Source organism: Scyliorhinus torazame, chromosome 6 (assembly GCF_047496885.1).
Source record: "Scyliorhinus torazame isolate Kashiwa2021f chromosome 6, sScyTor2.1, whole genome shotgun sequence".
In the NCBI taxonomy this organism is placed as follows: domain Eukaryota; kingdom Metazoa; phylum Chordata; class Chondrichthyes; order Carcharhiniformes; family Scyliorhinidae; genus Scyliorhinus; species Scyliorhinus torazame.
The window spans coordinates 253,893,702-253,965,790 of NC_092712.1; positions in this window are offsets into that span (position 1 = coordinate 253,893,702).

Genomic DNA, 72,089 nt, shown 5'->3' on the forward strand with positions numbered 1-72,089 from the left:
CAGAGAATCCTAGGATAAATCCCATCAGGACCCGGGGACTTATCTATTTTCAGCCTGTCCAGAATTGCCAACACCTCTTCCCTACGTACCTCAATGCCATCTATTCTATTAGCCTGGTTCTCAGCATTCTCCTCCACAACATTATCTTTTTCCTGAGTGAATACTGACGAAAAATATTCATTTAGTATCTCGCCTATCTCTTCAGACTCCACACACAACTTCCCATCCCTTTCCTTGACTGGTCCTACTCTTTCCCTAGTCATTCGCTTATTCCTGACATACCTATAGAAAGCTTTTGGGTTTTCCTTGATCCTACCTGCCAAATACTTCTCATGTCCCCTCCTTGCTCGTCTTAGCTCTCTCTTTAGATCCTTCCTCGCTACCTTGTAACTATCCATCGCCCCAACTGAAACTTCACACCTCATCTTCACATAGGCCTCCTTCTTCCTCTTAACAAGAGATTCCACTTCTTTGGTAAACCACGGTTCCCTCGCTCGACGTCTTCCTCCCTGCCTGACCGGTACGTACTTATCAAGAACACGCAGTAGCTGATCCTTGAACAAGCTCCACTTATCCAGTGTGCCCAACACTTGCAGCCTACTTCTCCACCTTATCCCCCCCAAGTCACGTCTAATGGCATCAGAATTGCCCTTCCCCCAGGTATAACTCTTGCCCTGCGGTGTATACTTATCGCTTTCCATCATTAACGTAAACGGCACCGAATTGTGGTCACTGTCCCCAAAGTGCTCTCCTACCTCCAAATCCAACAACTGGCCTGGTTCATTACCCAAAACCAAATCCAACGTGGCCTCGTCTCTTGTTGGCCTGTCAACATATTGTTTCAGGAAACCCTCCTGCACACACTGTACAAAAAACGACCCATCTATTGTACTCGAACTATATCTTTTCCAGTCAATATTTGGAAAGTTAAAGTCTCCCATAATAACTACCCTGTTACTTTCGCTCTTATCCAGGATCACCCTCGCCACCCTTTCCTCTACATCCCTAGAACTATTTGGAGGCCTATAGAAGACTCCCAACAGTGTGACCTCTCCTTTCATGTTTCTAACCTCAGCCCATACTACCTCGGAAGATGAGTCCCCATCTAGCATCCTCTCCGCCACCGTAATACTGCTCTTGACGAGCAGAGCCACACCTCCCCCTCTTTTGCCTCCTTCTCTGAGCTTACTAAAACACCTAAACCCCGGAACCTGCAACATCCATTCCTGCCCCTGCTCTATCCATGTCTCCGAAATAGCCACAACATCGAAGTCCCAGGTACCAACCCATGCTGCCAGTTCCCCTACCTCATTTCGTATACTCCTGGCATTGAAGTAGACACACTTCAAACCACCTACCTGAACACTGGCCCCCTCCTGCGACGTCAAATATGTGCTCCTGACCTCTATACTCTCATTCTCCCTTACCCTAAAACTACAATCCAGGTTCCCATGCCCCTGCTGAATTAGTTTAAACCCCCCCAAAGAGCACTAACAAATCTCCCCCCCAGGATATTTGTGCCCCTCAGGTTCAAATGTAGACCATCCTGTCTATAGAGGTCCCACCTTCCCCAGAAAGAGCCCCAGTTATCCAGAAATCTGAATCCCTCCCGCCTGCACCATCCCTGTAGCCACGTGTTTAATTGCTCTCTCTCCCTATTCCTCATCTCACTATCACGTGGCACGGGCAACAACCCAGAGATAACAACTCTGTTTGTTCTAGTTCTGAGCTTCCATCCTAGCTCCCTGAAAGCCTGCCTGACATCCTTGTCCCCTTTCCTGCCTATGTCATTAGTGCCAATGTGGACCACATCTAGGTGTCCAGGTCCACACGTCACTGAAAGGGGCAACACAGGTGGAGAAGGTAGTCAAGATGGCATACGGCATGCTTGCCTTCATTGGCCGGGGCATTGAGTATAAGAATTGGCAAGTCATGTTTCCGCTGTATAGGATCTTAGTTAGGCCACACTTGGAGTATAGTGTTCAATTCTGGTCGCCACACTACCAGAAGGATGTGGAGGCTTTAGAGAGGGTGCAGAAGAGATTTACCAGGATGTTGCCTGGTATGGAGGGCATTAGTGATGAGGAGCGGTTGAATGAACTTGGTTTGTTCTCACTGGAACGACGGAGGTTGAGGGGCGACCTGATAGAGGTCTACAAAATTATGAGGCTCATAGACTTTTTCGCAGGGTAGAGGGTCAATTACTAGGGGGCATAGGTCTGCATTAGACCTTCCAAAATGCATTACCTCACATTTGTCTGGATTAAACTCCATTTGCCATCTCTCCGCCCAAGTCGCCAAACAATCTAAATCCTGCTGCATCCTCTGACAGTCCTCATCGGCAAGATTTAGAGGAGATGTACGAGGCAGGTTTTTTACACAGAGGGTAGTGGGTGCCTGGAACTCGCTGCAGGAGGAGGTGGTGGAAGCAATGACGACAGTGACATTTAAGGGGCATCTTGTCAAATACATGAATAGGATGTGAATAGGGGGATACGGACCCAGGAAGTGTAGAAGATTTTAGTTTAGACGGGCAGCATGGTTAGCGCATGGTTAGCGCATGGTTAGGCTTGGAGCGCCGAAGCGCCTGTTTCTGTGCTGTACTTTTCTTTGTTCTTTGAATGGGGCGAGATGTTACACAATACTGTCATCGGTGGACTTCCGGGTGCGGCGATGACCAGCTAAGTCGCACGTTTCGGCAGCTCCCGGTGGAACGGACTTTTGGGCTCTTGATAGGAGCCCCAACGGCAATTTTAACGGCTAAAAACACCGTGCGGTAAACCAGAAGGGTGTTCCCCCTGGACACGGATGGAAAAAGGAGAGGAAAGTGGCCGGATTGCAGCGGATCCTTTGGAACAACGGCAAGGAAGGCAAGCAGAAACCAAGATGGCGTCGGAAGGTGGCAGTTTCATATGGGGCCCTGAACAACAAGAGTTCTTGAAACGCTGCGTGGAGGAGATAAAAAAGGAAATGAAGAAAGAGTTGTTGGCCCCGATATTACAGGCGATTGAAGGGCTGAAAGAGGAACAAAAGACCCAGGAGCAGGAGCTTCGGGTCGTGAAGGCGAAAGCAGCAGAGAATGAGAACGATATACAGGGCCTGGTGGTGAAGTCGGAGATACAGGAGGCACACCAGAAACGATCTGTGGAGAGGTTGGAGGCACTGGAAAACAACGCAAGGAGGAACAACTTGAGGATTCTTGGCCTTCCTGAAGGTGTGGAGGGGGAGGACGTCGGGGCATATGTGAGCACGATGCTGCACTCGTTAATGGGAGCGGAGGCCCCGACGGGTCCGTTGGAGGTGGAGGAGCATACCGAGTTATGGTGCGAGGATCGAGAGCAGGAGAAACTCCCAGAGCCATAGTGGTGAGATTCCTCCGTTTTAAGGATAGAGAAATGGTCCTTAGATGGGCGAAGAAAACTCAGTGTAGTAAATGGGAGAACGCGGTGATCCGCGTTTATCAAGATTGGAGTGCGGAGGTGGCGAGAAGGAGGGCGAGCTTTAATCGGGCCAAAGCGGTACTTCACAAAAAGAAGATAAAATTTGGAATGCTGCAACCGGCAAGACTGTGGGTCACATATCAAGGGAGGCACCACTACTTTGAGACGGCGGATGAAGCGTGGACTTTTATTGTAGAAGAAAAATTGGAATGATTGGATTATGAAAATGAACGTTTGGACAAAGTGGTGGGGCGAATGGGGGGGGGGGCGAAGAGGGGTTTTATGTTTTAATCCTGCGGTATGGTAACTTTTCTTTCTCCCACAGGTGGTGATGGGGGAGGTGGGGAGGGAGAGGAGATGGGGCGTTGGCCATGGGAGGCGGGGCCGAGGGAGAGGCGCGGGCTTGGTTCCCGCGCTATGATAATTATGGCGGGAATAGAGAAGCAGGAAGGAGGGGGCGTCGCACGGTGCGAGCCGTGATCACGGGGGGAAGCCGAGGTCAGCCAGAGTTTGCTGACTTCTGGGAGCAACATGGGGGGAGTAATTACGCTAGCGGGGGGTCTAGCGGGGGGGGGGGAAGGGGGGAATTACTGGGTTGCTGCTGCTGGGGAAAGGGGGGAGTGGGTACGGGAAAGGATGGGCGGGGGGGCACCGTCTGGGAGAGATACAGCTGCGTGGGAACTGGGTGAGAAGCTGGAAAAAGATGATGGCTAACCGGCAAGGGGGGGGGGTTGGAAAGCCCCCCAACTCGGCTGATCACGTGGAACGTGAGGGGGCTTAACGGGCCGATAAAGAGGGCACGAGTACTCGCACACCTTAAGAAACTTAAAGCAGATGTGGTTATGTTACAGGAAACGCACCTGAAACTGATAGACCAGGTTAGGTTGCGCAAAGGATGGGTGGGGCAGGTGTTCCATTCGGGGCTGGATGCAAAAAACAGGGGGGTGGCTATATTAGTGGGGAAGCGGGTAATGTTCGAGGCAAAGACTATAGTGGCGGATAACGGGGGCAGATACGTGATGGTGAGTGGCAAATTACAGGGAGAGATGGTGGTTTTGGTAAACGTGTATGCCCCGAACTGGGACGATGCCAACTTTATGAGGCGAATGCTAGGACGCATCCCAGACCTAGAGACCGGAAAGCTGATAATGGGGGGAGACTTTAACACGGTGTTGGAACCAAGGCTGGATAGGTCAAAGTCCAGGACTGGTAGGAGGCCGGCAGCAGCCAAGGTGCTTAAGGATTTTATGGAGCAGATGGGAGGGGTGGACCCGTGGAGATTCAGTAGACCTAGGAGTAAGGAGTTCTCGTTTTTCTCCTATGTCCATAAAGTCTATTCATGCATAGACTTTTTTGTGTTGGGTAGGGCATTGATCCCGAGGGTGAGGGGAACGGAATATACGGCTATAGCCATTTCGGATCATGCCCCACACTGGGTAGACTTGGAGATAGGGGAGGAAACAAGAGGGCGCCCACCCTGGAGAATGGACATGGGACTAATGGCGGATGAGGGGGTGTGCCTAAGGGTGAGGGGATGCATTGAAAAGTACTTGGAACTCAATGACAATGGGGAGGTTCAGGTGGGAGTGGTCTGGGAGGCGTTGAAGGCGGTGGTTAGGGGGGAGCTGATATCAATAAGGACACATAAAGGGAAGCAGGAGAGTAAGGAACGGGAGCGGTTGCTGCAAGAACTTTTGAGGGTGGACAGACAATATGCGGAAGCACCGGAGGAGGGACTGTACAGGGAAAGGCAAAGGCTGCATGTGGAATTTGACTTGCTGACTACAGGCACTGCAGAGGCACAATGGAGGAAGGCGCAGGGTGTACAGTATGAATATGGAGAGAAGGCGAGCAGATTGCTGGCACACCAATTGAGGAAAAGGGGAGCAGCGAGGGAAATAGGGGGGGTGAGGGACGAGGAAGGAGAGACGGAGCGGGGAGCGGAGAGAGTGAATGAAGTGTTCAAGACATTTTATAAAAAATTGTATGAAGCTCAACCCCCGGATGGGAGGGAGAGAATGATGGATTTTTTGGATCGGCTGGAAATTCCCAAGGTGGAAGAGCAGGAAAGGGTGGGACTGGGAGCACAGATCACGGTAGAAGAAGTGGTGAAAGGAATTAGGAACATGCAGACGGGAAAGGCCCCGGGACCGGACGGATTCCCAGTTGAATTTTACAGAAAATATTTGGACTTGCTCGCCCCGCTACTGACGAGGACCTTTAACGAGGCAAAGGAAAGGGGACAACTGCCCCCGACTATGTCAGAAGCAACGATATCGCTTCTCTTAAAGAAGGAAAAGGATCCGCTACAATGCGGGTCCTACAGACCAATTTCCCTCCTCAATGTGGATGCCAAGGTCCTGGCCAAGGTAATGGCAATGAGAATAGAGGAATGTGTCCCGGGGGTGGTTCATGAGGACCAAACTGGGTTTGTGAAGGGGAGACAGCTGAACACGAATATACGGAGGCTGTTAGGGGTAATGATGATGGCCCCACCAGAGGGTGAAACGGAGATAGTAGTGGCGATGGATGCCGAGAAAGCATTTGATAGAGTGGAATGGGATTATCTGTGGGAGGTGTTGAGGAGATTTGGGTTTGGAGAGGGGTATGTTAGATGGGTGCAGCTGTTGTATAGGGCCCCAGTGGCGAGTGTGGTCACGAATGGACGGGGATCGGCATATTTTCGGCTCCATAGAGGGACAAGGCAGGGATGTCCTCTGTCCCCATTACTGTTTGCACTGGCGATTGAGCCCCTGGCGATAGCGCTGAGAGGTTCCAAGAGATGGAGGGGAATACTTAGGGGAGGAGAAGAACACCGGGTATCTTTATATGCGGATGATCTGCTACTATATGTGGCGGATCCAGCGGAGGGGATGTCAGAAATAATGCGGATACTTGGGGAGTTTGGGGATTTTTCAGGGTATAAATTGAACATGGGGAAGAGTGAGCTGTTTGTGGTGCATCCAGGGGAGCAGAGTAGAGAAATAGAAGACCTACCGTTGAGGAAGGTAACAAGAGACTTTCGTTACCTGGGGATCCAGATAGCTAAGAATTGGGGCACATTGCACAGGCTAAATTTGATTAATTTGGTGGAACAGATGGAGGAAGATTTCAAGAGATGGGATATGGTAGCATTGTCAATGGCAGGGAGGGTGCAGGCGGTTAAGATGGTGGTCCTCCCGAGATTCCTCTTTGTGTTTCAGTGCCTCCCGGTGGTGATCACGAAGGCTTTTTTCAAAAGGATAGAAAAGAGTATCATGGGTTTTGTTTGGGCCGGGAAGACTCCGAGAGTGAGGAGGGGATTCTTACAGCGTAGTAGGGATAGGGGGGGGCTGGCACTACCGAGCCTAAGTGAGTATTATTGGGCCGCTAATATTTCAATGGTGAGTAAGTGGATGGGAGAGGAGGAAGGAGCGGCGTGGAAGAGATTAGAGAGGGCGTCCTGTAGGGGGACCAGCCTGCAGGCTATGGTGACAGCCCCATTGCCGTTCTCACCAAGGAACTATACCACGAGTCCGGTGGTGGTAGCTACACTGAAGATTTGGGGACAGTGGAGACGACATAGGGGAAAGACCGGAGCATTGGGGGGGTCCCCGATAAGAAACAACCATAGGTTTTCCCCGGGGGGAGTGGATGGGGGATATGGAATGTGGCAAAGAGCAGGAATAACGCAATTGAAAGATCTATTTGTGGATGGGAAGTTCGCGAGTCTAGGAGCGCTGACCGAGAAATATGGGTTGCCCCAAGGGAATGCATTCAGGTACATGCAATTGAGGGCTTTTGCGAGGCAACAGGTGAGGGAATTCCCGCAGCTCCCGACACAAGAGGTGCAGGACAGAGTCATCTCAAAGAAATGGGTGGGGGACGGTAAGGTGTCGGATATATATAGGGAAATGAGGGATGAAGGGGAGACTATGGTGGACGAACTAAAAGGGAAATGGGAAGAAGAGCTTGGGGAGGAGATCGAGGAGGGGCTGTGGGCAGATGCCCTAAACAGGGTAAACTCGTCGTCCTCGTGTGCCAGGCTAAGCCTGATTCAGTTTAAGGTATTACACAGGGCACATATGACTGGAACACGGCTCAGTAAATTTTTTGGGGTGGAGGATAGGTGTGCGAGGTGCTCGAGAAGCCCAGCGAATCACACCCATATGTTTTGGTCATGCCCGGCACTACAGGGGTTTTGGATGGGGGTGACAAAGGTGCTTTCGAAAGTAGTAGGAGTCCGGGTCGAACCAAGCTGGGGGTTGGCTATATTTGGGGTTGCACAAGAGCCGGGAGTGCAGGAGGCGAGAGAGGCCGATGTTTTGGCCTTTGCGTCCCTAGTAGCCCGGCGCAGGATATTGCTAATGTGGAAAGAAGCCAAGCCCCCGGGGGTGGAGACCTGGATAAATGATATGGCGGGGTTCATAAAGTTAGAGCGGATTAAGTTCGTCCTAAGGGGGTCGGCTCAAGGGTTTACCAGGCGGTGGCAACCGTTCGTCGAATATCTTGCGGAAAGATAGATGGGGGAAAAAAGAAGGCAGCAGCAGCAGCCCAGGACTTGGGGGGCGGGGGGGGGGGGGGGGGGGGCGGGAGGGATGGGGGGGGGGGGGGGGGCCTGAGACAAGGCAGTTGCCAATTAGGGCTAGTTTTTATTTTTGTTATTTAATATTTATTTATTTGTTGTTGTGTTTTTTTTGTTCTTGTTTATATAAAAAAGGTCATTATTATCTGTATTGTTATAATGTTGTGTAAAGGATGCACAATGTACTGTGTTGGTTGACCAAAAACTTTCAATAAAATATTATTTAAAAAAAAAATACTGTCATCGGTGCATCACCTGTGCCCAGCATAATCAGGGGAGACCCATCAAAGTCAGAATGGGACACCAACCTAGAACACGGGGACCGTGGGAACACTTGCAGATCGATTTTACAGGTCCCCTGCCACCATCACATGGCAAAACATACTGCCCAGTGATTATCGATCAATTCACCCGATGGGTGGAGGCTTTCCCGACGTGGAATTGTACCGCCCTGACAGTCGCCTGAACATAGAACATAGAACATAGAAAATACAGCACAGAACAGGCCCTTCGGCCCACGATGTTGTGCTGAACCTTTGTCCTAGATTAATCATAGATTATCATTGAATTTACAGTGCAGAAGGAGGCCATTCGGCCCTTTGAGTCTGCACCGGCTCTTGGAAAGAGCACCATACCCAAACTCAACACCTCCACCCAACACCAAGGGCAATTTGGACATTAAGGGCAATTTATCATTGGCCAATTCACCTAACCCGCACATCTTTGGACGGTGGGAGGAAACCGGAGCACCCGGAGGAAACCCACGCAGACACGGGGAGGACGTGCAGACTCCGCACAGACAATGACCCAAGCTGGAATCGAACCTGGGACCATGGAGCTGTGAAGCAATTGCGCTATCCACAATGCTACCGTGCTGCCCTTAAGAACAAATAAATCTACACTATATCATTTTACCGTCATCCATGTACCTATCCAATAGCTGCTTGAAGGTCCCTAATGTTTCCGACTCAACCACTTCCACAGGCAGTGCATTCCATGCCCCCACTACTCTCTGGGTAAAGAACCTACCTCTGATATCCCTCCTATATCTTCCACCTTTCACCTTAAATTTATGTCCCCTTGTAATGGTGTGTTCCACCCGGGGAAAAAGTTTCTGACTGTCTACTCTATCTATTCCCCTGATCATCTTATAAACCTCTATCAAGTCGCCCCTCATCCTTCTCCGCTCTAAAGAGAAAAGGCCTCGCACCCTCAACCTTTCCTCGTAAGACCTACTCTCCATTCCAGGCAACATCCTGGTAAATCTTCTTTGCACCTTTTCCAGAGCTTCCACATCCTTCCTAAAATGAGGCGACCAGAACTGTACACAGTACTCCAAATGTGGCCTTACCAAAGTTTTATACAGCTGCATCATCACCTCACGGCTCTTAAATTCAATCCCTCTGTTAATGAACGTGAGCACACCATAGGCCTTCTTCACAGCTCTATCCACTTGAGTGGCAACTTTCAAAGATGTATGAACATAGACCCCAAGATCTCGCTGCTCCTCCACATTGCCAAGAACTCTACCGTTAACCCTATATTCCGCATTCATATTTGTCCTTCCAAAATGGACAACCTCACACTTTTCAGGGTTAAACTCCATCTGCCACTTCTCAGCCCAGCTCTGCATCCTATCTATGTCTCTTTGCAGCCGACAACAGCCCTCCTTACTATCCACAACTCCACCAATCTTCGTATCGTCTGCAAATTTACTGACCCACCCTTCAACTCCCTCATCCAAGTCATTAATGAAAATCACAAACAGCAGAGGACCCAGAACTGATCCCTGCGGTATGCCACTGGTAACTGGGATCCAGGCTGAATATTTGCCATCCACCACCACTCTCTGACTTCTATCTGTTAGCCAGTTCGTTATCCAACTGGCCAAATTTCGCACTATCCCATGCCTCCTTACTTTCTGCATAAGCCTACCATGGGAAACTTTATCAAATGCCTTACTAAAATCCATGTACACTACATCCACTGCTTTACCTTCATCCACATGCTTGGTCACCTCCTCAAAGAATTCAATAAGATTTGTAAGGCAAGACCTACCCCTCACAAATCCGTGCTGACTATCCCTCATCAAGCAGTGTCTTTCCAGATGCTCAGAAATCCTATCCTTCAGTACCCTTTCCATTACTTTGCCTACCACCGAAGTAAGACTAACTGGCCTGTAATTCCCAGGGTTATCCCTAGTTCCTTTTTTGAACAGGGGCACGACATTCGCCACTCTCCAATCCCCTGGTACCACCCCTGTTGACAGTGAGGACGAAAAGATCATTGCCAACGGCTCTGCAATTTCATCTCTTGCTTCCCATAGAATCCTTGGATATATCCCGTCAGGCCCGGGGGACTTGTCTATCCTCAAGTTTTTCAAAATGCCCAACACATCTTCCTTCCTGACAAGTATTTCCTCGAGCTTACCAATCTGTTTCACACTGTCCTCTCCAACAATATCGCCCCTCTCATTTGTAAATACAGAAGAAAAATACTCATTCAAGACCTCTCCTATCTCTTCAGACTCAATACACAATCTCCCGCTACTGTCCTTGATCGGACATACCCTCGCTCTAGTCATTCTCATATTTCTCACATATGTGTAAAAGGCCTTGGGGTTTTCCTTGATCCTACCCGCCAAAGATTGTTCATGCCCTCTCTTAGCTCTCCTAATCCCTTTCTTCAGTTCCCTCCTGGCTATCTTGTATCCCTCCAATGCCCTGTCTGAACCTTGTTTCCTCAGCCTTACATAAGTCACCTTTTTCCTTTTAACAAGACATTCAACCTCTCTTGTCAACCATGGTTCCCTCACTCGACCATCTCTTCCCTGCCTGACAGGGACATACATATCAAGGACACGTAGCACCTGTTCCTTGAACAAGTTCCACATTTCACTTGTGTCCTTCCCTGCCAGCCTATGTTCCCAACTTATGCACTTCAATTCTTGTCTGACAACATCGTATTTACCCTTCCCCCAATTGTAAACCTTGCCCTGTTGCACGTACCTATCCCTCTCCATTACTAAAGTGAAAGTCACAGAATTGTGGTCACTATCTCCAAAATGCTCCCCCACTAACAAATCTATCACTTGCCCTGGTTCATTACCCAGTACTAAATCCAATATTGCCCCTCCTCTGGTCGGACAATCTACATACTGTGTTAGAAAAGCTTCCTGGACACACTGCACAAACACCACCCCATCCAAACTATTTGATCTAAAGAGTTTCCACTCAATATTTGGGAAGTTAAAGTCGCCTGAGTCTTAGCTAAAGAAGTAATTCCCCGATGGGGAGTGCCTATTCAAATAGACTCAGACCAGGGTACCCATTTTACTGGAAGTGTTATAAAAATGGTGTGCCGATTAATGGGAATAATGCAGAAGTTCCACATTCCCTACCATCCCCAAAGCTCGGGAATGGTGGAGCGGATGATTCAAACTCTTAAAAATGCGCTAGCAAAGGCAATACAGACGTCAGGAAAAACCTGGACCGAAGTATTGCCTATTACCTGAATGAAACTGCGGGTCACGGGAAACCGAACCACAGGCTTAATGCCTTATAAACTAATGACAGGAAGAGCGATGCAATTACAAGAAGGCATCATAACAGGCGGGGCCGATGTGGGTCCCCTAAAAGACAGATTAAAACGGTACGTTCTGGAAATGAGTACACAACTCAAAACGATGCGACAGAACGTTCCTGACAATCAGGAAAATAAGGACTGGGCACAAGAGCTCGTGATGGCGGCTTACGTTCCTCCGGCGGGTGGTCAGGTCATGGTAAAAACGCTGCCCAGTAAACCAGGGTTCGCCCCAAAATGGAGCGGGCCTTACGAGATTATAATTAGAGGAGACACCTGTGCCTGCCTGGACATAAGGGGAAAAGGAGTGTGGAAACATTGGACACAGTTAAAATTATATGAGGAAAAGACAACCTCATAGGGCTTCTCTCATTCATACCGGCTATGCACAGGTGAAAGGTTGGACACAGTTGCTCATGTCTAAATCAGATTACCAAGCTACGAAGTAATGGATGATGAACTGATGCTTGCTTTTGTATTTATCTTCCAGATCATTCAATTTATGATTGTGTAATTTGGATCTATCGGGTTCCTTGTATTGTGCTCGTTGCTTGGCTTAGGGATAAGCTAAGGGAGTGAATAGAGATAAGGATGGGAAGCAAGATGATGTGCCTCACCCAGTCTTCTAAGGAATGTAGTCGCGTTAATATGTATTGTCACGAGTGTAACGGTGATGGGATTGGAAGACGATCTTTTTTATAAAACTCATATATGATTGTACGGAAAGCAGTCTGTGTGTTACACGTTGGCCAAGTCTGTACAGGCCTTGTTTGTGGCCATCCTGAGTTGGACCCCCCTCCAACTATACACTGCAGACACATCAGATAGACCCTGTGTGAGACAGACGGGCAGCTATAGTAGGAGCATACAAGGAAGATGCGTGGAACTAATAAACTCCACGCATCCCACTTGCCAGGGAATACAGGGGACTGGAGGGACAAGATGTTCAGAGAAGACGGAGTATCCCCAATGTTTTACGGGGCAGGGATGGGGCTGTGTCTATGCCCTTGTCCCCCAAAATTCCACATGTGTACAGAAACAGTGTGCTCACCAACATTGTCAAGTACATCGGGGCCAGATCGCCTGTACTTGCGATAATGAAAGATGTTTTAATGTCACAGTGGGGGAGACAGCTTATTTGCGGCCACTGTAACGGAACCCATGTAATCTCAGCTGCCTGGGCGTACCCATTCGATTCTTACCAATTGATCTATTTTAATGGGAAATCAACCAACCCCCGCAATTGGTTGCACCGTTCGTACAGACCAATAACCGGGCCGTTAAATGCTACCGCGCCAAGGAGGGTTTATGTTCCTCCTCAACGGTATGTTCACCAAGGCGACGCCTACCCTCCCAGTCTGTTTCGCGGTGGGGACAATAGGGTCGCTTACCGTCCCACTGACTGGCTCCATTGGCCTTTTGGAGGAGGATGGGGAACATGGATCATGCATTCACTGATAATAGTTGCTGTTATGTGTTTGCTTTTTTGCTGTCTTATAAGCATAGTAAAGCTATGTTGTTCTAAGCTAATGGGACAGGCTCTACCCATCATGCCCGTGCCGAACAAGGACGTCTATAAAATAATGAGGGGCATAGATAAGGTAGATAGTCAACATCTTTTTCAAAGGTAGGGGAGTCTAAAACTAGAGGGCATAGGTTTAAGGTGAGAGGGGAGAGATTCAGAAGGGCCCAGAGGGGCAATTTCTTCACTCAGAGGGTAGTGAGTGTCTGGAATGGGCTGCCAGAGGTAGTAGTAGAGGCGGGTACAATTGTGTCTTTCAAAAAGCATTTAGATGGTTACATGGGTAAGATGGGTATAGAGGGTTATGGGCCAAGTGCGGGCAACTGGGACTAGCTTAATGGTAAAAACTGGGCGGCATGGACTGGTTGGGCCGAAGGGCCTGTTTCCATGCTGTAAACTTCTATGATTCTATGATTCTATGAATTACTACCGCAAAGAGGCCCCTCCGACGTGCCCGTCCCCCGTACCAACGACCGTGACGTCCCGGACGGGGAAATATCGAACTGGATGTGAAGATGTGGTCAACTTGGGACATCGGGATGTCCAAGGACCAGCAGGGGGGTCTGAAGAGGTAGAATTCCGAATGGACTACAGAAGATACAACATGGATGCTGCCTGATATAAAATGGACTCTGTCAATGTTCTTGACCCTATGTTATTATCAGTGTCTGCTGCTGTAGCAAGTAAAGCTTTGTGCAAAACAAGTGATCCACAAGCTGCATCCGGAGAGACAATTAGCTATTCGCAAACTTGCCCAATGTCGGTATTGTTAGCTAGTTGGGGCCCCAAATTAAGGAACTAGCAAGGAATTAGGAAGGACATGTTCAACGTGGCTATATGTAACCGTTATCTATGTAATGAATTCATCGGTTTATGCAAACTGCCAATTAGAGGATATAGGAGCTAACTTGTAGCCATTTATGGCACTGAAGATGCATGTTATGAATTTGTGACGTGAACAGAATTGATTGCGTATATGTAAATGCGAATACAAACTAATTCCGCTTTCTTTCTGTATATTAACCTAGTGCGGCCTCAGCTCAGGCGAGAAAAGGTGCTGTACAGACCACGCGGATCAAAGGCCTTTCTCCCAGAATTCTGAAAATTAATAAATCGCTTCTTTACTCACTCAAAGTCTATTCATGAATATGTTCACCTATAGTGGGTGTCCCGACCGACTGCCTAAAACAGGCAATAGGCCTCTTACATAATGCCTGTTTAAGGCCTCTTCTACTAAATTAGACAATACAGAAGTAGGCCTGTACCACTTTCTATTAAGCCAGAAGGAGCAGGAGTCCTCCTGGACTCTACAATTGTTCTTCACAGCCCCACCCCATTTTATCCTGTTGCTGCCCCATTCCCCCCTTTCAGGACTTACATTTTAAAAAGGTGATTTTAGTACTTTGGAGGTATTAGCTGCCACTGGAAGCAGCGCCAAAAAAATGTTAGTCAATTTTAGGTATTAATTTATCAAGATGAACTTTGATACCGTTAAATGAGAAGTTATTTCCACTGGCAGGAGGCCAGAGAACACAGAATGAAGATAGTTCACAAAACAGCCAGGTGGAGGGAATTTATTTTAGGCAGTAACTTGTTACAATGTGGAATGCAATCCCTGAAAGAGTGAGGAAAGATTCAGTGGTAACTTTCAATAGAACAAAGAACAAAGAAATGTACAGCACAGGAACAGGCCCTTCGGCCCGCCAAGCCCATGCCGACCATGCTGTCCGACTAAACTACAATCTTCTACACTTCCTGGGTCCGTATCCTTCTATTCCCATCCTATTCATGTATTTGTCAAGATGCCCCTTAAATGTCACTATCGTCCCTGCTTCCACCACCTCCTCCGGTAACGTGTTCCAGGCACACACTACCCTCTGTGTAAAAAACTTGCCTCGTACATCTACTCTAAACCTTGCCCCTCTCACCTTAAACCTATGCCCCCTAGTAATTGACCTCTCTACCCTGGGGAAAAGCCTCTGACTATCCACTCTGTCTATGCCCCTCATAATTTTGTAGACCTCTATCAGGTCGCCCCTCAACCTCCGTCATTCCAGTGAGAACAAACCGAGCTTATTCAACCGCTCCTCATAGCTAATGCACTCCATACCAGGCAACATTCTGGTAAATCTCTTCTGCACCCTCTCTAAAGCCTCCACATCCTTCTGGTAGTGTGGCGACTAGAACTGAACACTATACTCCAAGTGTGGCCTAACTGAGGTTTTATACAGCTGCAACATGACTTGCCAATTCTTATACTCAATGCCCCGGCCAATGAAGGCAAGCATGCCGTATGCCTTCTTGACTACCTTCTCCACCTATGTTGCCCCTTTCAGTGACCTGTGAACCTGTACTCCTAGATCTCTCTGACTTTCAATACTCTTGAGGGTTCTACCAATTGGATATCTCTTTAAAGAGTAAACAGCAGCAGAACTCTGGAGAACAGAAGCATGGAACCAATTGGTTAGCTCTTTCAGAGAGCTGGCACAGACACAAAAAGGGACACCTCCGCCCAATGTACTACCTACCCAATTTCTGCATTGTTTATGATTTTAGGTTTTGAACAGTGTGAGGAGCATTATCACAGCCTCTGATTGGTCAGTTTTCTTTTGCAAAGACAACTGATTCAGATTGAATGAATAATTCAAAAGTAAACTGGATATGATTTGGGTTATATAACAACACACCCATTGATTCATGAAACTAAGATATTTCTGCCACCTAGCTTTGCAGATAAGGTGAAAGAGCTGGGCTGTGATGATATGGGACCCTCATTAAATACAACATACAGCTAAGAGGTACTGTCACATAATAGTGCTGACAGCAGATATTGGTTGTTTATGTTCCAGGCCCCCCTGTGGCTGCACGATAAACTGCAGTTACTTTCCTGTCTCATGTAAATGGCTCATCCGACAGAAAGGCTTTCAGAAATATTCCTCAGTTAACTTAAATTCGCTCAATTTAATTTTATGTGCAAAATTGGTTTATGTAGGTGCTATTTCTGGCGAGATAAGAGCTCAGGTATGACAATAGTGTGCAAAATATCCCAATTCCTGCCATCTCCAGCAAAACACAATGTGATCTGAAAGATGTGATTGATTTTTTGTTCTGTCTGCTCACTTTATGCATGTTCTGTTCTTCACCACGTCTGCATGAATGGGAAAAACATTAACAGCGAATGTCAGGAGCTGACTTTAGGTAGTGAAAATGTTTAATATCAATTTGTGCAGGGAATTCTGAATGGATGCCTTATTTCCCTCACAATTAAATTTGTGATTTGGGGTGGTGAATGGTGAACGATGTTAATTGTATGCCTTGAGCGCCAGCCTCATGAGTGTTGTCTGATTGATGGTCAGAATTTGGGGGGGGGGCATGGTGGCGCAGTGGCTAGCACTGCTGCCTCACAGCTCCAGGGACCCAGGACTGCTGCCTCACAGTTCCAGGGACCCGGGTTTAATTCCCATCTCGGGTGACTGTTTGGAGTTTGCACTTTCTCCCCGTGTCTGCATGAGTTTCCACTGGGTGCTCCGGTTTCCTCCCACAGTCCAAAAATGTGCATATTAGGTGGATTGGCCATGATCAATTGCCCCTGAGTGTCCAGAAGGTTAGAGTTAGGTGGGGTTACTGGGTTAAGGCAGTGTTCTTCAAACTTTTTTCCCGGGGTCCCATTTTTACCAACCGCCCAACCAAGGGTCCCTTTGGCCCTCGGGGGGAGAGAAGTGGCAGCATACTGGCTTTGTAGCTGGTGACCTGTTTAAAGGAATTGTTGCTTTGGATTCAACTGTGGCCCCTTCGTGGGAGAGGAGGATTTTTCTCTCTCTCACACACTGTGCCTATATCGGTGTGTTCTTTTCCAGTGGTCTGTGCTGCTCGTTTGGCATCTTTACTCCGATGTGGGGCTGCCGTTGGGGACAGGGGATGGTTGTGTGTGTGTGCTGGTAGTTTTTGTATCTTGTAACTGCTTTTGACATGTTACTGTTCTTTTTTTGACTATGGCTGTTTCTGCATGTTGCTGTATTGTTGAGTTGTCAACAAACTCAATTATATAGGCAATAGTCCCCAGCCAGTAGTAATCAGGCAGGTTAAAGCACATAGCATGCAATTCATATACAAACTGACTGTGACCATTAGGTTTGTGTCCATCCACTAAATACTAGTTATCATGATGTTCATGCATGTTCAGGATGGGTGGGGTGGGGTAGACCAAAAACCAGTGTGTTCGGCCCCCATGCATTCCTGCCTGCTGACCTCTTGATGTCATAACACAAGCACAGCCATGTTGATTGGCAGCACATTTGGAAGACCTGACCGACCATGTGATAACTGCTATAAACATGAGGATCACTCAAGTTTGGCTTTGGAATGGAATGTTCTTATTCTCTTGCACCACATAATTGACACCAAAAACATCCTCCATTCCTCTTGAGTTAAAATGAACAAAACATAGAAACTAGGAGCAGGAGTAGGCCAATTCGGCCCACCAAGCCTACTCAATATGATCATGGTTGATCCTCAATCTCAATGCCACATTCCCACTTTCTCCCCATTCTCTTTGATGCCATTAAAACTTTTAAATTATCTATCTTTCCTGAATACATTCAGTAACTTGGCCTCCACAGCCATACGTTGTGTGGAATTCCACACGTTTGAGTGAAGAAATGTTTCCTCTTCACAGTCCTAAATGGTCTACCCTGTATCGTGAGACCGCGGCCCCTGGTTCTAGATTTCCCAACCAGGGAACATATCATTCTAGTCTTCCAGCCCTGTTAGAATTTTATACGTTTCAATCAAACCTCCACTCATCCTTCTAATCTCTAGTGAATACAGGCCCAGTTGAACCAAGCTGTACTCATAGAACAGTCCCTCCAACTCTGGTATTAGCCTAGTGAACCTCCACTGAACTCTCTCTATAGCAAGTATATCCTTTCTTAGGTAGGGAGACCAAAACTGCACTGAAACGTCGAGCGAGGAAGACAAAAATGGAACCAACTGTGGCCCCCTGTTGGTCCCATAAAAAAGGAAAAGAGTTAAGGTCAAAACGGAACAAAGAACAGAAGCAGCCAGCGGGGTAACAACTAGGAGCGAGCATCAAAAGAAGCCATAGCCCTCTCTGAAGAACAAAAAGAGGCCTTCGACAAACTTTAAAGAGCCTTATGTTCAGCACCGGCTCTTGGGATCCCGGACAATGGAAAGCCATTTACCGTTTGTCCACGAAAGAGATGGGTGTATGATGGCCATATTAACACAGGAACAATGGGGTCAGACAGAGTTAGTACTCGGCAAGACTAGATATGGTTGCCCTTGGATGGGGAAATTGCCTCAGAGCCATGGGGGCCACATGCCATGCTGTAATGGCCACTTCAGGCTTGGTCCTTGATCAAAAACTGATTACCAAGTGCCCTCATGCGGTGCACACCTGTTGTCCATGAACAGCGTGTCACAGGTAACACCAGCTAGATGGACCCATGGCAGCGCAGCGATCCTGGAGGCGCCCAACCTCCACATTGTCCGCTCTAGCCCAGTTAACTTTGCTACCATGCTCCTGCCTTCAGAGGAACAAAAGGGGGAGGAAGGTGAAGATCATGACTGGGTGGAAATCTGGAATTAATAGAAGAGACCAATCATGCTGCCGAAAAACCACTACCCAACCCTAACCTATATTGTATACCGATGGTTCCTTCTTTATTTACAATGGAACCAGGAAGGCTGAGTGGGCAGCAACGACTCTGAACGAAACCATGGCGAAGGGATGCTTGCCTTTGGGAACTTCTGCTCAGCAAGCAGAACTAAGAGCCCTCTCAGAGGCATGCAAGATAGCGGAAGGCAGGACAGCAAACATCTACACCGACTCACGGTATGCATTCGGGATTGCCCATGACTTCGGCCAGTTATGGTGAAAGAGAGAATTCCTCGAGGTCGAAGACCTGCTGGGGTGGTATCAGCGCGATTGGAAGCAGACCCCGAAACCCCCCCCTCCCCTTCTTAGTTCTCACCAACACCTTGGGTCTGCCTGTTTCGTCAGGAACCAAAGGATAGGACAAGAGGTGGGACACAGTAAGTGAACCCAGAACTTCAATGTGACTACGACTGACAATCATGACCCGAGTTATTTGCAATTTCGGAACCTTACGGGTGGTAAGAGCTTCACCCAAGTATGGCATTGGGAGGTAATAACCCGAAACACGACCTACAATGGCACATGCTTTGGATATGGGCATGCCTACCCATGGCTGCCCTGCGATTGGCTGGGATCATGCTACCTAGCATATGTGATCCCCTATATACGCCATATGAAATCTCTGACACAGCATCACCTTATAACCAGACGGGCCATTATTGAGACCAAAAGGTTCTTCGCCATTGCCTTCCCCTGGTATGGAGCAGGGAAACTAGCTCGAGAATCTAGAAACACTGCCGCAGTCTTGGAACAGATGGCCAATGATATAGCTGAGGCCCTGACTGAAGTAAATGTCGAAATGGTCGCTATCTAAACGATAGCCCTGCAGAAATGGATGACCTTGGATTACATCTTGGCTGAGAAAGGAGGGATGTGTGCCCTAATCGGGACTGAGTCCTGCACATATATCCTGGACAGTTCATAGGACGTTACCGACCTGGCTGACCACATTTAAAAACAGACAGGAAACCCCCCTGTGCGGATGGGCAACTGGTTGGCTGGACTCCTTGGGAAACTCACTCGTACACCGATTGAATTTGTTCTTTTTATTATTTTTATTTTCATATCTTATAATTGCATTAATCAAATGTTCGAGGCACGTGCAATGACATAAAACGAGGGCCCCCAAGTCAGGAGTCTGAAGGGGGAACCGGGTAATCTCTACATGTTGGGATTCGAGTTGTGAAAAGAATCAAAGGGGTAACTGATGAAACATGCGCAGCTAGCACCCGTGCCCGCATGCGCAGCTAGCACCGACGCCCACATGCGCAGCTAGCACCGACGCCCACATGCGCAGCTAGCACCGACGCCCACATGCGCAGCTAGCACCCATGCCTGCAAGCGCAGCTAGCACCCATGCCCGCAAGCGCAGCTAGCACCCGTGCCCGCAAGCGCAGCTAGCACCCGTGCCCGCAAGCGCAGCTAGCACCCGCGCCCGCATGCGCAGCTAGCACCCGTGCCCGCAAACGCAGCTAGCACCCGTGCCCGCATGCGCAGCTAGCACCGACGCCCACATGCGCAGCTAGCACCCATGCCTGCAAGCGCAGCTAGCACCCATGCCCGCAAGCGCAGCTAGCACCCGTGCCCGCAAGCGCAGCTAGCACCCGTGCCCGCAAGCGCAGCTAGCACCCATGCCCGCAAGCGCAGCTAGCACCCGTGCCCGCAAACGCAGCTAGCATCCGTGCCCACAAGCGCAGCTAGCACCCATGCCCGCAAGCGCAGCTAGCACCCATGCCCGCAAGCGCAGCTAGCACCCGTGCCCGCAAGCGCAGCTAGCACCCGGGCCCGCATGCGCAGCTAACACCCGCGCCCGCATGCGCAGCTAGCACCCGTGCCCATATGCGCAGCTAGCACCCGTGCCCGCAAGCGCAGCTAGCACCCGTGCCCGCAAGCGCAGCTAGCACCCGCGCCCGCATGCGCAGCTAGCACCCGTGCCCGCAAACGCAGCTAGCACCCGTGCCCGCATGCGCAGCTAGCACCGACGCCCACATGCGCAGCTAGCACCCATGCCTGCAAGCGCAGCTAGCACCCATGCCCGCAAGCGCAGCTAGCACCCGTGCCCGCAAGCGCAGCTAGCACCCGTGCCCGCAAGCGCAGCTAGCACCCATGCCCGCAAGCGCAGCTAGCACCCGTGCCCGCAAACGCAGCTAGCATCCGTGCCCACAAGCGCAGCTAGCACCCATGCCCGCAAGCGCAGCTAGCACCCATGCCCGCAAGCGCAGCTAGCACCCGTGCCCGCAAGCGCAGCTAGCACCCGGGCCCGCATGCGCAGCTAACACCCGCGCCCGCATGCGCAGCTAGCACCCGTGCCCATATGCGCAGCTAGCACCCGCGCCCGCATGCGCAGTTAGCGACAGCCATCTTTGTTGGGGGTAATGGTGGGGCTGATTTCTCCTCCATCAGCGCCCGATCCTTGGTCGGGAATTCGGGGAGCATCTCCCCGTGGATTGGCCTCCTCCGGCTCCCAATCAAAATGGACACCGCCACCTCCCAATTTCGGCCCCATGGCCCACGTGACACCGACGTCTGATGCTATGCCGTCGGAGACGCACTTGTAATCAGGGACAACCTGAGCCCCAGTCCCAGTGAAGACCAATCAGGCCCTGGCAGTGCAATTTAAATGCACCAATGAGGGTAAGACCCGTGACGTCACGGGCATATGAACTAAGCGCTCGAACAGCTCTCTGTCTGTTCTGGGAACAGCTAAAGAAGTGTAACTGCAGCACCTTTGGATGCTGAATAAAGCCGTTGAAATTTAACAACAGGACTCGACTTTCTGAGGAAACCAAGAGATCGAACAAGAATTAATCCTGCAGCTTTGCCTCTGTAATTGCAACTGTATCTTAACTGTTTAAATCAATTTGCATTGTTAATTCATCTGCCTTCTTGCAAATGCTCCAAGCATTAAGGCACAAAACCTTTAGGATTGTCATTTTAAATTGTTAGTCATCCTAGATTTACTTTGCATTCTGGCCCCATTTGTTTCTCGCCCTTATTTTTCTACCTTCCACTTTTACCTCTTATACTTATGTTTTTTGTTTCTATCCTTGTTCATCCCTCCTAGGTCTCCCTGCTCAGGTTGCCATCCCCCTGTCATTCTAGTTTAAACCTTCCTCTATAGCACTAGCAGTCGTCCTCCCAGCCCGAGGACATTGGTACCTGTCCTGCCCAGATGCAAGTGTTCTGCTTGTATCGGACCCACCTTCTCCAGAACCAGTCCCAATGTCCCAGGAATCTGAATCACTCCCTCCCAAACCATTTTCCAGCCAAGTATTCATCTGATATATCCTATTATTTTTACTCACGTTAACACATGATACTGGAAGTAACCTTGAGATTACTACCTGTTGTGTTATGCTTCTTCATGTAGCATAAGCTTCTTCCTTGATGTATACTCTGACAAAGGAAGGTTCAGACTTGGAGATAGGAGTGTTTACATAGTTGCAGTGTACCTACATTAACCCCTTGTGTATTTACAGTGATGCAGATCACCACACTACCTTTTGAGGTCTAACATTTGAATTTAAAGTCTAATCTCCTTGTCATAATATACACCAGTATATCATGGTGCAGACACACACACTGATAGACACTCAGTGGGACCAATCAACACACACAACACCGCAGCCAATCACCAGTTAGAGCACATGCACTATAAAGACAGGGGGCATCAGAGTTCCTGCTCATTCGAGCTGCAGCTTCCTAGTAGGACAGAGCTCACAGCCTGCAGCACAGGCATTCACCATGTGCTGAGTGCATCGACTGGTTAGGACAAGGCAAAAGTCTTTAGTTAAAGCTAGTATCGTGCTAACCCACAGTGAGAGTATGTTAAACTGTTAATGACTCAATAAAAAAGTGTTGCACTATTTCAAGTGTTGGTGACCTGTATGTGTTCCACGGATCCAGAGAGCCCAACACAACATGATACCAGGAGTTGAGGGATATTAGCACTTCTTAGACCCACCTGCAAGTGATCTGCCTTCCGCCAGCATTCCGTCATCCTGCAACATGGACAACATCAGCCCACCGCAGCCACTCCGCATCGCCGGCAACATAGGGGCCAACTGGAAGATATTCAAACAGCGCTTCCAGCTCCTCCTTGAGGCCACAGACAGGGAGGACGCCTCAGATACCAGGAAGATTGCTCTCCTCCTATCCATGGCCGGGGACCATGCCATTCACATTTTCAATTCTCTCACCTTTGCAGATGATGAAGATAAAACAAAGTTCAAGACGGTCCTCCTCAAGTTTGACACTCACTGCAGTGTAGAGGTGAATGAAAGTTTTGAGCGCTATGTGTTCCAACAGCCTTTATAGGGTAAGGATGACCCTGTCCAACCCTTTCTCACTCACCTCAGCATCCTTGCGCAGTCTTGCAGCTACGGGCCCACCTCCGACTCCATGATATGCGACCAGAGCATATGCGACCAGACCAGACAGCAGCAGCCAGAGCAGTGGCACCACGGCTGGCTCTGATGTTCAGAAGGGAGGGTCAAAGCGCAGCAGAGCAATAGTAATAGGGGACTCTATAGTCAGGGGCACAGATAGGCGCTTCTGTGGACGTGAAAGAGACTCCAGGATAGTATGTTGCCTCCCTGGTGCCAGGGTCCAGGATGTCTCCGAACGGGTAGAGGGCATCCGGAAGGGGGAGGACAAACAGGCAGAGGTCGTTGTACATATTGGTACTAACGACATAGGCAGGAAGGGGCATGAGGTCCTGCAGCAGGAGTTCAGGGAGCTAGGCAGAAAGTTAAAAGACAGGACCTCTAGGGTTGTAATCTCGGGATTACTCCCTGTGCCACGTGCCAGTAAGGCTAGAAATAGGAAGATAGAGCAGCTAAACACGTGGCTAAACAGCTGGTGTAGGAGGGAGGGTTTCCGTTATCTGGACCACTGGGAGCTCATCCGGGGCAGGTGTGACCTATATAAGAAGGACGGGTTGCATCTAAACTGGAGAGGCATAAATATCCTGGCCGCGAGGTTTGCTAGTGTCACACGGGAGGGTTTAAACTAGTATGGCAGGGGGGTGGGCACGGGAGCAATAGGTCAGAAGGTGAGAGCATTGAGGGAGAACTAGGGAATAGGGACAGTGGGGCTCTGAGGCAGAGCAGACGGGGAGAAGTTCCTGAACACAGCGGGGCTGGTGGCCTGAAGTGCATATGTTTTAATGCAAGAAGTATTACGGGTAAGGCAGATGAACTTAGAGCTTGGATTAGTACTTGGAACTATGACGTTGTTGTCATTACAGAGACCTGGTTGAGGGAAGGGCAGGATTGGCAGCTAAACGTTCCAGGATTTAGATGTTTCAGGCGGGATAGAGGGGGATGTAAAAGGGGAGGCGGAGTTGCGCTACTGGTTAGGGAGAATATCACAGCTGTACTGCGGGAGGACACCTCAGAGGGCAGTGAGGCTATATGGGTAGAGATCAGGAATAAGAAGGGTGCAGTCACAATGTTGGGGTTGACACTGTTTCCAGACTGCTTCACTGAGATGCTGACTGTAGGACAGAGCGATGATGACTGCACGACACTGTTTCCAGACGGCTTCACTGCGATGCTGACTGAAAGACTCCCGTCCCAGACTGCTTCACTGCGATGCTGACTGCAGGATACTGTTCCCACACTACTTCACTGCAATGCTGACTGCAGGATAATGTTGCCAGGCCGCTTCACTGCGATGCTGACTGCAGGACACCGGTCCCAGAATGCTTCACTGCAATGCTGACTGCAGGACACTGGTCCCAGAATGCTTCACTGCATTGCTGACTAAAGGACACTGGTCTCAGAATGCTTCACAGCTATGCTGACTGCAGGACACTGGTCCCCAACTGTTTCGCTGCGATGCTGACTGTTGGACACTGTTCCCAGACTGCTTCATTGTGATGCTGACTGCAGGACACTGTTCCCAGGCTGCTTCTCTGCGATGCTGTCTGCAAAGCACTGTAACCATGCTGCTTCTTTGCGATAGTGACTGCAGGGCGTGGTTCCCAGACGGCATCACTGCGATTCTCACTACAAATCACTGATCCCAGACTCCTTCACTGCAATTCTGACCGCAGGGCACTGTTCCCAGCCTGCTTCACTGCAATGCTGACTGTAGGACACTACTGATCCCAGACTGCTTTTTTGTGATGCTGACTGCAGGACACTGTTCCCAGACTGCTTCATTCTGATGGTGACTGCAGGACACTGTTCCCAGCCTGCTTCACTGCAATGCTGACTGTAGCACACTACTGATCCAAGACTGCTTCACTGCAAAGTTGACTGCAGGGCACTGTCCCAGAAGGCTTCACTGTGATGTCAATTGATGGACACTGGTCCCAGACTGCATCACTGCTATGCCGACTGTAGGACACTGCTCCCAGACTGCCGAACACTGTTACCAGACTGTTTCACTGATATGCTGACTGCAGGACACTGTTCCCAGACTGGTTGACTGCGGTGCTGACTGTGGAAAGGGCGATGATGACAGCATGACACTGTTCCCAAGCTGCTTCACTGCAATACTCACTGAAAGACACCAGTCCCAGACTGCTTCACTGCGATGCTGCCTGCAGGACACTGATCCCAGACAACTTCACTGCAATGCTAACTGTAGAACAGGGTTCCCAGACTGCTTTGCTGCGATGCTAACTGTAAAACACTGCACCAAGACAGCTTCGCTGCGATGCTGTCTGCAAGACATTGTTCCCAGATTGCTTCACTGCGATGCTGACTGCAGGACACTGTTCCCAGACTGCTTCATTCTGATGGTGACTGAAGGACACTGTTCCCAGAATGCTTCACTGCATTGCTGACTGTAGGACACTACTGGTCCCAAACTGCTTTGCTGCGATGATGACTGCAGTACACCATTCCCAGACTGCTTCGCTGCAAAGCTGACTGCAGGACACCGGTCCCAGACAGCTTCGCTGCGATGCTGATTGCAGGACCCGGTTCCCAGACTGCTTCTCTGCGATGCTGTCTGCAAAGCAGTGTAACCAAACTGCTTTGCTGCGATGGTAACTGCAGCACAATGTTCCCAGATTGCTTCACTGAGATTCTCACTGCAGATCACTGATCCCAGACTGCTTCACTGCGATGTTGACTGCAGTACACTATTCCCAGACTGCTTTTTTGTGATGCTGACTGCGGGACACTGTTCCCAGACTGCTTCACTATGATACTGACTGCAAGGCACTTTTCCCAGACTGCTCCACTGCAATACTGACTGCAGGACACTGTTCCGAGACAGCTTCACTGCAATACTGATTGCAGGACACTGTTCCGAGACAGCTTCACTGCAAAACTGACTGCAGGACACTGTTCCGAGACAGCTTCACTGCAATGCTGACTGCAGGACACTGATCCGAGACAGCTTCACTGCAATGCTGACTACAGTGCACTGTCCCCAGGCTGCTTCACTGCAATGCTGACTGCAGGACTCTGTTCCCACACTACTTCACTGCATGACTGACTGCAGGACACTGTTCCCAGATTGCTTCACTCCGATGCTGACTGCAGGACACTGTCACCAGGCTGCTTCACTGCGATGCTGACAGCAGGATACTGTTCCCACACTACTTCACTGCGATGCTGACAGCAGGATACTGTTCCCACACTACTTCACTGCAATGCTGACTGCAGGGCACTGTTCCCAGGCTGCTTCACTGCAATGCTGACTGCAGGGCACTGTTCTCAGACTGGTTCATTGTGACTTTGACTGCAGGGCACTGTTTCAAGCTTGCTTCACTGCGATACTGACTGCAAGGCACTGTTCCCAGACTGCTTCACTGCAATGCTGACTGCAGGACACTGGTCCCTGACTGCTTTGTTGTGATCCTGACTGGAGGAATAAGTCCCAGAATTTTTTTTTAATTCAAAAAAATATACTTTATTCATAAAATTTATCATAAGCATTACAGAAACATTTCAAATTGTCTTGACTGTACATTTCCGGCAGAGTTACACATTGCCTTGGCTTTCTTCCATTCAATTTTGATATTATACACATATCACAGTCGATTTCGGCGGGAGAACAGCTGGTGAGTCAGTTTCAGCGGGAGCAGTGCGGAAGTGGCTGCTGGGAGGTAAGTCTGTCCTTTAAAAGCACTTGTCTTTGCAGGGGCAGGCCAGTCGATTTCGGCGGGAGAACAGCTGGTGAGTCAGTTTCAGCGGGAGCAGTGCGGAAGTGGCTGCTGGGAGGTAAGTCTGTCCTTTAAAAGCACTTGTCTTTGCAGGGGCAGGCCAGTCGATTTCGGCGGGAGAACAGCTGGTGAGTCAGTTTCAGCGGGAGCAGTGCGGAAGTGGCTGCTGGGAGGTAAGTCTGTCCTTTAAAAGCACTTGTCTTTGCAGGGGCAGGCCAGTCGATTTTGGTGGGAGAACAGCTGGTGAGTCAGTTTCAGCGGGAGCAGTGCGGAAGTGGCTGCTGGGAGGTAAGTTTGTCCTTTAAAAGCACTTGTCTTTGCAGGGGCAGGCCAGTCGATTTCGGCGGGGGAACAGCTGGTGAGTCAGTTTCAGCGGGAGCAGTGCGGAAGTGGCTGCTGGGAGGTAAGTCTGTCCTTTAAAAGCACTTGTCTTTGCAGGGGCAGGCCAGTCGATTTCGGTGGGAGTCGAGCTGGCTGGTTAGTCAATTTCAGCAGGAGCTGAGAATTTTTTTTTTAAATTCGTGTTTTCGGCGGGAACAGGAAGTCGACCCGCGGACGTCTGGGAAGACCCTCACCAATAGATTCTGGTGGAGAGGAAACCCGACACACTACACGAGTAGTGTCTCCCACCCGCCCTCCTCCTCTAACCTAATAATAAAACCCCTTGGTCTGAGGTAAGTACCATATTTTATTATATTATATTATTATTTTTTATAAAAAATTTAATTTAGTTGTTAGCCAGATCTTGGTAGAAAGTTAGAGGAATGTCAGGGAAGGGAGTGCAATGTTCCTCCTGCAGGATGTTTGAGGTGAGGGATGCAGTTAGTGTCCCTGCTGATTTTACCTGCAGGAAGTCCTGACATCTCCAGCTCTTCCAAGACCGAGTTAGGGAACTGGAGCTGGAGTTGGAAGAACTTCGGATCATTCGGGAGGCAGAAGGTGTCATAGATAGCAGCTTCAGGGAATTAGTTACACCAAAGATTGGAGATAGGTGGGTAACTGTAAGAGGGACTGGGAAAAAGCAGTCAGTGCAGGGATCCCCTGCGGTCGTTCCCCTGAGAAACAAGTATACCGCTTTGGATACTTGTGGGGGGGACGACTTACCAGGGGTAAGCCATGGGGTATGGGCCTCTGGCACGGAGTCTGTCCCTGTTGCTCAGAAGGGAAGGGGGGAGAGGAGCAGAGCATTAGTAATTGGGGACTCTATAGTCAGGGGCACAGATAGGAGATTTTGTGGGAGCGTGAGAGACTCACGTTTGGTATGTTGCCTCCCAGGTGCAAGGGTACGTGATGTCTCGGATCGTGTTTTCCGGGTCCTTAGGGGGAGGGGGAGCAGCCCCAAGTCGTGGTCCACATTGGCACTAACGACATAGGTAGGAAAGGGGACAAGGATGTCAGGCAGGCTTTCAGGGAGCTAGGATGGAAGCTCAGAACTAGAACAAACAGAGTTGTTATCTCTGGGTTGTTGCCCTTGCCACGTGATAGTGAGATGAGGAATAGGGAAAGAGAGCAATTAAACACGTGGCTACAGGGATGGTGCAGGCGGGAGGGATTCAGATTTCTGGATAACTGGGGCTCTTTCTGGGGAAGGTGGGACCTCTACAGACAGGATGGTCTACATCTGAACCTGAGGGGCACAAATATCCTGGGGGGGAGATTTGTTAGTGCTCTTTGGGGGGGTTTAATCTAATTCAGCAGGGGCATGGGAACCTGGATTGTAGTTTTAGGGTAAGGGAGAATGAGAGTATAGAGGTCAGGAGCACAGATTTGACGTCGCAGGAGGGGGCCAGTGTTCAGGTAGGTGGTTTGAAGTGTGTCTACTTCAATGCCAGGTGTATACGAAATAAGGTAGGGGAACTGGCAGCATGGGTTGGTACCTGGGACTTCGATGTTGTGGCCATTTCGGAGACATGGATAGAGCAGGGGCAGGAATGGATGTTGCAGGTTCCGGGGTTTAGGTGTTTTAGTAAGCTCAGAGAAGGAGGCAAAAGAGGGGGAGGTGTGGCGCTGCTAGTCAAGAGCAGTATTACGGTGGCGGAGAGGATGCTAGATGGGGACTCATCTTCCGAGGTAGTATGGGCTGAGGTTAGAAACATGAAAGGAGAGGTCACACTGTTGGGGGTTTTCTATAGGCCTCCAAATAGTTCTAGGGATGTAGAGGAAAGGGTGGCGAGGATGATCCTGGATAAGAGCGAAAGTAACAGGGTAGTTATTATGGGAGACTTTAACTTTCCAAATGTTGACTGGAAAAGATATAGTTCGAGTACAATAGATGGGTCGTTTTTTGTACAGTGTGTGCAGGAGGGTTTCCTGAAACAATATGTTGACAGGCCAACTGGAGGCGAGGCCACGTTGGATTTGGTTTTGGGTAATGAACCAGGCCAGGTGTTGGATTTGGAGGTAGGAGAGCACTTTGGGGACAGTGACCACAATTCGGTGACGTTTACGGTAATGATGGAAAGGGATAAGTATACACCGCAGGGCAAGAGTTATAGCTGGGGGAAGGGCAATTATGATGCCATTAGACGTGACTTGGGGGGATAAGGTGGAGAAGTAGGCTGCAAGTGTTGGGCACACTGGATAAGTTCAAGGATCAGCTACTGCGTGTTCTTGATAAGTATGTACCGGTCAGACAGGGAGGAAGGCGTCGAGCGAGGGAACCGTGGTTTACCAAGGAAGTGGAATCTCTTGTTAAGAGGAAGAAGGAGGCCTATGTGAAGATGAAGTGTGAAGTTTCGGTTGGGGCGATGGATAGTTACAAGGTAGCGAGGAAGGATCTAAAGAGAGAGCTAAGACGAGCAAGGAGGGGACATGAGAAGTATTTGGCAGGAAGGATCAAGGAAAACCCAAAAGCTTTCTATAGGTATGTCAGGAATAAGCGAATGACTAGGGAAAGAGTAGGACCAGTCAAGGACAGGGATGGGAAATTGTGTGTGGAGTCTGAAGAGATAGGCGAGATACTAAATGAATATTTTTCGTCAGTATTCACTCAGGAAAAAGATAATGTTGTGGAGGAGAATGCTGAGCCCCAGGCTAATAGAATAGATGGCATTGAGGTACGTAGGGAAGAGGTGTTGGCAATTCTGGACAGGCTGAAAATAGATAAGTTCCCGGGTCCTGATGGGATTTATCCTAGGATTCTCTGGGAGGCCAGGGAAGAGATTGCTGGACCTTTGGCTTTGATTTTTATGTCATCATTGGCTACAGGAATAGTGCCAGAGGACTGGAGGACAGCAAATGTGGTCCCTTTGTTCAAAAAGTGGAGCAGAGACAATCCCGGCAACTATAGACCGGTGAGCCTCATGTCTGTAGTGGGTAAAGTCTTGGAGGGGATTATAAGAGACAAGATTTATAATCATCTAGATAGGAATAATATGATCAGGGATAGTCAGCATGGCTTTGTGAAGGGTAGGTCATGCCTCACAAACCTTATTGAGTTCTTTGAAAAGGTGACTGAACAGGTAGATGAGGGTAGAGCAGTTGATGTGGTGTATATGGATTTCAGCAAAGCGTTTGATAAGGTTCCCCACGGTAGGCTATTGCAGAAAATACGGAGGCTGGGGATTGAGGGTGATTTAGAGATGTGGATCAGAAATTGGCTAGCTGAAAGAAGACAGAGGGTGTTGGTTGATGGGAAATGTTCAGAATAGAGTAGTCACAAGTGGAGTACCACAGGGATCTGTTCTGGGGCCGTTGCTGTTTGTCATTTTTATCAATGACCTAGAGGAAGGCGCAGAAGGGTGGGTGAGTAAATTTGCAGACGATACTAAAGTCGGTGGTGTTGTCGATAGTGTGGAAGGATGTAGCAGCTTACAGAGGGATATAGATAAGCTGCAGAGCTGGGCTGAGAGGTGGCAAATGGAGTTTAATGTAGAGAAGTGTGAGGTGATTCACTTTGGAAGGGATAACAGGAATGCGGAATATTTGGCTAATGGTAAAGTACTTGAAAGTGTGGATGAGCAGAGCGATCTAGGTGTCCATGTACATAGATCCCTGAATGTTGCCACCCAGGTTGATAGGGTTGTGAAGAAGGCCTATGGAGTGTTGGCCTGTATTTGTAGAGGGATTGAGTTCCGGAGTCGGGAGGTCATGTTGCAGCTGTACAGAACTCTGGTAGGGCCGCATTTGGAGTGTTGCGTACAGTTCTGGCCACCGCATTATAGGAAGGACGTGGGGGCTTTGGAGCGGGTGCAGAGGAGATTTACCAGGATGTTGCCTGGTATGGAGGGAAAATCTTATGAGGAAAGGCTGATGGACTTGAGGTTGTTTTCGTTGGAGAGAAGAAGGTTAAGAGGAGACTTAATAGAGGCATACAAAATGATTAGGGGGCTGGATAGGGTGGACAGTGAGAGCCTTCTCCCGCGGATGGAAATGGCTGGCACGAGGGGACATCACTTTAAACTGAGGGGTAATAGATATAGGACAGAGGTCAGAGGTAGGTTCTTTACGTAAAGAGTAGTGAGGCCGTGGAATGCCCTACCTGCTACAGTAGTGAACTCGCCAACATTGAGGGCATTTAAAAGTTTATTGGATAAACATATGGATGATAATGGCATAGTGTAGGTTAGATGGCTTTTGTTTCGGTGCAACATCGTGGGCCGAAGGGCCTGTACTGCGCTGTATTGTTCTATGTTCCATCACTCTTTACATTACAATTCCTTCTTCAATATTTACATTGTCATGTTTGTTTTATACATTGGAGTGTTGGTTGCCCAGACCGAGGGGGGTTTACACTGTTACCCGCCCCTCAGTGTACATTTGCTGGAAAGACCTTACACAGTGGTCTTTCCCCATTGCGCCTTGGCGGCAGCTGCCCCAAGCTTGAGTGCGTCCCTCAGCACGTAGTCCTGGACCTTGGAATGTGCCAGTCTGCAACACTCGGTCGAGGACAATTCTTTGCACTGGAAGATCAGCAAGTTTCGGGCAGACCAAAGAGCGTCTTTCACCGAGTTGATGGCCTTCCAGCAGCAGCTGATATTTGTCTCGGTGTGTGTCCCTGGAAACAGTCCGTAGAGCACAGAGTCCTGTGTCACAGATCTGTTCGGGATAAACCTTGACAAATACCACTGCATCTCTCTCCAGACCTTCTTTGCAAAGGCACATTCCACAAGGAGGTGTGTGACCGTCTCATTTCACCCACAGCCACTCCGAGGGCAGCGTGCATTGGCGCAGAGCCTTCGGGTGTGCATGAAGAATCTGACAGGGGGGGCCCTTCTCACCACCAGCCAAGCTAGGTCTTGGTGCTTGTTTGAAAGTTCTGGTGATGAGGCGTTCTGCCAGATGACTCTGGCAGTTTGCTCAGGGAACCATCCAACGTCCTCCACGGTCTCCTTTTCCCTGAGGGCCTCGAGGACATTACGTGCTGACCACTGCTTCATTGCCTTGTGGTCAAAGGTGTTTTTCTTCAAAAACTTTTCCACGAAGGACAGCTGGTACGGTACGGTACTACTTGGAGCGTTCCGCGGCAATGAGGCCAGGCCCATCCTTCGTAACACCAGGGACAGGTAGAACCTCAGTATGTAGTGACACTTGGTGTTTGCATACTGGGGGTCCACACACAGCTTGATGCAGCTGGACACAAAGGTGGCCAACAGAATGAGGGAGGCGTTGGGTACGTTCCGCCCTCCCTTCTCCAGAGGTTTGTACATGGTGTCCCTTCGGACACGGTCCATCTTGGATCTCCAGATGAATTTGAAGATGGCTCGGGTGACTGCTGCGGCGTAGGGTCGAGTTATGGGCCAGACCTTCGCCATGTGCAGCACCGAGAGTACCTCACACCTGATGACCAGGGTTTTGCCCACAATGGAGAGGGAGCGTTGCTCCCACCAGCCCAGTTTCTGCCTTGCCTTTGCTATGCGCTCCTCCCAGGTTTTGGTGCACACCCCAGCAGCTCCGAACCATATCCCCAGCACCTTCAGGTAATCTGACCTGACAGTGAAGGGGACAAAGGACCGGTCGGCCCAGTTCCCAAAGAACATGGCCTCGCTCTTGCCGCGGTTTACCTTGACTCCCGAGGCCAGTTCAAACTGGTTACAGGTGGTCAAGAGCCTGCGTGCTAATGCAGGATCCGAGCAGAAGACGGCAACGTCGTCCATGTACAGGGAGGCCTTGACTTGCACGCCTCCACTGCCTGGGATCGTCACTCCCCTTATACCCGGATCCTTCCTGATGGACTCGGCAAAAGGCTATGCAGCACACAAAAAGGGCAGAGGAGAGAGGGCAGCCCTGCCTGACTCCGGATTTGATCTGGAACTTTTCTGATTCCCACCCATTGATTGTGACTGCGCTACAGATGTTTGTGTAGAGCAGTTTGATCCAATTGCGAATTCCCTCCCCAAACCCCATTTTGGAGAGCACATCCATCATGTAGGTGTGCGATATTCTGTCAAAAGCCTTCTCCTGGTCAAGGCTGATGAGGCAAGTGTCCACCCTCCTGTCCTGCATGTAGGCGATCGTATCCCTGAGTAGCGCGAGGCTATCAGAGATCTTCCCGCCGGGTACAGCACAGGTCTGGTCAGGGTGGATCACCGACTCCAGAGCAGACCTGACCCGATTGGCGATGACCTTGGCTAGAATTTTGTAATCCACATTCAACAGTGAAATGGGTCGTCAATTTCAAATTTCTTCCCTTTCCCCCTTCTGCTTGTAGATGAGGGTGATGATGCCTTTCCTCATGGGCTCTGACATGCTACCTTCCAGAAGCATACTCTCGTACACTTCCAGCAGGTCTGGGCCCATCCAGTCCCACAGAGCCGAATACAACTCAACCGGTAAGCCGTTGTTTCCGGGAGTTTTACTCGTCTCGAAGGACTTGGCGGCCTTGTCAGCTCATCCAGAGTTAGTGGTTTGTCCAGGTTTTCCAGCTCGCTGTCGCCTGTGACCTCCGTGATAGTCGACAGGAAGGTCTGGGAAACAGTGCTATCTGTTGGCTTCAGGTCATACAGTCCGGCATAAAAGGATTGGGTGATCCTCAGGATGTCAGACTGTGATGACTTTACAGAGCCATCTTCTTCCTTCAGGCTGCTGATCACAGAGGTCTCTCTGTGCACCTTTTGGAAGAAGAAGCGTGAGCACTTTTCGTCCTGCTCCACGGAGCGGACTCTGGAACGGAAGATAACCTTGGAGGCCTCCGAGGTGTAGAGCAAGGCTTGCTGGCTCTTCACCTCTTGGAGATCCTCCTTGACATCCACCCCCATCGACTGCAGCTGGAGCAAATTTTGCATGCTTTTCTGGAGCCTGGACATGACCCCTCGACTCTCTCTCGCCTTTTGAACGCCCTTGAGGATGAAAAACCTCTTGATATTCCCCTTGATTGCTTCCCACCAGAGATGTGGGGCCTCAAAGAGGGGTTTCACGGTTCTCCAACCCTTGTAATCCCTCCTGAGTTCCTCGAGGTTCTCAGGGGTCAGCAGTTTTGCATTTAGCTTCCATGTCCCCCTGCCTACCCCCTGGTCTTCCTGCAGGTGGCAGTCGGCCAGTAGGAGGCAGTGGTCAGAGAAGAACACCGGCCTTACGTCGGTGGACCTGACCGTGAAAGCTCGGGACAAAAAGAAGAAGTCTATCCTGGAGCGGCCGGACCCGTCTGGCCGTGACCATGCGTATCTACGCTGCGCTCCGTCTGCAGGGTTGCTGCAGACGTCGAGCAGCTTGGCATCTTTTACCGTTTCCATCAGGAGTCTGGACGTAGCGTCTAGTTTGCTGTCGGCTCTGCTGGATCGTCCAGCCGCATCGATGATGCAGTTGAAGTCACCACCCAGGGTGACCGGCTTGGAGGTGGCCAACAGCAGTGGGAGTTGCTGAAGGACTGCCAGCCGCTCACTTTTTACGGCCGGGGCGTACACATTAATAAGTCTGAGAGGGGTGTTTTTGTATTTCACGTCTGCTACGAGGAGGCGCGCGCCCACCACCTCCTTAACGTCGGAGATGGTGAAGTTGCCTCCCCGCAGCAGAATACCCAGGCCGGAGGAGCGGCAGTCGTTTCCTCCTGACCATGTGGATGGCCCGTGGGACCACCAGCTCGACCAGCGCCTGTAGTTGCTGAGGTGCGGAATTCCGCACTCCTGCAGGAACAGTAGGTCAGCTTTCACATTTGCTAAATAGTTGAGTGTGGCTACACACCGCGAAGTATCTTTGATGCTTCGCACATTTATGGATGCAATTTTTAAACCCATTATAAAAAGGTAGATTTACCAGTCTCAAGAGTCCAGAGTCTATACAGTTGGCTGTTCCAGCTGTTGGATGTTCCCCAGCATGCCTGTGGTGCTCGCAAACTTTAGCACAGTTGCAGGGCTGAGAAAACTGTTCTGGTCCGCACTGGCCCCGTGATTTTGATGCAGATGCATTGGGGGGGGGGGGGGGTGGTGTAGCCCTGGCGTTCGTTATGGCAGTCAGTGGGTGTTGGGGTTGCAGGCCGGTCTTCGCCTGGGTTGTTGCTGCTTGTTACTATCGGGGGTTGGTCTGTGACCTTGTTTTCAAAGTCCGGCGTTTGGTGGCCGTTGGTCATATTGCTGTTCCCATAAGCCAGTGGTTGATTGTCTCGGCGGGTTTTATTTTCTTCCTGGTCGGTGGTCTGGGGGGTCTGTGCCTCCCGTTCCACGTTGGTGCTTTGCCTCTTTATTTGAGGCCGATTCTTGTCTTATTTTCCCTCATCGGAGGAGGTGTCGGCGCTAAGTGCGCCGGCTGAAAGGTGTCGCTTTTTGCCACTCCCCCTCGGGGGGTTCTTCAGTTTGTTTTTTTGTTTTCTCTTTCGTTTGTCCCTGTTCATTGTTTCCCAGGGCTCTTTATTCTTTGTCCCATCCTCTTCCTCTTCCATTGAGTGTTCCTCATCAGATGAGGCTGGGGTTGGGTTGTCAGGGCGTGCTGGGGCCTCCTCTTTTTGTTGGGGGCCCTTCTGTTGCATTTCCGCATTCTGTGCCGTGGTGTCTTTTTCGGTGGAGGGTGTAAGAACCTACTCTCTGGTCGCCTTTTTAACTCCGCTGCTGATGATCTGTGCATATGTCGCCCCGCGTTTCGGGCAGGCCCTGTAAAGATGGCCGGCCTCCCCACACAGGTTGCAGCACGTGTCTTCTTTGCAGTCCTTAGTCATGTGTCCCTCCTGCCTGCAGTTTTTACAGAAGGTCACACTGCAGTTTGCGGCAACATGCCCCGTTTTGCCACAGGTGTGGCATACTCGTGGCTGTCCCACGTAGTAGAGGTAGCCACGGTTTCCTCCAATAGCGAAACTGGAGGGGGGATGCAGGATGGTTCCGTTGCTGTCTGTTCTCAGAGTCACCTTGATCTGGTGCTCACTTGTCCAGATGCCGAAGGTGTCTTTCACTTGCACGCTGTCACTTTTCAGCTCAGCATACCTGGCGAGGAACGTGAGCACATCAGACACGGGGACGTGAGGGTTGTACGTGTGCAGTGTTTCAACCCGGTTTTGCTGCGACGGTAGCGTAAACAGAGGCTACGCAGTCAGGATCGAAAGGGGACTCTGGTTACCTTTTTCCTTTAAGACGTTCAAGAATCTGATGCACGCTGCGACGTTCTTGAAGGTGACATTAGAATATCCATTGTTGGGGAAGTTTTGCAAGCAGAAGATCTCTGTTGCTTTAAACCCACAACACTCGAGCAGCACCCGCTTCACGAAGAGTTTCCGGTCCACAGGTGACTTTCCTTGCGTTTTCTTCACTGTGACTCAGACAGTGTTTCGCACTCCCCAGCCTGGTGGTCGGGATGCAGCTGCATCCATAGCTCGTACGTTGGATCTGAACTGTATCGACGTTAGGCCTAAACCAGAGGTTTAGGCCAGCATGTAGATCCACCAATAGCAGCCGAGCTCCAAACGTTTCCTCTTTGACGACTTCAATCCCTCCGAGTTCTCCAATCCACGATCGACATCAAAATCCTCAGCTTCCCTCGATCAGATGAGACTACACTTGATCTTAGCCAAAAGGCCGAGAAGCGATCCCAGAATGCTTCACTGCATTGCTGACTGAAGGACACTGGTCTCAGAATGCTTCACAGCTATGCTGACTGCAGGACACTGGTCCCCAACTGCTTCGCTGCGATGCTGACTGCTGGACACTGTTCCCAGACTGCTTCATTGTGATGCTGACTGCAGGACACTGTTCCCAGCCTGTTTCACTGCGATGCTGTCTGCAAAGCACTGTAACCACGCTGCTTCGCGGCGATGGTGACTGCAGGACTCGGTTCCCAGGCGGCTTCACTGCGATGCTGACTGCAAAACACTGTAACCACGCTGCTTTGCTGCGATGGTAACTGCAGGACAATGTTCCCAGATTGCTCCACTGTGATTCTCACATGCAGATCACTGATCCAGGACTGCTTCACTGCGATGCTGACTGCAGGGCCCTGTTCCCAGCCTGATTCACTGCAATGCTGACTGTAGGACACTACTGATCCCAGACTGCTTTTTTGTGATGCTGACTGCAGGACACTGTTCCCAGCCTGTTTCACTGCAATGCTGACTGTAGGACACTACTGATCCCAGACTGCTTTTTGTGATGCTGACTGCAGGACACTGTTCCCAGACTGCTTCATTCTGATGGTGACTGCAGGACACTGTTCCCAGCCTGTTTCACTGCAATGCTGACTGTAGCACACTACTGATCCAAGACTGCTTCACTGCAATGCTGACTGCAGGGCACTGTCCCAGACGGCTTTACTGTGATGTCGACTGAAGGACACTGGTCCCAGACTGCATCACTGCGATGCCGACTGTAGGACACTGCTCCCAGACTGCCTCACTGTGAGGCTGACTGCGGGACACTGTTCCCAGACTGTTTCACTGCTATGCTGACTGCGCGACACTGTTCCCAGACTGCTTCACTGCGATACCGACTGTAGGACATTGCTCCCAGACTGCTTCACTGCGATGCTGACGACAAAGCAGTTACCAGACTGTTTCACTGTGATGCAAACTGAAGGACACTGTTCCCAGACTGTTTCAGGGCAATGCTGACTGTAGAACATAGCGATGCTGACTGCAGGACACTGTTCCCTGACAGCTTCACTGCAATGCCAACTGCAGGATACTGTTCCCAGACTGGTTGACTGCAGTGCTGACTGTGGAAAGGGCGATGATGACTGCATGACACTGTTCCCAAGCGGCTTCACTGCAATACTCACTGAAAGACACCGGACCCAGACTGCTTCACTGCGATGCTGCCTGCAAAACACTGCACCCAGGCAGCTTCGCTGCAATGCTGTCTGCAAGACACTGTTCCCAGATTGCTTCACTGCGATGCTGTCTGCAGGACACTGTTCCCAGACTGCTTCACTGCGATGCTGACTGTAGGACACTGGTCCGAGACTGCTTCGCTGTGATGCTGCCTGCAGGACTCTGGTTCCAGCCCCCTACACTGCAATGCTGACAGTAGGGCAAAGCGATGCCGACTGCAGAACACTGTTCCCAGAAAGCTTTGCTGTGATGATGACTAGAGAACACTGAGGAATTTATTGTTCCTCATTCCCACACTACTTTACTGCAATGCTGACTGCAGGACACTGTTCCCAGGCTGCTTCACTGCAATGCTGACTGCAGTGCACTGTTCTCAGACTGGTTCATTGTGATTTTGACTGCAAGAAACTGTTCTCAGACTGTTTCACTGCGATGCTGACTGCAGGACTAGGTCCCAGAATGCTTCACTGCCATTCTGACATAAGGACACCGGTCCCAGAATGCTTCACGGCAATGCTGACTGCAGGACACTGGCCCAGAATGCTTCACTGCGATGCTGACTGCAGAACACTGTTCCCAGACTGCTTCACTGAGATGCTGACTGTAGGACAGAGCGATGATGACTGCACGACACTGTTTCCAGACTGCTTCTCTTCGATGCTGACGGCAGGACACTGATCCCGATGGCTTCACTGCATTGCTGACTGTAGGACACTGTTCCCAGACTGCTTCATTGCGATGGTGACCGCAGAACACTGGTCCCAGACTGCCTCACTGGGATGCTGACTGCAGGACACGACTGTTCCCAGAGTTCTCCACTGTGATGCTGACTGCAAACCACTGTTCACAGACTGATTTTTTGTGATGCTGACTGTAGGACACTACTGATCCCAGACTGCTTCACTTCAATACTGACTGCAGGACACGGTTCCCTGCCTGCTTCACTATGATACTGACTGCAAGACACTGGTCCCAGACTGCTTCACTGCAATGCCGACTGTAGGACATTGTTCCCAGACTGCTTCACAGTGATGCTGATGACAAAGCACTGATCCCAAACTGCTTCACTGCGATGCAAACTGAAGGACACTGTTTCAGGGCAATGCTGACTGAAGAACTTAGTGATGCTGACAGCAGGACACTGTTCCCTGACAGCTTCACTACGATACTGACTGCAGGACACTTTTCCCAGACTGCTCCTCTGCAATACTGACTGGAGGACACTGCTCCCAGACTGCTTCACAGCAATGCTGACTACAGGACACTGTCCCCAGGCTACATCACTGCGATTCTGACAGCAGGACACTGTTCCCACACCACTTCACTGAAATGCTGACTGCAGGACACTGGTTCCAGTCTACTTCACTGTGATGCTGACTGCAGGACACTACTGATCCCAGACTGCTTCACTGCAATACTGACTACAGGGCACTGTTCCCAGACTGCATCACTGTGATGCCGACTGCAGGACACTGTTCCCTGCCTGTTTCACTGCGATGCTGACTGTAGGACACAGGTCTGAAACTGCATCACTCTGATGCCGACTGCAGGACACTGTTCCCAGACTTTCACTGCGATGCTGACTGTCGGAAACAGGTCTGAGACCGCTTCGCTGTGATGCTGCCTGCAGGACACTGGTCCCAGGCTCCTTCACTGCAATGCTGACAGTAGGACAGAGGGATGCCAACTGCAGGACGCTGTTCCCAGACTGCTTTGCTTCAGAGCTGACTGCAGGACACCGATCCCAGACAGCCTCACTGCGATGCTGACTGCAGGACCCGATTTCCAGATTGCTTCTCTGCGATGCTGTCTGCAAAACACTATAACCATGCTGCTTCGCTACGATGGTGACTGCGGGACACTGTTCCCAGACTGCTTCACTGCGATGCTGACTGCGGGACACTGTTCCCAGACTGCTTCACTGCGATGCCGACTGTAGGGCACTGTTCCCAGAATGCTTCACTGCGATGCTGACTGCGGGACACTGTTCCCAGACTGCTTCACTGCGATGCCGACTGTAGGGCACTGTTCCCAGACTGCTTCACTGCGATGCTGACTGGGGGACACTGTTCCCAGACTGCTTCTCTGCGATGCCGACTGTAGGGCACTGTTCCCAGACTGCTTCACTACGATGCTGACTGGGGGACACTGTTCCCAGACTGCTTCACTGCGATGCTGACTGGGGGACACTGTTCCCAGACTGCTTCTCTGCGATGCCGACTGTAGGGCACTGTTTCCAGACTGCTTCACTGCGATGCTAAACTGCGGGACACTGTTCCCAGATTGCTTCACTGCGATGCAAACTGAAGGGCACTGTTCCCAGACTGCTCCATTGCGACACTGACTGCAGGACACTGTTCTCAGACTGCTTCACTGCAATGCTGACTGTAGGACAAAGTGATGCCAACTGCAGGACCTGGTTCCAAGACAGCTTTGCTGCGATGATGACTGCAAAACACTGTAACCACTCTGTTGGCGGCGATGGTGACTGCAGGACACTGTTCCCAGACTGTTTCACTACGATGCTGTCTGCAGGTCACTGATCCCAGACTGCTTTGCTGTAATGCTGACCGACGGACACGGTTCACAGACTGCTTCGCTGTGATGCTGACTGCATACCACTGTACCCAGAAGGATTCGCTGCAAGGCTGACTGCAGGAAACTCTTCATTGCGACGCTGATTGCAGAACACTTGGTTGCTGGGAGGTAAGTCAACCTTTAAAAGCACTTGTCTTTGCAGGGGCAGGCCAGTCGATTTCGGCGGGAGAACAGCTGGTGAGTGGTGAGTCAGTTTCAGCGGGAGCATTGCGGAAGGAGGTTGCTGGGAGGTAAGTCAACCTTTAAAAGCACTTGTCTTTGCAGGGGCAGGCCAGTCGATTTCGGCGGGAGAACAGCTGGTGAGTGGTGAGTCAGTTTCAGCGGGAGCATTGCGGAAGGAGGTTGCTGGGAGGTAAGTCAACCTTTAAAAGCACTTGTCTTTGCAGGGGCAGGCCAGTCGATTTCGGCGGGAGAACAGCTGGTGAGTGGTGAGTCAGTTTCAGCGGGTGCATTGCGGAAGGAGGTTGCTGTGAGGTAAGTCAACCTTTAAAAGCACTTGTCTTTGCAGGGGCAGGCCAGTCGATTTCGGCGGCGTGAGAACAGCTGGCTGGTTAGTCAATTTCAGCAGGAGCTGAGAATTTTTTTTTTTTTTATTTTAAATTAGTTTTTTAGGCGGGAACAGGAAGTCGACCCGCGGACGTCTGGGAAGACCCTCCCCAATAAATTCTGGTGGAGAGGAAACCCGAGACACTACACGTGTAGTGTCTCCCACCCGCCCTCCTCCTCTAACCTAATAATAAAACCCATTGGTCTGAGGTAAGTACCATATTTTATTATATTATTATTATTTTTTATAAAAATTTAATTTAGTTGTTAGCCAGATCTTGGTAGAAAGTTGGAGGAATGGCAGGGAAGGGAGTGCAATGTTCCTCCTGCAGGATGTTTGAGGTGAGGGATGCAGTTAGTGTCCCTGCTGATTTTACCTGCAGGAAGTGCTGCCATCTCCAGCTCCTCCAAGACCGAGTTAGGGAACTGGAGCTGGAGTTGGAAGAACTTCGGATCATTCGGGAGGCAGAAGGGGTCATAGATAGCAGCTTCAGGGAATTAGTTACACCAAAGATTGGAGATAGGTGGGTAACTGTAAGAGGGACTGGGAAAAAACAGTCAGTGCAGGGATCCCCTGCGGTCATACCCCTGAGAAACAAGTATACCGCTTTGGATACTTGTGGGGGGGGGGACTTACCAGGGGTAAGCCATGGGGTACGGGCCTCTGGCACGGAGTCTGTCCCTGTTGCTCAGAAGGGAAGGGGGGAGAGGAGCAGAGCATTAGTAATTGGGGACTCTATAGTCAGGGGCACAGATAGGAGATTTTGTGGGAGCGTGAGAGACTCACGTTTGGTATGTTGCCTCCCAGGTGCAAGGGTACGTGATGTCTTGGATCGTGTTTTCCGGGTCCTTAGGGGGGAGGGGGAGCAGCCCCAAGTCGTGGTCCACATTGGCACCAACGACATAGGTAGGAAAGGGGACAAGGATGTCAGGCAGGCTTTCAGGGAGCTAGGATGGAAGCTCAGAACTAGAACAAACAGAGTTGTTATCTCTGGGTTGTTGCCCATGCCACGTGATAGTGAGATGAGGAATAAGGAGAGAGAGCATTTAAACACGTGGCTACAGGGATGGTGCAGGCGGGAGGGATTCAGATTTTTGGATAACTGGGGCTCTTTCTGGGGAAGGTGGGACCTCTACAGACAGGATGGTCTACATCTGAACCTGAGGGGCACAAATATCCTGGGGGGGAGATTTGTTAGTGCTCTTTGGGGGGGTTTAAACTAATGCAGTAGGGGCATGGGAACCTGGATTGTAGTTTTAGGGTAAGGGAGAATGAGAGTATAGAGGTCAGGAGCACAGATTTGACATCGCAGGAGGGGGCCAGTGTTCAGGTAGGTGGTTTGAAGTGTGTCTACTTCAATGCCAGGAGTATACGAAACAAGGTAGGGGAACTGGCAGCGTGGGTTGGTACCTGGGACTTCGATGTTGTGGCCATTTCGGAGACATGGATAGAGCAGGGGCAGGAATGGATGTTGCAAGTTCCGGGGTTTAGGTATTTTAGTAAGCTCAGAGAAGGAGGCAAAAGAGGGGGAGGTGTGGCGCTGCTAGTCAAGAGCAGTATTACGGTGGCGGAGAGGATGCTAGATGGGGACTCTTCTGCCGAGGTAGTATGGGCTGAAGTTAGAAACAGGAAAGGAGAGGTCACCCTGTTGGGAGTTTTTTATAGGCCTCCTAATAGTTCTAGGGATGTAGAGGAATGGATGGCGAAGATGATTCTGGATATGAGCGAAAGTAACAGGGTAGTTATTATGGGAGATTTTAACTTTCCAAATATTGACTGGAAAAGATATAGTTCGAGTACAATAGATGGGTCGTTTTTTGTACAGTGTGTGCAGGAGGGTTTCCTGAAACAATATGTTGACAGGCCAACAAGAGGCAAGGCCACGTTGGATTTGGTTTTGGGTAATGAACCAGGCCAGGTGTTGGATTTGGAGGTAGGAGAGCACTATGGGGACAGTGACCACAATTCGGTGACGTTTACGTTAATGATGGAAAGGGATAAGTATACACCGCAGGGCAAGAGTTATAGCTGAGGGAAGGGCAATTATGATGCCATTAGACGTGACTTGGGGGGGATAAGGTGGAGAAGTAGGCTGCAAGTGTTGGGCACACTGGATAAGTGGGGCTTGTTCAAGGATCAGCTACTGCGTGTTCTTGATAAGTATGTACCGGTCAGACAGGGAGGAAGGCGTCGAGCGAGGGAACCGTGGTTTACCAAGGAAGTGGAATCTCTTGTTAAGAGGAAGAAGGAGGCCTATGTGAAGATGAAGTGTGAAGTTTCAGTTGGGGCGATGGATAGTTACAAGGTAGCGAGGAAGGATCTAAAGAGAGAGCTAAGACGAGCAAGGAGGGGACATGAGAAGTATTTGGCAGGAAGGATCAAGGAAAACCCAAAAGCTTTCTATAGGTATGTCAGGAATAAGCGAATGACGAGGGAAAGAGTGGGACCAGTCAAGGACAGGGATGGGAAATTGTGTGTGGAGTCTGAAGAGATAGGCGAGATACTAAATGAATATTTTTCGTCAGTATTCACTCAGGAAAAAGATAATGTTGTGGAGGAGAATGCTGAGCCCCAGGCTAATAGAATAGATGGCATTGAGGTACGTAGGGAAGAGGTGTTGGCATTTCTGGACAGGCTGAAAATAGATAAGTCCCCGGGACCGGATGGGATTTATCCTAGGATTCTATGGGAGGCCAGGGAAGAGATTGCTGGACCTTTGGCTTTGATTTTTATGTCATCATTGGCTACAGGAATAGTGCCAGAGGACTGGAGGACAGCAAATGTGGTCCCTTTGTTCAAAAAGGGGAGCAGAGACAACCCCGGCAACTATAGGCCGGTGAGCCTCACGTCTGTAGTGGGTAAAGTCTTGGAGGGGATTATAAGAGACAATATTTATAATCATCTAGATAGGAATAATATGATCAGGGATAGTCAGCATGGCTTTGTGAAGGGTAGGTCATGCCTCACAAACCTTATTGAGTTCTTTGAGAAGGTGACTGAACAGGTAGACGAGGGTAGAGCAGTTGATGTGGTGTATATGGATTTCAGCAAAGCGTTTGATAAGGTTCCCCACGGTAGGCTATTGCAAAAAATACGGAGGCTGGGGATTGAGGGTGATTTAGAGATGTGGATCAGAAATTGGCTAGCTGAAAGAAGACAGAGGGTGGTGGTTGATGGGAAATGTTCAGAATGGAGTACAGTCACAAGTGGAGTACCACAAGGATCTGTTCTGGGGCCGTTGCTGTTTGTCATTTTTATCAAAGACCTAGAGGAAGGCGCAGAAGGGTGGGTGAGTAAATTTGCAGACGATACTAAAGTCGGTGGTGTTGTCGATAGTGTGGAAGGATGTAGCAGATTACAGAGGGAGAGAGATAAGCTGCAGAGCTGGGCCGAGAGGTGGCAAATGGAGTTTAATGTAGAGAAGTGTGAGGTGATTCACTTTGGAAGGAATAACAGGAATGCGGAATATTTGGCTAATGGTAAAGTTCTTGAAAGTGTGGATGAGCAGAGGGATCTAGGTGTCCATGTACATAGATCCCTGAAAGTTGCCACCCAGGTTGATAGGGTTGTGAAGAAGGCCTATGGAGTGTTGGCCTTTATTGGTAGAGGGATTGAGTTCCGGAGTCGGGAGGTCATGTTGCAGCTGTACAGAACTCTGGTACGGCCGCATTTGGATTATTGCGTACAGTTCTGGTCACCGCATTATAGGAAGGACGTGGAGGCTTTGGAGCGGGTGCAGAGGAGATTTACCAGGATGTTGCCTGGTATGGAGGGAAAATCTTATGAGGAAAGGCTGATGGACTTGAGGTTGTTTTCGTTGGAGAGAAGAAGGTTAAGAGGAGACTTAATAGAGGCATACAAAATGATCAGGGGGTTGGATAGGGTGGACAGTGAGAGCCTTCTCCCGCGGATGGATATGGCTGGCACGAGGGGACATAACTTTAAACTGAGGGGTAATAGATATAGGACAGAGGTCAGAGGTAGGTTCTTTACGCAAAGAGTAGTGAGGCCGTGGAATGCCCTACCTGCTACAGTGGTGAACTCGCCAACATTGAGGGCATTTAAAAGTTTATTGGATAAACATATGGATGATAATGGCATAGTGTAGGTTGGATGGCTTTTGTTTCGGTGCAACATCGTGGGCCGAAGGGCCTGTACTGCGCTGTATTGTTCTATGTTCTATGTTCTAACACTGTTCCCATGCTGCTTCACTGCGACACTGACTGTAGGACACTGTTCCCAGACTGCTTCACTGCATTGCTGAATACAAAGCACTGTTCCCAGACTTCTTCACTGTGATGCTGACTACAAAGCACTGTTGCCAGACTGCTTCACTGCGATGCTAACTGAAGGACACTGTTCCCAGACTGCTTTAGGGCATTGCTGAATGTAGACCATAGTGATGCTGACTGCAGGGCATTGATCACTGACAGCTTCACTGCAATGCCAACTGCAGGACATTGTTCCCAGACTGGTTGACTGCGGTGCTGGCTACAAAACACTGCACCCAGACAGCTTCGCTGCGAAGCTGAGTGCAGGACACTTTTCCCAGACTGCTTCACTTCAATGCTAACTGTCGGACAGAGCGATTCTGACTGCAGGACACTGTTTCCAGACTGCTTTACTGCAAAACACTGTTTACAGATCGCTTCACTGCGATGCTGACTGCAGGACACTGTTCCCAGACTGCTTCACTGCGATGCTGACTGTAGGACAGCGCGATGATGACTGCAAAACACTGTAACCACGTTGCTTCGCTGCGATGGTAACTGCAGGACACTGTTCCCAGACTGCTTCATTGTGATGCTGACTGCAGGGCACTGCTCCCAGACTGCATCACTGCAATGCTGACTGCGGGACACTGTTCCCAAACTGCTTCACTGCAATGCTGACTGCAGGACACTGTTCCCAGACTGCTTCACTGCGATGCTGACTGCAGAACACTGTCAAAAAAAATATACTTTATTCATAAAATTTATCATAAGCATTACAGAGCATTTCGAATTATCTTGACTGTACATTTCCGTCAGACTGTGGAACACTGTTCCCAGACTGCTTCACTGTGATGCCACTGTAGGACACTGTTCCCAGACTGCTTCACTGCAATGCTGACTACAGGACACTGTTCCCAGACTGCTTCACTGCGATGCCGACTGTAGGACACTGTTCCCAGACTGCTTCACTGCGATGCCGACTGTAGGACACTGTTCCCAGACTGCTTCACTGCGATGGTGACTGCGGGACACTGTTCCCAGACTGCTTCACTGCGATGCTAAACTGCGGGACGCTGTTTCCAGACGGCTTCACTGCGATGCTGACTGAAAGACAGGGGACCCAAACTGCATCACTGCAATGCTGACTGCAGGACACTGTTCCCCGACTCCTTTGATGCGATGCTGACTGGCGAACACTACTGTTCCCAGACTGCTTCACTGCGATGCTGACTGCGGGGCACTGTTCCCAGACTGCTTCACTGTGATGCTGACTGCGGGACACTGTTCCCAGACTGCTTCACTGCGATGCTGACTGCGGGACACTGTTCCCAGACTGCTTCACTGCGATGTTGACTGCAGGACACTGGTCCCAGACTGCTTCACTGCGATGCTGATGGCGGGGCACTGTTCCCAGACTGCTTCACTGCGATGCCGACTGCAGGACACTGTTCCCAGACCGCTTCACTGCGATGCCGACTGGAGAACACTGTTCCCAGACTGCTTCACTGCGATGCTGCCTGAAAGACACTGGGCCCAGACTGCTTCACTGCGATGCCGACTGTGGAACACTGTTCCCAGACTGCTTCACTGCAATGCTGACTGCGGGACACTGTTCCCAGACTGCTTCACGGTGATGCCGACTGTAGGACACTGTTCCCAGACTGCTTCACTGTGATGCCGACAGTAGGACACTGTTCCCAGACTGCTTCACTGCGATGGTGACTGCGGGACACTGTTCCCAGACTGCTTCACTGCGATGCTAAACTGTGGGACACTGTTCCCAGACTGCTTCACTACGATGCTGACTACAAAGCAGTGTTTCCAGGCGGCTTCACTGCGATGCTGACTGAAAGAAACTGGGCCCAGACTGCATCACTGCAATGCTGACTGTAGGACACGGTTCCCCAACTCCTTTGATGCGATGCTGACTGGCGAACACTACTGTTCCCAGACTACTGCACTGCGATGCTGACTGCGGAGCACTGTTCCCAGACTGCTTCACTGCGATGCTGACTGCGGGGCACTGTTCCCAGACTGCTTCACTGCGATGCTGACTGCGGGACACTGTTCCCAGACTGCTTCACTGCGATGCTGACTGCAAAACTCTGTTCCCAGACGGCTTCACTGCGATGCTGACTGCAAAACACTGTTCCCGGACTGCTTCATTGTGATGCTGACTGCAAAACACTGTTCCCAGACGGCTTCACTGCGATGCTGACTGCAAAACACTGTTCCCAGACGGCTTCAGTGTGATGCTGACTGCAAAACACTGTTCCCAGACGGCTTCACTGCGATGCTGACTGCAAAACACCGTTCCCGGACTGCTTCATTGTGATGCTGACTGCAAAACACTGTTCCCAGATGGCTTCACTGCGATGCTGACTGCAAAACACTGTTCCCAGACGGCTTCACTGTGATGCTGACTGCAAAACACCGTTCCCGGACTGCTTCATTGTGATGCTGACTGCAAAACACTGTTCCCAGATGGCTTCACTGCGATGCTGACTGCAAAACACTGTTCCCAGACGGCTTCACTGTGATGCTGACTGCAAAACACCGTTCCCGGACTGCTTCATTGTGATGCTGACTGCAAAACACTGTTCGCAGACGGCTTCACTGCGATGCTGACTGCAAAACACTGTTCCCAGACGGCTTCAGTGCGATGCTGACTGCAAAACTCTGTTCCCAGACGGCTTCACTGCGATGCTGACTGCAAAACACTGTTCCCAGACGGCTTCAGTGTGATGCTGACTGCAAAACACTGTTCCCAGACGGCTTCACTGCGATGCTGACTGCAAAACAATGTTCCCGGACTGCTTCATTGTGATGCTGACTGCAAAACACTGTTCCCAGACGGCTTCACTGCGATGCTGACTGCAAAACACTGACTGCAAAACACTGTTCCCAGATTGCTTCAGTGTGATGCTGACTGCAGGACACTGGACGTGATTCTCTGATCCTGAGGCTAAGTGTTGATGCCGTCGGAAACACAGTCGCATGGAGCGGTTCATGGAGCTCCAGCTACTGATCTGGCCGTGGAATAGGCGCCGGGTGATGCGCCCATGCGCAGTGGGTCCGGAGCGAACCCATGCATGCGCAGTCCCACTGTCACCCCATCCCCCTCCCCTCCCCTCCCCTCCCCCCACCTCCCCCTCCTCCCTCTCCCCCACCCCCTTCCCCCCCTCCCCCCTCCCCCCTCCCCTCCCCCCTCTTCCTCCCTCTCCCCTCCTCCCCCTCCACCTCCTCCTCCCCCTCCACCAGCTCCTCCCCCTGCCCCTCCTCTGCCCTCCTTCCCCCTCCCCTCTTCCTCCCACTCCCCTCCTCCCCCTCCCCCTTCCCCCTGCTCCCCCTCCCCCTCCTCCTCCCTTCCCTCCTCATCCCCCTCCCCCCTCCTCCCCCTCCCCCTCCTCCCTCCTCCTACGCCCTTCCATCCCCGCCCCCTGACTGAAGATAACTGTTTCTAGACTTCTTCACTGCCACATTTTCGAGACTGCAAACTATATTTAACAGCACTTAGTGCTGAAAATGGCTTCTCAGCAGCCATGTTGCTAGTTTCCCGTTTTTAAATAGGAATTCTAAACGACGCCTGCATGACCTCTCGCTGGGGAGCCTGTTAGTTCCCGGGAGGCCATTAGATTGGGCTTCCATCCGCTAATGAGATGGAGATTGGTCTCAATTGGTGTCTAGCCATGTCTAGGCGGGGTCCGTAACCCGCCAACAGGAGCGGGCCAGTTGGATCGCGAACCAATTTGCGCCCAGCACGGATCCCGATTTCACCTCTCCTGTGACTAAACCGCCGTGCTGGGCACAACACAGACATTCAATCATGCCCTATGTGTGAATGAAGAGTGCTATGGATCTCACCCAAACATCTGGTCAGAAACATCCTGCCGAACTTGTCCAAATTGACACCTGGGGCACGATCCTCCCAACAGGGACTAAAGTCCCCGAGCGAGCGTGTTTAGCCACATGCTTCCCGGCACTCACAGTGCTGAGACACAAATTGCTATTCAATGCCACTCGAGGGGTAGGGGCCTGTAAGTAACACCAAAGGGGTGCGTTTAAATTATACTGCAGCAATGCCAGGCCACCCTGTCCTGAGTTGGATATCCTGAGTCCATGACTTTGGCATTGAGTTGGTATCCACTCCTGCCCCGGTTCAAGCAGCACCCCCAGCAAGCCCGGCAATCTTTGTGTCTTTTTCAGACTTTCTTTATCCTCCCGCTCCCCCTCTTCCACCAATTCACGCCCATGAGACTTCCGCCTTTGAGTGGCAGAGCATCTTGGGTGTGTGTGGGGGGGGGGGGGGGGGGGGGGGGGTTGTATGAAGTGTCCAAACCGCAAATGATATTTAAATCCATGCACATTACAGTTTTGCATGGGCCTGCTGGTCCGGGACACAAACTTTGATAATACCGCCAGGCTCGAGGTGCTGAATGGCCTACCCCTGCTCTTTGCTGATATGTTTGTGTATTCTTGGACTGCTGTAGTTACGCACACAGTGCTGTTAGGATGGGAATTCCAGGATTTTGATCCGTAGACAGTGAGGGTGTCATGTGAGAGTACCTTTAAGAAATGGGTGTTTATTACTGCAGTGATGTCAGAGAGTGGGTGGAGCTGGGCTGTCTGTCAGCTTTTTACTTTCATTTTAGGCTGTTTGCTGCAGGGTGTGTTTTAGTTTTGTTTTCAGTGTTGGAGCTGAAGTCAGACAAAGCAGCTGTACTGCTGTTCTCTCTGCCATGAAAAGACTGTCTCTTGATCATTTGGTGAATTCAGAATTATAAATGTTTTCAGTAGTGACTTTAACCTGATGTGCTTCTGTTAAAGGTTATGTTTTTTGTAAGTCTTCTGGATGTTAAAAGGACAGCATAAGCATTACTTAGTGTTGTATTCTTTGGGGTTGTATTTGAATTAATGGTTGCTAAGATGTTTACTGTTTGTTTTAAGAAGGTTAACTTGAGTTCATAGAATAAACATTGTGTTGTTTTAAAAAATACTTTTCCATCTCTGCTGTATCACACCTGTAGAGTGGGCCGTGTGCTCCCCATACCACAATCTATTAAACGTTGTGGGTCAGGTGAACTCCATGATACATTTTGGGGTTCTCTAAACCCTGGCCCATAACAAGGGTGACATAGTTCCAAGTCATGATGGTGTGTGTTGGGGGAGAACTTGCAAGTGAAAGTGCTCCCATGCATCTGCTGCCCTTCTCCTTCAAGGTAGAAGAGACCATGGGCTTTGAACGTGCTGTCAAAGGAGCCTTGGTGAATTGCTGCAGTGCATCTTGTAAATGGTGCACATTAAATTCATTGGGTGCGATTCTCTGGAAACATTTCTAACTATGGTAGCGAACGGAAATTTCAGCGAGTTTCCCGGTGCTCGGCCCAGCGAGGCCGGCAACGCAAATCAATGTTAATTGGTCCACTTAATGAAGCCTCACAGGCTTCTTGCCGCAAATGAAGGCTCGCCATTTGATTCGCTGGGACCGCATTCGCAAGCCCCCCCGCTAACAAGATCGAGCAGCACTTAAGCTGAACTTTCTCAGCCAACCCCAGTCCGTTTGCAACAACGGTGCCGAGAAGACCAGCCCCAAGATTCTGGATGCAGATCTGGGGAGGCTGCAAGATGGCATGGAGGCCAGAAGGGATGTACTGTTCCCCCGGGGGTCCCGGATAGTCAACCACAAGGCAGCCAGTGCTGCCAGGGATGAGGTGGCAGCAGCTGTGAGCTCGGGGAGTGTGACCAGGTGGACTGGCCTCCAGTGCCGTAAGGTCAACGACCTACACCAGGCATCACAAGTAAGTAGACATCAATGCCCCTTCCCCAAAGGCAGCATCCACTTCCAAACTCCCATGCGACCCCCAACCCTCTCTTCACCTCCTCCCCCTTCAAACCCTCCCTTCACACACGCCTTCCCACCACTGTGAACCCCGTGTGTGGCTAACAATGGTCCCTCTGTGTCATCTCAGGTAAAGGAATCACTAGCTGTTGGAGCGCAGCTCCTTTATCAGGTGAGTGAAGAGGTGGGTGCCACAAACACATATATAGACAAAGTCAATGATGCAAGACGATACTTTGAATGTGAATCTTTGCAGGTGATTAAATCTTTACAGGTCCAGACGGTGCAACTGGAGAGAGGGATAATCCCAGGTTAAAGAGGTGTGAATTGTCTCAAGCCAGGACAGTTGGTAGGATTTCGCAAGCCCAGGCCAGACGGTGAGTGGTGAATGTAATGCGACATGAATCCAAGGTCCCAGTTGAGGCCGTACTCATGAGTGCGGAACTTGGCTATACATTTCTGCTCGGCAATTATGCGTTGTCACACGTCCTGAAGGCTGCCTTGGAGAACGTTTACCCGAAGATCAGAGGCTGAATGCTCTTGTTTGCTGGAAGTGTTCCCCGACTGGAAGGGAACATTCCTGCCTGGTGATTGTCGCGCAATGTCCATTCAGCCGTTGTCGCAGCGTCTGCATGGTCTTGCCAATGTACCACGCTGTCAAGCTTCTTGAGTGTTGTTGGAGTTGCACTCATCTTGGCAAGTGGAGAGAATTCCATCACATTCTTGACTTGTGCCTTGTAGATTGTGACAAGTTTTGGGGAGACAGGATATGAGTTATCCGCCACAGGATTCCTAGCCTCTGATCTTATCTTGTAACCATAGTATTCCTATGGCTAGTCCAGGTCAGCTTCTGGTCAATAGTAACATGCAGGAAGTTGATAATGATGGATTCAGCCATTGTCATGCCATTCAATATTGACACAAGGATCAAATGGGAATACAGGCTGTTCAAGAATGCTTTAGAGGCCTTGCAGGTGGTCCTAGCTTCCCCCTACTTCTCCCTGCGTGAAGAGCCTGGATATTTGAAGAGACAGGCTTTTTATCACCCACCCTGAACTACAATTGACTCAGGTGATGGCAAGGACAGAGATTTCCTGCCCACCCCCGCCACGTAATTGCATGTGTTATCTATGGCCACCACACACACTTGCAATTTGCATCATAATTGCATGCATGACAGCTCCCACTCCATTAGCGGAAGTGACACCTACTTCTGGTCCATCCATCGAGAGCGATACTGTTTTCATTAAATTCCACTTCAACTGTGAATTGGCATTTCACTTTTTTAATATTGCATCTGGTACCAGGGGCATGTCTACAATGACTCATCTCTACAATGTTCAGTCCAGTTTAGAAAGTTATGGGTTGTATATATGTAATTTTTCCATATTCCTGTAAGTGAAGTATCTGCTCGGAGTGCATCAGCTGTGTATTTAACACTTCTTATGCTGTGTGTGCCTTCAGTGAAAGGAAAAGCAGCCTTACATTGACCATAATGAGACTTACGGTGGCACAGTTGTTCATACTGTTGCTTCACAGCACCAGGTGAAGTGTTGGGTGCTCTGAGGTACAGACGAACCAACACGGTTGCAATTGGTACAACGCAGTTTTATTCCATTCAACTATTTATACATCAGACTTGGTACTCAGCACGTTGTGACGGTGTGAGTGTCTTGCTATGTGGTCCTGGCCCTGTGCTGTCTCCAGATGGACTGCCCAGGAAGTGTTGTGTTTCTTGTCTTATACTGTGTCTGCTCTTGTCTGTGATTGGCTGTCGTGTTATGTGAGCTAACTGGTCCGTTGGTCTGTCTATCATTATATATGTGTTATGATGTATGTTTGAATATCATGACATCCCCCTTTTTTACAAGATTATGTACCTACGTGGTTATAAATATAAATGTGTCCTGAGTGCAGCTAAAGGTGTGTGTGTGTGCGTAATATTTACATCATGTACATGGGGCTTAACGATATACAAGGGGCGATGTCAGGTGTGACATGCTAACGAGGTTGTACCATAACAAAAGAAGAACAACGTTGAAATTTGGAACGATCAAACGAGGCCTGTAACGATAAAACAGTGGCATGTTATAAAACAGTGGTTGCAAAAGTTTGACATGTGAACAGTCTCATAAGTCCAGTCTAGTAGGTGGGCGACGAATTCGGGTTGACCGTTAGTGTGGCACTCCATTCATCGCCCGGATTGATGGTGTTGACCCGGTTCACATCAATGACCGCAACCCGGAAGGCGTCTTGGTCATCTGTGTCGTCGGTTTGGATGTTGTGATGTGGAGGCTGAATGGTCCACACGTTCCTGCGAGGTTGTCGGAGATGTGGAAGATCAACAGTTTGAGCCGCTCGACAGTAGGCAGCGTAGTGGCCCATCTTGCCACAGCGTAGGCATTGTCGGGTTTTTGCAGGACATTGCCCTTTTAAATGTGCAGCTCCACAGTTGACGCACGTCATTACGTCATGGCGTTCATTACGCCACTGCGCATGTCTCCAGATGGACTGCCCAGGAAGTGTTGTGTTTCTTGTCTTATACTGTGTCTGCTCTTGTCTGTGATTGGCTGTCGTGTTATGTGTGCTAATTGGTCCGTTGGTCTGTCTATCATTATGTATGTGTTATGATGTATGTGTGAATATCATGACACCAGGGTCCCAGGTTCAATCCCCCGCTGGGTCACTGTCTGTGCGGAGTCTGCAAGTTCTCCCCGTGTGTGCGTGGGTTTCCTGCGGGTGCTCCAGTTTCCTCCCACAGTCCAAAGATGCGCAAGTTAGGTGGATTGGCCATGCTAAATTGCCCTTTGTGTCCAAAAAGGTTAGGTGGGGTTACTAGGTTACGGGGATGGGGTGGAGGTGTGAGCTTAAGTAGTGTGCTCTTTCCAAGGGCCGGTGCAGACTCGATGGGCTGAATGGCCTCCTGCTGCACTGTAAATTCTGTGATTCTGTGATAATGCTCATATTATCAGCCTGAAGAATATCCTATGAACAGGTTAAATGGTTACATGCTGAAGTTTATATAGTCTGCTGCCCAGGTGCATAGGGCATCTGTCAGAGCATGGATGCACCTATGTGCAGATGTCTGCACGATCCCAGACAAGTCCCCGGTCAGCCCCTAGAAAGATCCAGAGGCATAAAGGCTCAGGGTGACCATCACCTTGACGGCCACTGGGAGTGGGCATCCTCCTCCATACCTCCGTGGTGCCAGGTGCGCCATCATCTGGCACAGGTGGTGCATGATCACCTGAACCGGTGAATGCAGTCCGACATCTCCTTGAAGAATAGGCGCAGATGGTATACACGTGGCCTGATGCGGCATCTCCTTCACGCCTACGTCCTCGGACTGTTAGATGGCCAGTACCCAAGCCTCATCGACTGGCATATTGTATTCTGTTGATCTTCTGGGACAGGGTCTTCTTTTTCAAGGTCCTCCCCGAGCAGACCCTGTGCCTCCAGCCTCTGTACATCTGCAACGGCATCTGCGGCCAGGTAGAAAACAAGTATTTCTAGCTGTACTCCGAAATTCATTCTCCACAGAGGGAAAAGAGAAGGTATTTTAGCAAGATGAGTATTCCCTTAAACATTCAAATCCAACAGGCTACATGGTGATCCTGAGCTGCACTTCAGTTCCACCCTCCACATGTCCCCCCCAAACCCACCCCCATCCCTCAGCCATTCCTTCCGATATGTTGCCTTCCACACTGCACCCCTGTCCCCATCAGTGAGTGACACCCAGGAGCCTCTATCACACCACCTGACCCTGTCAACAGGGTGGCTGCCACAACCCGTGTCAGTGCCCCTGTCCTGTTTCCCCAGTGGGGTCTATTGTGGGTGTCCTCATGGGTGGGCCTTGTGTTATCTTGCCAGCAGGGTGGCACTTGCATGGTGGAGAGGGTCACTGTATGCCACCAATCACCTCCATGCTTAGAGGCTTGTCCTACAGATGGAGGTGAGGCAGGGAAGTGTTTACATGGAGTGTAGCTGCAGGGTGATGTGGGTCCTGAGTGTGACACACAAGTTGTGACAACCTGACCGGGGGCAGGATGGATGGGGGAAGGGGCGCAGTGGACAGGCAGGGCTTGGAGACAGCTGGTGGTCCTGAGGGGTGGGATAGCTGATAGTGTCACTGGTGAGGCCTCTGCCCTAAGAGAGGCAGTGTGCCAGGGAAGATGTTAAAGGCATGTGTCCTTTGTTTGGGGTGAGTACTGTTTTTCCCCTGCTTCTCCTGCAGTGGGCTGACCTTCTGATGAGTGCACCGAGGAGTGGCAGCATCTGGTGTGACACTGATTGAGCTTGGCCACGCCCATCTCACTGATGGGTCAGCTGGGGTCTGAGGGTTTCCAGAGGGACGGCCTGGGTGGGCTCCCAATTGACCAGAGGCTCTGTGAACATTTACAGGACACAGTGAGCAGTCAGCAGAGCGAACAGCCAAGGGCCTGTAAACGGATACATAATGGGCGCATTTAAAACAATTACTGCAGCAATGGCAGCCTGAGGCAGACCACCCCGATCCCGAGCGTGACATCCCGAATCCACGGAACTGTCACCAACTCTGTCCTCGCTGCATTGGGCACGGACCTCGATTTTGACCAGGCACCCATTCTCCGCCAATCAAGGTTCATTTTGTGGCATTGCGAGGTGGAGAATTTTGCCCCAATTTATTTGTTCTTTCAGGATTGTTTTTCAGAGATCATGGAAACAATCAATAAATAGGGAGACTTAGAAATATGTTAGAATGTAACAGCACATCAGGTCACGGCTGCTTTTGAGTGTTTTGACGCAGGACATTCAATTCTTTATATATTAACCTGTGAAATCAGGCTAGCTGGGCAGCACGGTAGCACAGTGGTTAGCACAGTTGCTCACAGCTCCAGGGTCCCAGATTCGATTCCCGGCTTGGGTCACTGTCTGTGCAGAGTCTGCACGTTCTCCCCGTGTCTGTGCGGGTTTTCTCCGGGGACACCGGTTTTCTCCCACTGTCCAAATATGTGTGGGTTAGGTGGATTGGCCGTGCTAAATTGCCCTTAGTGTCCAAAAAGGTTAGGTGGAGTTACTGGGTTACGGGCATAGGGTGGAGGCGTGGGCTTGAGTAGGGTGTTTTGATGGGTCGAATGGCCTCCTTCTGCACTGTAAATTCTATGATTCTAGCTCAGCACTACATGCTACCGGTTACATACAGGCGCTGTGTATGAATTGCAAAGTAACTGAGTCATCTTGACATATCGATAACTGTGTGTATTTCAACTTTGAAATGCACAGTTAAGTCATCTGGGGGTAAAGTGGCAATTTCTTAGAAGAGGCCAAATCATTTGCTGCATGAGTAGGACACTTATCTGTTTTAAGAGATGTTGGCAGGTTGCCATTATTGCTCTCTTTTAATCATTCAAATCTGACCCACTGCCTGTCCAGACTCCATCCTGTCTGCTTGACTGTCAACCGCCATTTAAAACAAACATGCACAAATTCAACAAACCAGCCAAACTGTAGTTAATCGTTCCATTGGTGTCTTTCACAATTCCATTCACTGCATTCACAGGTAACTAAGTAACACATTGGTTACGCTTACATTGCATCCCAAAGCGTTTCACATGATGAATTACTGATGAAGTGAATTGACTATTAGCTAAACTTGTTAATCGGCAGGGATAATGTCCCACAGAATGACAATGACATTTATCAATCTGCCCTTTTGATGTGTTGACTGACAAGGGATCTAGGACACTGGGGGATTTGTTGGTTATTATTTAAATAGTGCCATAGAATCTATAATTTCCACCAGAACTTTGTTTGATATCTCATCTGAAGGACAACGTGGATGAGAATGCGGAACCTCCTCAGTACCACATTGAGAGATGGTAATGTGCTCAGATATTAACAATTAAGATTTTTTTTTTATTCATTCACAGGATATGGATCTCACTGCCAAAGTCAGTGTTTATTGCTCAACCCTGATTATTCCTGAAAATATGGCGGTGAGCTATTTTTCAAAATACAACTGAGTACTTGCTAAGCTGTGGATTTAGATTTATAAACATGCTGGAACAATAAGGGTAACATATTTTCTTTCCTAAAGGAGGTCAGTAAGCCAGTACTACACTGAAGAGACGGTAATGCGCTCACATATTAATAATTAAGTGTAGATCTGTAAACCAAAATGGTTTACTGACAGTATGATAGTTTCATTATCACTATTACTGATGCCAGCTTTTTATTCTTGATTTATTTAATTTTTCTTCTTCAGGTGCCATGTTTGACAATATCAGTGACCATGGGTGACCAACTTTCACGGTTCTGGATGACAGCTGACATTTTGGGGTGGTTATAAAGTCTTGCAGCTGTTCTGCTTCTTAAGCTTTGTCTCCCTTTTTACTCTGCTGCCACCAATGTTACCAGTCACTGCCAGATGTTCTAGTTTCCCTCTCCTAAGAATTGGAGTTGTTTCTTGGTGATCATCTGCAAAAACGTTTCTTGTGCGCCTACTTCCCTCAAAACTTCCTCATTAGTAATGTGTGTTGTCCAACTAATTATAAGAACATAAGAACTAGGAACAGGAGTAGGCCATCTGGCCCCTCGGGCCTGCTCCACCATTCAATGAGATTATGGCTGATCTTTGTGGACTCAGCTCCACTCTCCGGCCCGTACACCATATCCCCGAATCCCTTTATTCTTTAGAAAGGTATCTATCTTTTTCTTAAAAACGTTTAAAGAAGGAGCCTCAACTGCTTCACTGGGCAAGGAATTCCAGAGATTCACAACCCTTTGGGTGAAGAAGTTCCTCCTAAACTCGGTCCTAAATCTACTTCCCCTTATTTTGAGGCTATGCCCCCTAGTTTTGCTTTCCCCGACCAGTGGAAACAACCTGCCCGCATCTATCCTATAAGACCATAAGACCATAAGTCATAGGAGCGGAAGTAAGGCCATTCGGCCCATCGAGTCCACTCCACCATTCAATCATGGCTGATTTCAACTCCATTTACCCGCTCTCTCTCCATAGCCCTTAATTCCTCGAGAAATCAAGAATTTATCAACTTCTGTCTTAAAGACACTCAACGTCCCGGCCTCCACCGCCCTCTGTGGCAATGAATTCCACAGACCCACCACTCTTTGGCTGAAGATATTTCTCCTCATCTCTGTTCTAAAGTGACTCCCTTTTATTCTAAGGCTGTGCCCCCGGGTCCTAGTCTCCCCTGCTAATGGAAACAACTTCCCTACATCCACCCTATCTAAGCCATTCATTATCTTGTAAGTTTCTATTAGATCTCCCCTCAACCTCCTAAACTCCAATGAATATAATCCCAGGATCCTCAGACGTTCATCGTATGTTAGGCCTACCATTCCTGGGAAGATCCGTGTGAATCTCCGCTGGACCCGCTCCAGTGCCAGTATGTCCTTCCTGAGGTGTGGGGCCCAAAATTGCTCACAGTATTCTAAATGGGGCCTAACTAATGCTTTATAAAGCTTCAGAAGTACATCCCTGCTTTTATATTCCAAGCCTCTTGAGATGAATGACAACATTGCATTTGCTTTCTTAATTACGGACTCAACCTGCAAGTTTACCTTTAGAGAATCCTGGACTAGGACTCCCAAGTCCCTTTGCACTTCAGCATTATGAATTTTGTCACCGTTTAGAAAATAGTCCATGCCTCTATTCTTTTTTCCAAAGTGCAAAACCTCGCACTTGCCCACGTTGAATTTCATCAGCCATTTCTTGGACCACTCTCCTAAACTGTCTAAATCTTTCTGCAGCCTCCCCACCTCCTCCATACTACCTGCCCCTCCACCTATCTTTGTATCATCGGCAAACTTAGCCAGAATGCCCCCAGTCCCGTCATCTAGATTGTTAATATATCCCCTATCTAGTCCCTTCATAATTTTATATGTTTCAATAAGATCCCCCCACATCTTTCTAAACTCTAACGAGTACAGTCCCAGTCTACTCAACCTATCGTCATAATCTAATCCCCTCAATTCTGGGATCAACCTAGTGAATCTCCTCTGCACTCCCTCCAGTGTCAGTATGTCCTTTCTCAGGTAAGGAGACCAAAACTGAACACAATACTCCAGATGTGGCCTCACCAACACCTTATACAATTGCAGCATAACCTCACTAGTCTTGAACTCCATCCCTCTAGCAATGAAAGACAAAACTCGATTCGCCTTCTTAATCACCTGTTGCACCTGCACACCAACTTTTTACGACTCGTGCATCAGTACACCCAGGTCCCTCTGCACAGCAGCATGTTTTAACATCTTACCGTTTAAATAATAATCCATTCTGCTGTTATTCCTCCCAAAATGGATAGCCTCACACTTGGCAGCATTGAATTCCATCTGCCAGACCCGAGCCCATTCACCTAACCTATCCAAATCTTTCTGCAGACTTCCGGTATCCTCTGCACTTTTTGCTTTACCACTCATCTTAGTGTCGTCTGCAAACTTTGCCACATTGCACTTGGTCCCCAACTCCAAATCATCTATGTAAATTGTGAACAACTGCGGGCCCAACACTGATCCTTGAGGAACCCCACTAGTTACAGGTTGCCAACCAGAGAAACACCCATTAACCCCACTCTCTGCTGTCTGTTAGTTAACCAATCCTCTACCCATGCTACCACTTTACCCTCAATGCCACGCATCTTTAGTTCATGCAGCAACCTTTTGTGTGGCACCTTGTCAAAAGCTTTCTGGAAATCCAGATATACCACATCCATTGGCTCCCCATTATCTACTGCACTGGTAACGTCCTCAAAAAATTCTACCAAATTAATCAGACACGACCTACCCTTTATGAACCCATGCTGCGTCTGCCCAATGGGACAATTTCCCTCCAGGTGCCCCGCTATTTCCTCCTTAATGATAGATTCCAGCATTTTCCCGACAACCGAAGTTAAGCTTACCGGCCTATAATTACCCGCTTTCTGCCGACCTCCTTTTTTAAACAGTGGTGTCACGTTTGCTACTTTCCAATCCTCTGGGACCACCCCAGAGTCTAGAGAATTTTGATAAATTATCACTAGTGCGTTTGCAATTTCCCTAGCCATCTCTTTTAACACTCTGGGATGCATCCCATCAGGGCCAGGAGACTTGTCTACCTTTAGCCCCATTAGCTTGCCCAATACTGCCTCCTTAGTGAATACAATCATCTCAAGGTCCTCAACTATCATATCTTTATTTCCACCAGTCACTGGCATGTTATTTGTGTCTTCCACTGTGAAGACTGACCCAAAAACCCTGTTCAGCTCCTCAGCCATTTCCCCGTCTCCTATTATTAAATCTCCCTTCTCATCTTCCAAAGGACCAATATTTACCTTAGCCACTCTTTTTTGTCTTATATATTTGTAAAAGACCATAAGATTATAAGACCATGAGACCCATAAGACATAGGAGCAGAATTAAGCCACTCGACCCATCGAGTCTGCTCCGCCATTTAATCATGGCTGATATTTTCTCATCCCCATTCTCCTGCCTTCTCCCAATAACCCCTGATCCCCTTATTAATCAAGAACCTATCTATCTCTGTCTTAAAAACACTCAGTGATTTGTCCTCCACAGCATCCTGCCGCAAAGAGTTCCCCAGATTCACCACCCTCTGGCCGAAGAAATTCCTCCTCATCTCTGTTTTAAAGGATCGTCCCTTTAGTCTGAGATGGTGTCCTCTGCTTCTAGTTTTTCCTACAAGTGGAAACATCCTCTCCACATCCACTCTATCTAGGCCTCGCAGTATCCTGCCAGTTTCAATAAGATCCCCACTCATCCTTCTAAACTCCAACGAGTACAGACCCAGAGTCCTCAACCGTCCTCATATGACAAGTTCTTCATTCAAGGGATCATTCTTATGAACCTCCTCTGGACCCTTTCCAAGGCCAGCACATCCTTCCTTAGATACGGAGCCCAAAACTGCTCACAATGCTCCAAATGGGGTCTGACCAGAGCCTTATACAGCCTCAGAAGTACATCCCTGGTCTTGTATTCTAGCCCTCTTGACATGAATGCTAGCATTGCATTTGCATTCTTACCTGCCGACTGAACCTGCACATTAACCTTAAGAGAATCATGAACAAGGACTTCCAAGTCCCTTTGTGCTTCTGATTCCCTAAGCATTTCCCCATTTAGAACATAGTCTATGCCTAAATTCCTCCTTCCAAAGTGCCTATCCTCACACTTTTCCACATTGTATTTCATTTGCCACCTCATTGCCCACTCTCCTAGCTTGTCCAAATCCTTCCGCAGCCCCCTTGCTTCCTCAATACTACCCGTCTCTCTACAGATCTTTGTATCATCTGCAAACTTAGCAACAGTGTATTCAGTTCCTTCTTCCAGATCATTCATGTATATTGTGAAAAGTTGTGGTCCCAGCACAGACCCCTGAAGCACACCACTAGTCACCGGCTGCCATCCTGAAAAAGACCCCTTTATCCCCACTCTCTGCCTTCTACCAGTCAGCCAATCCTCTATCCATGCCAGGATCTTACCCTTAACACCATGGGCTCTTAACTTATTTAACAGTCTCCTATGCGGCACCTTGTCAAAGGCCTTCTGGAAATCTAAATAAATCACGGCCACTGGTTCTCGTTACCTCCTCAAAGAACTCTAATCCTCATCATACGTCTCAGAAGCCTCAAGACAAATGTTGCTGTCCTGGAGCTGAACAAATCGACGTGGAGGCGGGGGACCATAAAAGTAAATTTACAGCTGATTTCCTCCTGCTACTGTTTTGACTGGCCTGGGAAACATGGCAGTTCACAACCTAATGCACTCTCAAGTGATGCCTATGTTCTTTCTCAGGACTGACGGCGCAATTGGCACTCCAGAAGGGTACTACAAGCGGCAGGATCTTCTTGCCAATTGGCACTTTTGAGGCTTCTGTACATAACTTCAAATTCCTACCCTTTGTCCCTGGTGAGCTCCTCCTTCTTGACATTTTCCACTTGGTGAGGTGAAGTTGGTGATCATGCTGACCTGCTCAGCTTCAGAGAGACCAGTCTATGGCCCATCTTCTCCTCTGACACCAAGTCTTTGTCTTGGCATGGGTGGAGGACTGTGTTTTCCAGCTAGCACTTGGGCCACCTATTGTGGTTTCTGGATGTCAGAAGGTGTGAGATGTAAGGAGGAGGGGCACGTACAAAAAACCTGCCCCACCGTCCAAACTGCCAAAACAGCCTAAGAGCTGAGGCTGATCCCTCACTCTGCATCTCCTCAGCCGATGTCACCGGTTGGGATGGAGGGGAAGATCCACGTGGAAGAAGGGTGTGGTGAGAAACAAAACCCCTCAATGTAAACCCACCCCCATGGAGTATGAGCCAACCCATGAATGATTGAGTTTGTGTTCCCGTATCTAACGTCTCCTTTTGTGAAGCTGTGACCGTGCCTGAGCCTGGGACCATGCCCACTTTAGTCAAACTTTCACATCCCAGTTCAGGGTCAAGTAAAGAAAGATCTGAGCTGGAAGCCTCGACAGATATGGAGGTCACACTCCCTCCACAATGCACTCTGAAAAAGAAGCCAGAGGCTTCATTCCTTAGAAGCCAGGGAAAGCCCTGGAGAATGGATGTCCCCCTGTGGAAGAAGAGTCTTGCAGATCCTGTCCCGAACGCCACCTGCAAGCTTTGTCCTTGGTAATGGCATGTCTCTCAGGCAGGCACGACAGATCCCTCGATCCAGCCCATAACTCCCAGAGATGTCAGTGGGCCCATTCATAAGGGAGGAGTGGAGGACTCACATGGTAAACCCAGTCACTCACCATGGGTTTGTGTGTTCTGGAGTCAGAGGCAGGTGAGACCATTGAGGCTGAGTCTTCCTGACCACATGCTGATATCCCCCAGGACCTGCTTAACCTACTGGAAGATTCAACTTCAGAAGCCCAACATGCTGAGTCACTGGCGGAGGGTGGGAGAGGGTAAGGCCTTCTTTCTCTGTCTCTCACTCTTGCTCCAGAGATACTGATTTTGGCGATGATGCTTTTTTCCTGAGACACATATGGCCTGGTGCCTAAGGGCAGTGGGGCCCAGAACCACTGCTAGCCTCTGGATTCCCTGGAGGAGGCCAGGGAGGGTCCCCCTGTTGACTGATCCTGACTGCGAGATGGTGGCAGAGACAGGGCTTGCTGGGTGATGTACACTCCCACCATTGCGACAGCTGCCATGCAGTAGGTGCCCTGCCCGGATTATCATCCTGTGTGAAGCCTGTTAGTTCTACTCTGTTTGCCTGTGGGATCCACATACTGGTATTTCAGCAATGTGGTGTTGGAGGGTAAGCAGTCCTGAGTCTCATATAATTGATTCTGGCCTAGCTGGACTTCCTTAAAGCTATGGTGGGCTGTAGATAAGATTTATGTCCAAGTCTGCTGTTGGGTTGAGCAGTTGGGGTAGGAGGTGCTCAACTTGGAGGCCTATCTCAATCAGCTCATTGAAGACCCAGCCCTGTGGAAAGTGCACAAATAGAAGAAGATGCTGAGTGACCTATGAGTTAATTGATCCAGTCCCTTCAGGATATGGATCAGGATTGCGTCAATGCTCAGGCCTCAGGCTATTGTGGTGCTGGGTTCTCTTTGGATCCACCCAGCAAGGATTTTTTTTTGGGGAGTTGATGAATATTGGTCTTGAATGTGCCAAACTGCTGAATGCTTCTGGTGAACATTCAACAGCCCTTGAGGGGAAAGCCCCCCGGGACTTGGATGGGACCTGGAGTTGCACAGGGCAGTCTGAGCTGTTCTAGGGGTGAATACACGGAGGGCATGTCTGAGGACTAGGGAGATGGCACAGAGACTGCTGCTCAAGAGGACTCCCATCTGCTGCTTAAGAATTGGTGCTCTTTCTCCCACCTCAGCAGATGACAAGGTCTTTGAAAGTGCCATTTCTGCTCACCTTCCTACATACCTTCCTGATCTGTCTAACATAGTCCCAGGCTAAACAGTCCACTGGAATATCTGTTTGCTCTGGAACTAATCAACCATTCCCAGAATGGTGTTCTGTGGTCACAATGGGGGTGCTGGTCCCAGAGTCAATCAGGACATGCTAATGGGCCAGCAATAGTGTCAAGTGAAACTATTCACCAAAGAGAAGAAATTGGTAGATGTTGAGTCTGGAGAAGGGTGTGTAGATAGCCTGGGTCACATTGAGATCCAAAAAGACGAGGTGTTGGGTGTCTTAAAAAATATTAAGGTAGATAAGTCCCCAGGGCCTGATGAGATCTACCCCATAATACTGAAGGAGGCGGAGAGTAAATTGCTGAGGCCTTGACAGAAATCTTTGGATCCTCACTGTCTTCAGGTGATGTCCCAGAGGACTGGAGAATAGCCAATGTTGTTCCTCTGTTTAAGAAGGGTAGCAAGGATAATCCAGGGAACTACTGGCCGGTGAGCCTTACTTCAGTGGTAGGGAAATTACTGGAGAGAATTCTTCGAGACAGGATCTACTCCCATTTGGAAGCAAATGGACGTATTAGTGAGAGGCAGCATGGTTTTGTGAAGGGGAGGTCGTGTCTCACTAACTTGATAGAGTTTTTCGAGGAGGTCACTAAGATGATTGATGCAGGTAGGGCAGTGGATGTTGTCTATATGGACTTCAGTACGGCCTTTGACAAGGTTCCTCAGGTACACTAGTACAAAAGGTGAAGTCACACGGGATCAGGGGTGAGCTGGCAAGGTGGATACAGAACTGGCTAGGTCATAGAAGGAAGAGAACAGCAATGGAAGGATGCTTTTCTAATTGGAGGGCTGTGACCAGTGGTGTTCCACAGGGATCAGTGCTGGGACCTTTGCTGTTTGTAGTATATATAAATGATTTGGATGAAAATGTAACTGGTCTGATTAGTAAGTTTGCAGACGACACAAAGGTTGGTGGAATTGCGGATAGCGATGAGGACTGTCAGAGGATACAGCAGGATTTAGATTGTTTGGAGACTTGGGCGGAGAGATGGCAGATGGAGTTTAATCCAGACAAATGTGAGGTAATGCATTTTGGAAGGTCTAATGCAGGTAGGGAATATACAGTGAATGGTAGAACCCTCAAGAGTATTGAAAGTCAAAGAGATCTAGGAGTACAGGTCCACAGGTCACTGAAAGGGGCAACACAGGTGGAGAAGGTAGTCAAGAAGGCATACGGCATGCTTGCCTTCATTGACATTGAGTATAAGAATTGGCAAGTCATGTTGCAGCTGTATAGAACCTTAGTTAGGCCACACTTGGAGTATAGTGTTCAATTCTGGTCGCCACACTACGAGAAGGATGTGGAGGCTTTAGAGAGGGTGCAGAAGAGATTTACCAGAATGTTGCCTGGTATGGAGGGCATTAGCTATGAGGAGCGGTTGAATAAACTCGGTTTGTTTTCACTGGAACGAAGGAGGTTGAGGGGCGATCTGATAGAGGTCTACAAAATTATGAGGGGCATAGACAGAGTGGATAGTCAGAGGCTTTTCCCCGGGGTAGAGGGGTCAATTACTAAGGGCATAGGTTTAAGGTGAGAGGGGCAATGTTTTAGAGTCGATGTACGAGGCAAGTTTTTTAGAAGATTGTAGTTTAGTCGGGCAGCATGGTCGGCACGGGCTTGGAGGGCCGAAGGGCCTGTTCCTGTGCTGTACATTTCTTTGTTCTTTGTTCTTGTTCTTAGTGCAAAGGATGTCAACCAGGCCTGGGCACAGGTGCCAGAGGCCAATAGCGCTGTGGACCCAATTGCCAGGACCCCTAGCACCAACCCCTGTCTCACATACCCATAACCACCCCCCCATCCGCCACCCCCATCCCCCCCACCCGCCGGCTGGCCACTCACACCTGACCCTGCACCCCATGCCAATACCCATACCACCCGGAATACAAGGGGCCAACACGGGCGCCACGAGAAGCGCGGGGGAGTGACCTGCGATCAGCACGGCGCCTTAAAAGAATGCATCCCTGTCGTGTTAAGCACACTGAGATAACACGGGCTGCAACTGGATGCAGCTTTGACTGAAAGATACTCCAGACCTTGAAGTTAGTTCAATCTGATTTATTGAACCTGTCACACAGTTAGCACACTTCTCTGTGAATTCGGCTCTCTGTTAACCTAAGTGTGATTACACTGTCTGACTGAAGCAGACTAGCTCTTAGCCACGTGCTGGACATGCTATGTGTTATATTTACTCCCTGACTCACTCTGTAGATGTCCCCAGTGGAAAGAGGTGGAGTGTGAGTGCCTCATGCCTTTTATAGGGGGGAACCACCCCCAAGTGTTCTGCCTGCTGATTGGTTATGTTCTGTTCTCTGTGTTCATTAGCTGCCTGTCTTTATCTCATTATGTGCATGTCTGCATATCACGACATCTCCCCTTTTGAAATGTTTTATTGTAGCATATGTGAAAGCATTTACATGTGTAGGCCGAAAAACTAACTTATTTACATACTATGGCAGATGGGAACATATGTACATGTGAAAGCAGGTGCCTAATGTGTGAAAACAGAACATAGCAAACAAAACAAATGTTCATACGTCCAGTCTCTGGGGCTTGCGTCTGATCCTGGTTGACCGCCGGAGAGGTGGTGGTGGGGACGACGGCGCCTTGATAGGCAGGATTGCAGCCTGACTGGTGGCCTCATGGTTTGAGGTGTCAAGAGATGGCACAATAACAGATGGAAACAATGAAGAATGTGGTTGCGGGCGGGCAACTGTGCGCAGTGCCCGTCTGTTTCGCCGCACAACAGAACCATCAGCCATACGCACAACATACGATCGAGGAGCAGCCTGTCGAGCAACAACAGCTGGAGCTGACCAGCTTCCATCAGGTAGCTTGATCCGAACAGCATCCGCCGGGGATAGCACAGGCAAATCGGTGGCATGAGCATCATAGCCCTGCTTTTGCCGGTCCCTGAGTTTCTGCACCTTCTGCAGCACCGGGAGGTGATCCAGATCAGGCAAGTGTATGGCTGGATCCGCAGGTCCCTGTTCATCAGGAGTTGAGCCGGTGACATGCCGGTAGACAGAGAGGTTGCCCTGTACGCAAGCAGCGCAAGGTTGACGTCAGAAGCAGAATCCGCGGCCTTGCAGATGAGTTGCTTGACTATGTGCACCTCTTTCTCAACCTTCCCGTTGGACTGCGGGTAATGTGGGCTGGAAGTGACGTGGTTAAACTGATATGACCGGGCAAATCTTGACCACTCTTGGCTGCTGAAGCAAGGATCGGTGTCACTCATGACAGTGAGGGGAATACCATGCCTGGAGAACGTCTCCTTACAGGCCTTGATGACGGTCTTGGATGTGAGGTCTGAGAGCTTCACGACTTCTGGGTAGTTAGAAACATAATCAATGATTAACACATAATCACGATCATTGGCGTGAAAGAGGTCGATGCCCACCTTGGACCACGGGGAGGTCATGATTTTATGCTGCTAAAGCGTCTCCTTGCTCTGTGCTGGCTGGAAGCGTTGACAGGTCGGAGAGTTGAGGACCATATTCGAGATATCCTGGCTAATCCCAGGCCAGTAGACAGCTTGCCTGGCTCTGCGCTTGCACTTCTCGACAACCAGATGTCCCTCGTGGATTTGCCGGAGGACCAAGCTCTGGAGATTGAGTGGAATGACAATGTGTTCCAGCTTGAGGAGGATACCATCAACCACCGTCAGGTCGTCCTTCACATTGAAGAATAGAGTGCACTGCCCTTTTTGCCAGCCATTGGCGAGGTGGCGCATGACACGCTGCAGAAGAGGATCTTTGGCTGTCTCGCCGCGAATGCGATTCACCTTTTCATCCGACGCCAGGAGGTTGCTGGCCCACAGATGCACCTGTGATTCAATCTGTTGGATGAATGCCGGCGGTTCACTGGGCAAGGTTCTGGAGCGGGACAAGGCATCCGCAATAATGAGCTCCTTGCCAGGCATGTACACTAGTTCAAAGTCATACCTCCGGAGTCTGAGGAGGATGCGCTGCAGCCGGGGCGTCATGTCGTTCAGGTCCTTGTGGATAATGTGGACCAGAGGCCTGTGGTCCGTCTCGACGGTGAATGTCGGCAGGCCGTAGACATAATCGTGGAATTTGGTAATTCCAGTGAGAAGGCTCAGGCATTCCTTTTCAATTTGGGTGTACCACTGCACGGTGAGTGTCATCGACCGTGATGCAACCGGTGTCCAGGATGAGGTGTCATTGCGCTGGAGCAACACCGCGCTGATGCCGTCCTGGCTCGCATCTGTCGAGGTTTACGTTTCCCTATCAGGGTCAAAAAATGCCAATACAGGTGCAGTGGGGAGCTTGGCTTTCAGCCAACCACTCTGCTTGATGAGCTGCCTGCCACTCAAAGGCAGTGAACTTTTTCACCAGGCGCCTGAGGACCGTGGTGTGTGAGGCCAGGTTTGGGTTAAACTTGCCCAAAACGTTTACCATGCACAGGAAGCGCAGCACCACCTTCTTGTCTTCAGGGGTCTTCATGGCTTTGATGACCATGACCTTGTCTGTGTCCGGGCGCACACCCTGCTGAGAGATCTAGTCACCTAGGAACTTAAGTGTCGACATGCCAAAGCAACACTTGGCCCTGTTCAGCTTGAGGCCATTGGCATGGACACAGCGGAATATCTGCTGGAGACGAGAGATGTGCTCTTTGGGGATCGTGGACCATATGATAATGTCGTCCACATACACACGAACCCCTTCAATGCCCTCCATCATCTGCTCCATGATTCTATGGAAGGCCGAGACAATGCCGAACGGCATACGATTACAGCAGTACCTGCCAAACGGTGTGTTGAAGGTGCAGAGCCTTCTGCTGGACTCATCCAGCTGGATTTGCCAGAATCCATGTAACGCATCTAACTTTGTGAAAAACCGAGCGTGTGCCATCTCACTTGTGAGTTCCTCCCGCTTCGGGATGGGGTAGTGTTCCCGCATTATATTCTGGTTGAGGTCCTTGGGATCAATGCAGATGCGCAGCTCCCCCAAAGGCTTTTTTACACATACCATCGAGCTGACCCAGTCAGTCGGTTCTGTAACTTTGGAAATGATGCCCTGGTCCTGAAGATCCTTGAGCTGCGCCTTCAGGCGCTCCTTCAGTGGAGCCGGGACCCGGCGTGGACCGTGGACCACAGGCGTGGCATCAGGCCGCAGCAGGATCCGCAGCAAACACATCCGGGTACTGAGCGAGGATGTCATCAATGCCGGCTTGAAGATCCACGTTGGGGGAGGTCATTGTGTAGACCCGCTGCACAAGGTTGCGCTTCTTGCATGCTTGTTCGCCGAGCAGGGAGGCCCTGTCTGGTTTGATTTCATTCATTCATTCATTCATAGAATTTACAGTGCAGAAGGAGGCCATTCGGCCCATCGAGTCTGCACCGGCTCTTGGAAAGAGCACCCTACCCAAGGTCAACACCTCCACCCTATCCCCATAAGCCAGTAACCCCACCTGACACTAAGGGCAATTTTGGACACTAAGGGCAATTTATTATGGCCGATCCACCTAACCTGCACATCATTGGACTGTGGGACGAAACCGGAGCACCCGGAGGAAACCCACGCACACACGGGGAGGATGTGCAGACTCCGCACAGACAGTGACCCAAGCTGGAATCGAACCTGGGACCCTGGAGCTGTGAAGCAATTGTGCTATCCACAATGCTACCATGCTGCCCTGATGATTTCAAACCTTAGCCTTGCGTGAATGCTCCTATTGGAGACAAGCTGATGGCAGGGTCCCAGTGCTGTGATGGCATTGCCGTTATAGTCCAGGAGCTGGCAGGCTGCTAGAAGGAGCTTGGGTGGCTTCTTGATGGGGTTGAAATCTGCCTGTGAAAGGAGATTGGCAGAAACATCTGTGTCCAGCTTGAACTGGATAGAGCATTGATTTACTTGCATCACCGCACGCCATTCGTCTGCAGAATCCACAGTGAGGATGGACAGGCTTTGTGATGATGTCGGTAAGGCACGTTCACGTGTGGTAATGATGCCTACTCGGTAGGGGGACGCCAGGCAATCGTCCTCTGGATCCTTTGTACTGCCAGGATCAGAATCCTGTAAACTCCGAACGCGCCTGCATTGGTATTGGGACCGCTGGCCCTTGACTGGTGGTGCAGACCTGCACAAGGCTGCATAGTGTCCAGGCTTCCCGCAATTTAAACATCGCCTGCCTCTTGCACGTCATAACGTTGTTACGCTCCGTGCGTCGTCGTACATGTGCAGTGCGGTCGGCAGACATTCGCACCTGCGCAGTGTGATGATCGGCCGCTTCGTTATCCCATTCGCATCGCGCATGTGTGGGGCCCCGGGAAGAGCGCGCAAAATGGCCACTTTCATCAATGCTGAGGCGCTGCATCCGGGCGATGGCCTGCACACTCCCTGCCTCGTGGGAGGCAAGTTTCTCATTTTCAGCCGATTTGTATTGGGATAACCGATTTTTGGCATGCTCATGCACTGTACATGTTTCAATCGCGACTGACAGGGTCATATGCTGGATTTTTAGAAGCTGCTCTCTCAGAGGATCAGAGTGCACTCCAAAAACGATTTGGTCTCTGATCATGGAGTCAGCCATATCACCAAAGTTGCAGGATAGCGCTAGTAGACGGAGATTAGTTAAGAAGGAGTTGAAAGTTTCATCTTTACCTTGTAGACGCTGATTAAATATATAGCACTCGAAGGTTTCATTGGTGTCCACTTCACAATGACTATCAAACTTGTCCAGGATGGTCTGAAACTTTGTCTTGTCCTGGCCTTCGGTGAAGTTAAATGAGTTGACGAGTTGGATGGCTTGATCTCCCACAGTTGAGAGGAGAAGCGCAATCTTTCTTGTATCAGATCCACCCTCGAGGTCTGTCGCTTCGATGACAAGCAGAAACCTATGCTTGAAAGTCCGCCAGTTGGCACTGAGATTGCCGGAGGTCCGCAGCTGTTGAGGAGCCTGAATCTTCTCCATGGTGCCGGGATACGTTTGCTGGTCATCACGGAACAGATTGAGGTAAACAACAGCAGTCTTCTGGTACCATGTCGTGTTAAGCACACTGAGATAACACGGGCTGCAACTGGATGCAGCTTTAACTGAAAGATACTCCAGACCTTGAAGTTAGTTCAATTTGATTTATTGAACCTGTCACACAGTTAGCACAGTTCTCTGTGAGTTCGACTCTCTGCTAACCTAAGTGTGATTATTCTGTCTGACTGAACCAGCCACATGCTGGAGGTGTTATGTGATATATACACCCTGACTCACTCTGTAGATGTCCCCAGTGGAAAGAGGCGGAGTGTGAATGCCTCGTGTCTTTTATACTGGGAAAGCACCCCCAAGTGTTCTGCCTGCTGATTGGTCATGTCCTGTTCTCTGTGTTCATTAGCTGCCTGTCTGTATCTCATTATATGCATGTCTGCATATCATGACAATCCCCTCACACACAGCCATTGTGATCCTGTTTTGATCAAAACAAATCGAGGTCATGAAAGTTGCCACGGTGGCTGGCTTTGGAAAAGGATTCTGAATAAATGTCCCTAACAAAAGAATAATTGCTTCATAACTGCAAGTATTGCCTTTGTCGTTCTGTGCAAACGAGATGAGAGCTGCACGTTATGTTAAAGTGCTGTTTAATGGGAACTAGTGTGTTAAGATTAAGAAACTACATGTAATCTGTTATTGTTAGGGTGAAGTTTAATAGTTTATTTTTTCCCTTTGTTTTAATAAAGTTTGTTTATAAAAGAACCAAGTTCTATTTCTTATATTATCATTCCTGGAACAAACCGATCTTCCGCGCCGCATTAAAACATCAAAATGTTATGGCTCTGGTCCAGCCTCATAGCCACTGTTGAGAGCTCACCAGGCATCCATAACAATAGGTTAGAGGTAGGAGTCAGGACACAATAAT